This window comes from Palaemon carinicauda, chromosome 23, assembly GCF_036898095.1.
Source record: "Palaemon carinicauda isolate YSFRI2023 chromosome 23, ASM3689809v2, whole genome shotgun sequence".
NCBI classification, from domain to species: domain Eukaryota; kingdom Metazoa; phylum Arthropoda; class Malacostraca; order Decapoda; family Palaemonidae; genus Palaemon; species Palaemon carinicauda.
The window spans coordinates 112,112,049-112,177,048 of NC_090747.1; the positions used below are offsets into that span (position 1 = coordinate 112,112,049).

Consider the following 65,000-nt stretch of genomic DNA (forward strand, 5'->3'; position numbering starts at 1 on the left):
GTGCAGAATATTGAGATTTCACGCTATAAAGGTGTCTGGTTTCAGTACCATCAGAATATATACTCACCAGAACGTCAGCCGGACAAGCCCAACCCGCTACTTTGGTGCTGAACCCCCCCCCCCCCCCCACTGTGGTACCCAAGCACAGCAATGGCCTCCCCAGTAAACAGCTTAAACTCAAGGCCCCGGGGAGGGGATCGATCTGTTGCCATGCGAATGCTTGGCGAACGCTTTACCACTGTACAAATATTGGCTGTAATGCAACAGTTATATTTGTTGCTTGACCAAGGCGTTTGTAATGAATTCTGTAGTATATTGTAAGTCCCATATTAATTTCAGCCTATGAATTGTAGATTCCCGAAAAGATATTTTTGAACTGCCATCTTGCATATTGTACCAACCGTGTGTCACACGATCGTACATATTTAATTTTGTATATATTATGCTTGTATCTTCGCTCTTCTCTCGCACTAAAAAGAACCAGAATAAACTTGTCTGCGTTTCTCCTATGTAACATTGTCTGTTTCTCGAACATGTAATTTCCTGTTGCCTTGAGGTTTTTATATAAAGGAGAGTGTTCTATGATAAATTAACTCAGTTGCTTTCACACTGCCTTTAAGTTCACAACCTTCTCTCGGTCCGTCACAATATCGACGCCCTAGGGACTGACTGTGGACTGACTGTGTGACCTCAGATAAGCCTGATTCCTGCAGGATTAAATACAAGAGGATTATGTAGATCCACATTGTTTATAAGAATGTACAGGAAGTGTAGTATAGCCAACAGACCGGAAATAATTGAGAATAAATGAGCTGTAGTTACGATGGAAGACTACAGAAGGAATTTAACGAAGTAGATCTTGCATTAAGAAAGTAATTAAATAGGATTGAAAACTGGGATTTTGGAAAGAAATTAATACAAACCATCATTTATGAAAAAAATATATAAAACCTACCTCTACCATCAAAACAATTAGCATTATTATAAATATGAAAGAAATATTAGAATGTAATTACAACATGTTTGATCTGTTCAGAACTGATGATTTTACTAATTATTTATTGATAAAGAATAAGATAAGTTAGGGACCGTGATATAACCCTAAATAGCTCTAAAGACACAAGTAGAAGGCTTAATATTACCCTTGCCTGGAAATTCAAGGTTGAAAGACAGTGTTATCTGTGAAGGCTTTTAGGCCTATTGTATCTTGATAGATAGTTTTTTTTTTTTTTATCAACGATACAATGGATAACGTCATAACGAGTGCATAAAGTCAATTTTATGCGCACGAGTGTTATATCTATAACCTTCAGGTGTTCTATACAGTAGTAACCTTAGTTTGTATATTCCCATTCTAGATATTAATCTCTGGCACTGTCGTTCATTTAGTTCTCTATGTATGTTACATTTTTTTTTTTTTATAATTCGGATCATCTATTTCTTTCAGATCTTCCAAGATTTTACTATAAAGTAAACAGTACTAAATATGCAGTTAATTCTTTACTTTACTTTATTTTATGGGGTGGTTTACTGGTCCTATACAGCAGGGGAACCCTACTCTCTACAGGACCTCCAGTCATTTTATCATGTTCGTTCGAAAGCATTCAACATTTCACATCGCGTATTGCTCGTTTATTGTCAAATTCACACTATCGAAGCACTTAGAGAACAAGAAAGTCTCCAGTTTCCTCTTGAAAGCCTTAATATCTTCAGTCTTTCGAATGTTTAGTTGGAGCTTATTGTATAGTCTCGGGGCCGCATATTTAAAGGCTCTAGACCAGTGGTTCTTAACCTTTTTCATCCCATGACCCCCCGGGACTAATCAGAGTATTATTATGACCCCCTATAATAGATTTGGAAATAATGAACCTTGTCAAAGGGTCAAGTAAAAAAAGATTACAGGAAGACCATGGTTTACTCCTCTACAATTTTATTGGAAACACCACAAAACAAAAACCTTGAAAAATTCCACTTTCCTAGCCTCTACAAATACCATAAAATTATCAATTCCAAAAAACTATTCAACATCATACAAAATGGTTTACTTCTATACAATTTTATTGGAAACACCACAGAACAAAAACCTTGAAAAATTCCACTTACATAGCCTCTACAAATGCCATAAAATTATCCATTCCAAAGAACTATTCAACACCATACAAAACCTAGCACCTACTTCTCATTCACTCAGTGTGATGGTTGAAATTGTTTTGCAGCCATAAATCTATCAAAGCGAGGACCAGTGTTCGATAGGCAACACCTCATGTCAGCATCGATGACAAGCCTATTGCGTGCCTTCGTTTTCAGTGCAACCATTGCTGAGAATCCAACCTCACACCGGTAGGTTGACGGGGACTGAATCAACATGGTTAATATACGCATCGAGAGAATAGGACAGTAGTTCTTCTCATTTGCCCAAAATGTTGGAAGCTCTTGTTCGGCAAAATCGATTTTAAGCTTAGAATCCTCGCGAATTTGATAAAATTCTACCTTAGCAGCAACATCAGTATCACTGATGGCACTATCCTTTACTGAAAAGGGTCTATAGATCCACGCATCAGTACAGCAGTCGTTTAGTCCTGGAAATTAACTTTCGATGGCGTCATTTACTGCCAAAAGATGAGTGGAGATCTCCTCACGGAAACTACATTCAGCATCTGGCAAGGTGAGGATCATGTAAATTTCGTTCACCTTGCAGCCCTCCCACCCATGGGCGCTGACCAATGGCAGGGCGTCAGAGATATCACGTTATTCACGTCACGTATCACGTGACTTTGAGGAGTATCCGATTGAGCTATAATGGGAATTTAACGTTATTTTGGTAACACTGGCTATGGTTAATGTGCAGCAGACCACCCAACTTGTGACTAGTGTTGTACTCATCAAACTGGTAAAAGCCATACTGGCTATTTCAAATACGTGTATAATGTATATGAAAAATAAATTATTCTCCAGAACCCTTTGTGACCCCTTAAGAAATCCCAAACGACCCCCCGGGGGTCACGACCCCCAGGTTAAGAACCACTGCTCTAGACTCTAGAGCCTACTGTAGACCTAGATCTAGGTTCTAACAGGCATTCGTTTTCCATCATAGAGTTCAACATTACACAGCATTCTAGTTTTCTCCTAGCTTTAACCAGATTGTGGAATGATCTTAATCATGTGGTTGAATCGGGGGAACTTTTTGTAAATTCTTTCCTTTTGAACATGTTAACATAGGTGTCTCATTCTATAATTCTTATATGACTGGTCAATATTAACGTTGTTACTGACCTTAGAATATTATATATTTTTACTCATTACTTATCCTGCAGTCTATATACAGTAGTTGCTTTGCTTTTCTCTAATTTCCCTTTTTCATAGGTCTACTTTCCTGTTGGAGTCCCTGGGTTGTTAGCATGTTGCTTTTCCAACCAGGGTTGTAGCTTACCTAGAAATAATAATAATAATAATAATAATAATAATAATAATAATAATAATAATAATAATAATAATAATAATTAATGAGAGTCGGCGTGACCAGCCCTAAATGTGTATTATCGGTGAGTGGCGAAAAACAAAATTACAAACTTTAGTTGCTTTTTAATGCTGCAAAATGATTGTTAAATTATTGTTATTAAGATATATTGTGTGAAAACATGAGAGAATTTCCAATGTGACGCCATTGACAGAAAGGGGAATCAACCGTGTCACAGCAAAGACGAAAAGTTGAAATAATGTAACATTTGGGAGAACAATCTAAAACGAACGAACGAACGAACAGCCGAAGTGAAAACGTAAACAAAGTGTCAGACTGTCAGTCATCACTCGTCAACTGATATTTGTCAACTAGTGAGTCTCGCGTAATATTTATCATCCCTTGTTTCTAAAATGTGCGTTGATTATATAGAATAATGATTAATTTCCATAATAAATTATAATTTTTGTTATTAGCCTAAATGTAGCCAGATCTTCAACGGGAAGGGGTTGAAACGTCAGGTGAGGTAAATACCGGCTAAGATTTGCCACCTGTCGTTCATTAAATGTGTTATATTTGGGTACTTTTATTTAGTTCGGTAAAAGGGAGAGAGAGAATAAAAAGCATTTATTCCCAATCATTTTGATAACTGCGTATGTTATCACATTCTAAGGTAGACCTAGGCTAAACCAAATTGGCCTAACCTAACATATCGACTATAGTACTGTATAGGCCAGTATGGACAGGACAACGTTTTGAAGAGAAAAAAATAGTTTTATTTCACTATTTTACATTTCCAGTGTAAATAGGTGTTATTTTAGAAGAAAACAGATGTTTTTCTTTAGGAAACACCTTTTTTTTAGTAAAAGATTTTGTCCCGTCCATATCTATAATAAAACCTTTTATCTGACATACGTCCTAACATAGGGTGTAATGCTTTGATCTGTCCTAGCCCTTGCTTTGTCATTTAGGATAGTAATTTCTCTTGTAAAACATGCGCAAAGATCAGTTAAATCGTCGGATGTAGGTTAGACTTAGCCTAACTCAGAAGACTTTGATCTTATGAGAAGAAAGGCCACCCCAAAAAAGTCTCTTGTAATTGATCCCTATTGAATTGTGCTTTTAATAGGCTACCATGATCTGACAAGTGGATTGTGACCCCAGGTTTTGCCATTGATGTCCCTAGTCATTCTTTGTTACCTTACCCATAGGATGAGCCGCTGAGCCACATAGCCCAAGTTTCATTTATTTATTCCTGTCCCTCCAACTGCATCTGTATTTTAAATATGAATTCTGGTTACATTTGATGTGTTATATAATGTTTATAATGATTTATTAACCTTTTTTTGAGAACAATTTAGATGCATTTCCTATGTAAGCATTTCTATATAAGCTGAACCTGATTAGTACAGTGTATACTATATTTTAGACTAGCAGGTTATGGCCCATTGACCTCCACTATCATTTAAATGAGTGGAATTTTTTAAGAACACAACTAAGTGATGAAACGACAGGAACCCAGGGTTTGATGGAGTATGATTTGAACAACCAAATGAATCAATTTTAATTTACAATTGTTTTTTTTTTTTTTTCAATATCTATAACATTATTTATCTTCAATTTAGTACATTTGAATGCCATCTATTTTCAATTTACCACACTTGAACGTCGTCCATTTTCAATTTACTAATATTGAACACTATTTTTAATCTACTACTCTTGAACGCCATTTATTTTCAATTTAGTACATTTAAACACCGTCTATTTTCAATTTACTACACTTGAACGCCATCTATTTTCAATTTACTACACTTGAACGCCATCTATTTTCAATTTACTACACTTGAACGCCATCTATTCTCAATTTACTACACTTGAACGACATCTATTCTCAATTTACTACACTTGAACGCCATCTATTCTCAATTTACTACACTTGAACGCCATCTATTCTCAATTTACTACACTTGAACGCCATCTGTTCTCAATTTACTACACTTGAACGCCATCTATTTTCAATTTATAACAGTTGAACGGTGTCTATTTTCAATTTATTACTCTTGAACGCCATCTATTTTCAATTTACAACACTTGAACGCTGTCTATTTTCAATTTACTATACTTGAACGGCATCTTTTTTCAATGTACTGTACTACACTTGAACGTCATGTCGTTGTTGCCCAAAAAAATTACAAGAAGCAAATGATGATATTTTTGTAGCCTATATAACCATCAGGGTCCTCAAGGCCTTGGTTCACCCATTTTGGAGTGAATAAAGTCAAAAGTATGATTTGCAAATCGCGATAGGTAGTGAAACTTTCTGTTTTATTTATATAGATGACAAGAACTCTTGTGTAACATTGTCAATATTTTTAAACTTTTCAGAATGTTATGTCTCAACAAACAAGTAGGGTGTTATTCCCTTGGGTAGGTTAGGATGATTTTTGGCAGTACACAGTACATAATTTTATTGGATATAGAAAATACAATACACGAGAATGATGTAAAGGCCCCCGATAACAAACAGGTGTAAAAAATAAAAGTACGGTAATAGTCACACCATCTTGATTTGCATAGAAATAGTTACTTCCTTATTGAAAGTTACCATTATACCCAGAGAAATATAAGTTGTTAATGTCTTGGTGCTTTGGTTGGAAAATATTACAAAGTTCGAAGCATACAGAAAAGGGTACGACTGCTCACAGTAGTGATAAGGACATGATAAATGTAATCAGCAGTTTTAAGATAAAAATTATTGCTAGAAGTTTGCTGGTGCAACTGAGCTACTGTGGAATTGTGTATGCCCTCACTAAAGTTCTTAAGCGATTATGTCTGCTGAGGACATGATCTGTTGCACATGTGCATAGTAGAGAAATTAAACTAACTAAAATTGATGCATCTTCTTGGCTTTTGAAATTCCTAAACGCATTAATTGGCTGGTGAGAATGGAGACGATACAATCCAATCTTATGTGGTCGGCCTCAGCCTGGGCTATATGGCTCAATTCCCCTAAATTAAATTAGCTGGATTTCAAATGTACTTTCATTTTTAATTTGTGATTAAGCTATGTTTGCAATTTTTGTGTATAGTAGTCTGAAATTTATTGGCAGTAAGTTTGCAAATAAGGCACTGGATCTTAAATTTTGGCTTACTACCAAGTTGCTTGCTCCATTTTTAGAGTAGCCTAGGGTCTGTTTACATTTCTGTTGCCTGATTAATTACTCATATTTTACTTTAATCTGTGACTAATCCCTTAACTGTAGGTGGTCTGGGGGTATCATTCCATTCATCAGTATTTTTCAATATTAAACTTACCCGATAATCATGTAGCTGTCAACTCCGTTGCCCGACAGAATTCTACGGGAGGGATACGCCAGCTATCACTATACTAGAAGGGGGTGTACTCACAAGCGCCACCTGTGGCCAGGTACTGCAGTACTTCTTGTTGACAACACCTCACTTTTTCCTCTGTCGTGCTTCCGGCAAGACGTTCTTGGATACGCATATGATTTTGGAGTATTGTTCACGGTTTGGTGAAGTATTTCTCTAAAATTTTGCAGCTATTCGCTATACTGGAAACTTCTTTTAGCTTAGATAGCTTTATTATTGATTAATGGTAACGATCTTTTGCTTGATTTGGAATTCCCTTTGACTAACTCTTGGATTCAAGATGTCTGACCCTTCACAAGCCCCACCCCATAGACGATGTAGGTCTTGTAATAGGCGTATTCCGAAGGCCTCGGTTGATCCTCACACCGCTTGTTCTGACTGTAGGGAAAGACCCTGTCAGTTGGAAGATCGATGTGAGGAATGCGCCGGTCTTTCGGAACTTGATTTTGTTCGTTTTCTCAAATATTCAACCAAGTTAGAGAGAGAGAGAGTTAGGAGGAGTTCTTCTCGCTCTTCACTTTTTTCCTCACCTCATGATCCTCAACCTTTTCCTCCCCCTGTAGTGGCTACCCCCGAACCTTCTATTTGTTCTCAGCCTGATATGTCTGTTGTTTTGCGTGCCATTCAGGCTTTAGGTGACAAAGTGGAAACGGTGGTTAGTGACCATAAGTCTCTCGTGGCCGATGTCAAAGAGCTTAAGGTCAAGAGTGCAGTGGGAGGGGATAGTGCCAGTGCTGTGCCAAGTGCTAGTGTCAGTGAAGTGCCAAGTGCTAGTGTCAGTGTCAGTATTGTGCGTGAGGGTACTTCTGTGCGTGCCAGTCGTCCTCCCAGTCCGGGACCTCTTGCAAGCTCCCAAGCCCAGGGGAGAAGCAATGTCGAAGGGCAAAAGGGTTCGGCAGGCCTTGATCGGCGCACAGAAGTATCCTCGGTGGTTGCGGGCGTGTCTAACAGAGACCGTCACTCCCACCTTCAGACGATTGAGCCCGTTTTTAGCTCGTCTGCAGAAGATATGTCGAGGAGAAAACGTTGGACTCAGGTCTCAAGACCGCTTAAACGTAGAGTCCAGACCTCAAGAGAGCTACAACCTAGTTGCAGTCATTGGATGAGCTCTGACTCTCCGCTGTCATCAGCTGACTGCACACCTCCTAAGAGAGGTAAGGCGATGCCTCAACAGGCCTCAGCCTCGGTTAAGGCTTTGCCTCAACAGGCCTTAACTCCTGCTGACCCCAAAATGACTTTACTGCAGTCCATGCAGTCTCAGCTTGCGGTCTTAATGCGAGAGTTTCAGGCTGAGAAGGTTACTCCTCCTCCTGCGAGCGCTCCGCCTCACCGCAGTCCACTCTGCCAGGCGTACGAAGTTGAGGTTCCTCAGGCTACCTTACCACGTTCTGTGTTTCCTGTTTGCAGCGGTGTGCAGCAACCTCAGCCTTCCTTAAGACAACCTCAGCAATGGGAGCAGGAGTCTTATGCCTTACTTCCTCCGCCTCCGCTTTCTGATAGACCATCGAGGCAACAACCTCTTGAGGTACGACAACCTCTTCCATCCATGAGGCAACCACCTCAACTCTCGCTGCAGCTACCTCAACTCTCCTCAAGGCGAGAGCCTCAGCTCTTGAGGCATGCACCTCAGGAACCTCAACTCGCGAGACAGGAACTGCGTTCTGCGCAGCCACTACCTCAACTCTCGCAGCTCACACCTCAGGAACCTCAACTCGCTCCTCAGGAACTTGCTACTGCGCATCCGCAACCCTTGCAGCTAGCGCAACGCTCGAGACAGGAAACTTATGATAGGAGTCAGCCACCTCAACCCATGCGCCCACCTTCCTCTACTCTTCTTGACCAGTCTTTGCAGCCTGAACCTCAGGTTTTAGCTCAACAGGCAGGAGGACTGCAGAGACTTGAGGATGAATCTACAAGCGTTTATGCACCCGCTTGTTTAGATTCTGCTGTTCAGCATACCGCTGTAACTTTACCTCACACTTCGCCACACTCTGGTGATGAGGTTTCTGATGAGGAAGCGGCACACCTTGATCCCTCTTCGGACGTGGAGGAACCCAAGTCTTCTCCTCTACCCATTGACTTTCGTAAGGTCCTGGCTCTTTTCAGAGAGGTATACCCGGACCATTTTATTACTGCAACCCCCCGCTCTCCTCCATCTGAGTTTTCGCTGGGCATGCAACCTGTTAAGTCAGCTTATACTAAGCTCGTCTTTGCGAGATCCTCTAAGAGAGCGTTAAGAATATTAGGGGATTGGTTGCAGTCCAAACAGCAACTAGGGAAGACTTCCTTTATGTTCCCACCTACTAAACTCACTTCTAAGGCGGGCGTATGGTATGCAACAGGAGAGGAACCAGGCTTGGGAGTCCCTGCCTCTGCCCAGGCTGACTTCTCAAGTTTGGTCGACTCTCCTCGTAGATCAGCGATGAGGCGCTCTAAGGTCTGCTGGACCTTTTCAGACTTAGACCACTTCCTTAAAGGTGTGTTTCGAGCTTTTGAGATATTCAATTTTCTTGACTGGTGCCTGGGAGCCTTGAGCAAGAAGACTTCCTCTGCGGACAAGGACTCAGCCATGCTTATAATGTCATGCATGGATAAAGCAATTCGGGATGGGTCCGGCGAGCTTGCTTCTATGTTTGTTTCAGGAGTTCTTAAGAAAAGGGAGCAACTTTGCACCTTTCTTTCTTCCAGCATCACACCTTGTCAAAGGTCCCAACTCCTTTTTGCTCCGCTTTCGAAATTCTTGTTCCCCGAAGAACTCATCAAGGATTTGTCTGCGGCCCTGATTCAAAAGGACACTCATGATCTTGTGGCCTCTTCAGCTCGTAAGTCTAAGGTTACTCCTTCAGCTCCCAGGACTTTCCGCACACCAGTGGCTGATACTCCTGCTACAAGGTTTATTCCGCCCTTTCGTGGCAGAGCCCCCAGCCGAGGAAGCACCCGTCCAGACTATTCCAGGAGCAGGTCTAGGAAAGGTCCCAAGACTTCAAAAGGCAAACACTGACTCTCCTCCTCTCCAGACAGCAGTAGGAGCCAGACTCAAGACCTTCTGGCAAGCTTGGGAAAGAAGAGGTGCAGACGCCCAATCTGTCAGGTGGCTAAGGGAGGGTTACAGGATACCATTCTGCCTCAAACCCCCTCTGACCACTTCTCCCATCAACCTCTCTCCCAACTACAAGGAAAAGGACAAGAGGCTAGCGTTACACCAGGAGGTGTCGCTCTTGTTACAGAAGAAGGCAGTGGTTATAGTCCGGGACCATCAATCCCCGGGCTTCTACAACCGTCTCTTTCTGGTGGCCAAGAAGACAGGAGGTTGGAGACCGGTGCTGGACGTCAGCGCGCTCAATGCTTATGTCACCAAGCAGACGTTCACAATGGAGACGACGAAGTCGGTCCTAGCAGCGGTCAGGCAGGAGGACTGGATGGTTTCGTTGGATCTGAAAGACGCATACTTTCACGTTCCTATTCATCCAGACTCCCAACCTTTCCTGAGATTCGTTTTTGGAAAGGTTGTGTACCAATTCCAAGCCCTGTGTTTTGGCCTAAGCACAGCTCCTATGGTGTTTACGCTTCTGATGAGGAATATTGCAAAATTCCTCCACTTATCGAACATCAGAGCCTCCCTTTATTTAGACGACTGGCTGTTGAGAGCCCCCACGAGTCGTCGCTGTCTGGAGAGTCTCAAATGGACTTTAGACTTGACCAAGGAACTGGGTCTATTAGTCAACTTGGAAAAGTCCCAGCTCATTCCCTCTCAATCCATTGTTTACCTGGGAATGGAGATTCGGAGTCGGGATTTTCGGGCTTTTCCATCGGCCCCAAGGATAAGCCAAGCCCTAGAATGCATCCTGAGCATGCTGAAGAGGAACAGTTGCTCGGTGAGACAGTGGATGAGCCTAACAGGGACCCTGTCATCGTTAGCCCTGTTCGTAGAGTTAGGGAGACTCCACCTCCGCCCTCTTCAATTCCATCTAGCAGCTCATTGGGACAAGGATTTGACACTCGAAACAGTCTCCATTCCTGTCACCAAAGAGATGAAGACCACTCTCTTGTGGTGGAAGACCAACCTCCTTCTCAAGGAGGGCCTATCGTTAGCGATTCAGACCCCCAATCTTCATCTTTTCTCGGATGCATCAGACTCGGGCTGGGGAGCGACCTTGAACGGACAGGAATGTTCGGGAACTTGGAACAGGGAACAGGAAACGCTCCACATCAACTGCAAGGAGCTGCTGGCAGTTCATTTGGCCCTAATGAACTTCAAGTCCCTCCTGCTAGGCAAGGTAGTGGAGGTGAACTCAGACAACACCACAGCCTTAGCTTACATCTCCAAGCAGGGAGGGACCCATTCGAGGAGCCTGTACGAGATAGCAAGGGACCTCCTCATTTGGTCAAGAAGTCTAAACCTCACTCTAGTCACGAGGTTCATTCAGGGCAGCATGAACGTCTCAGCAGATCTCCTAAGCAGAAAAGATCAAGTCATTCCCACGGAATGGATCCTTCACAAGAGCGTGTGCAACAAACTTTGGGCTCTGTGGGGTCAACCTACGATAGATCTGTTTGCCACCTCCATGACCAAAAGGCTTCCTTTGTACTGTTCCCCAGTTCCAGACCCAGCAGCAGTTCATGTGGATGCTTTTCTGCTGAATTGGTCCCATCTCGACCTTTACGCATTCCCACCATTCAAGATCATCAACAGAGTCATTCAGAAGTTCGTCTCGCACGAAGGGACACGGCTGACGCTGGTTGCTCCCCTTTGGCCTGCAAGAGAATGGTTCACAGAGGTACTACAATGGCTGGTCGACGTTCCCAGGACTCTCCCTCTAAGAGTGGACCTTCTACGTCAACCTCACGTAGACAAGGTACACCCAAACCTCCACGCTCTTCGTCTGACTGCCTTCAGACTGTCGAAAGATTCGCTAGAGCTAGAGGCTTTTCGAAGGAGGCAGCCAGAGCGATTGCCAGAGCAAGGAGGGTATCCACTCGTAGAGTCTACCAATCCAAGTGGGAAGTCTTCCGTAGCTGGTGTAGAGCCAATGCAGTTTCCTCCACCAATACCTCTGTAACCCAAATAGCTGACTTCCTATTACATCTTAGGAATGAGAGATCCCTTTCGGCTCCTACGATTAAAGGGTATAGAAGTATGTTGGCTTCAGTTCTCCGCCACAGAGGTTTGGACCTTTCTTCCAACAAAGACCTTCAAGACATTCTTAGGTCTTTTGAGACTTCTAAGGAACGTCGTTTATCCACTCCAGGCTGGAATCTAGACGTAGTCTTAAAATTCCTTATGTCTCCTAGGTTCGAACCTCTCCAGTCAGCTTCCTTCAAGGACCTTACCCTCAAGACTTTTCCTCGTCTGCCTTGCAACAGCTAAAAGAGTTAGTGAGGTTCACGCCTTCAGCAAGAACATTGGGTTCACATCCGAATCTGCAACATGTTCTTTACAGCTCGGATTTTTAGCTAAGAATGAACTCCCTTCACGTCCTTGGCCTAGATCTTTTGATATCCCTAGCCTTTCCAACTTGGTGGGTAACGAGCTAGAAAGAGTTCTTTGCCCTGTCAGAGCTCTGAAATATTATCTTAATAGGTCAAAACCTATACGAGGACAGTCAGAAGCCTTATGGTGTGCAATCAAGAAACCTTCGATGCCCATGTCCAAAAACGGGGTTTCATATTATTTAAGGCTTCTGATTAGAGAAGCCCATTCTCTCATGAAGGATGAAGACCTTGCTTTGCTGAAGGTAAGGACCCACGAAGTGAGAGCCATAGCCACTTCGATGGCCTTTAATAAGAACCGTTCTCTGCAGAGCATTATGGATGCAACTTATTGGAGGAGCAAGTCAGTGTTTGCATCATTTTATCTTAAAGATGTCCAGTCTCTTTACGAGAACTGCTACACCCTGGGACCATTCGTAGCAGCGAGTGCAGTAGTAGGTGAGGGCTCAGCCACTACATTCCCTTAATCCCATAACCTTTTTTAACCTTTCTCTTGAATACTTTTATTGTTGTTTTTGGGTTGTTACGGTAGGCTAAGAAGCCTTCCGCATCCTTTTGATTTGGCGGGTGGTCAATTCATTCTTGAGAAGCGCCTGGGTTAGAGGTTGTGTAGAGGTCCTTTAGTATGGGTTGCAGCCCTGTATACTTTAGCACCTTTGAGTTGATTCAGCCTTCCAAGAGGAACGCTGCGCTCAGTAAGGAAGACGAACTTATTAAAGGCAGAGTAACGGTTCAAGTCGACTTCCTTACCAGGTACTTATTATTTCATTGTTATTGTGAATAACTGATTATATGAAATACGGGATACTTAGCTATCCTTTAGCATGTACACTGGTTTTTCACCCACCCCCCTGGGTGTGAATCAGCTACATGATTATCGGGTAAGTTTAATATTGAAAAATGTTATTTTCATTAGTAAAATAAATTTTTGAATATACTTACCCGATAATCATGATTTAATTGACCCACCCTTCCTCCCCATAGAGAACCAGTGGACCGAGGAAAAAGTGAGGTGTTGTCAACAAGAAGTACTGCAGTACCTGGCCACAGGTGGCGCTTGTGAGTACACCCCCTTCTAGTATAGTGATAGCTGGCGTATCCCTCCCGTAGAATTCTGTCGGGCAACGGAGTTGACAGCTACATGATTATCGGGTAAGTATATTCAAAAATTTATTTTACTAATGAAAATAACATTTTTATTAATTCTTTAACATTACAGGTTTTTTATGCTTCCTAATTATTCATGATTTAGATTCATTTGTTTCAGTACATATTTCCTTTGTTTTTCAGGTACCTGTACAGGATTTTATGAAATAAACAAGTTGTTATCAAGATTACTAGCGTGTCCTAAGAGTACTTTATCTGCTGTGATAAGATGTTCATCATTTGAGGTCTGCTATCTAGCATTGTCTTCAGATTAGATTAAAGAAGCAACTTCCTTTGTGCAGATCATGGAGTTTCAGCCTACAGGTAAAAGCAAAGTTTATTATTCTTATAATAAGATAGTTTAAGAAGCTCATTGTTAAATTTTTTTTTGCTCTTATTATCTAAGTTATTAGTAGTCTCTTGGCTGTTTTTATTTCATGGTGTAGTACAGTAATTATATTCATGATACAGTAATTGAGCTGCTATTTTTGGCCCAGGGATTACAGTATTTATCTCTTTTTAAACTTTTAATTTGCTTTAAGTTTTGTATTGGCATTATTTATCCAGGATCATACCCATGTTTCTCCTGTAATAGTTGCATTAAATGCTAATCGATATTTTTGGTTATGTAGTTTTTGTTGTTCCATTTTACTTTGTGATTGTAGGTTTTAAAAAATGTACAGTATATGTTAGTGTTTTATTTTAGCGTTGCTGTTTTTTTACCTCAATTAGTATTTATTATACTGTATTGATAACATGATTTAGATACTTATTATCCAAACCCAACTTAAACCACTGTTATCTGGCTGTTAAACCATTTGAAGAACTGAAAATTGAAGCTTTAATTTTTTCATAAATACAGTACTGTTCCTATTTATTTTACAAAGAGGAATTTTTTTATTTTTTCATCCGTTGGGATCAGATTTTGACAAATGTTTGTGTCAGAGGGAATGACTTCTATTAGAAATAACATTATTTGTTCTAGTGATATTGATTATACTAATTTTTATAGTACAAGGTTTGTCTCTTACTTAAGTGATATCCAGAGGGATTGATGGCAGTATAATATTTATGAAAACCATTTTAGATATTTTAAATGTTTTGTTCGCAGAGCATCAACATGTGCGATTCAACCCTCTCAGAGGAGATTGGGTCTTGGTTTCTCCTCATCGTATGAAAAGACCATGGGCTGGTCAGGTTGAGAAGCCATCTGAGGAAGAGATCCCAATCCATGACCCAAAGAATCCTCTTTGTCCAAGAGTTACCCGTCCTAATGGTGAGGTGAGTCGGTTAGATGTTTCTGGATGAGCAGTTGTGTTAGGTTCTTTTTACAGTACAGTATTTGTTTTGAAAGTATGATGCATTATATAACACAGTGCAGTAAGGCCTTGGGTTACAATGATTTTGACTTAAAATGTTTCTGGAATACAATGCAGCCCCACATAAGAATTTTATCATTGTTTTATGTTATGGTTCCTTTTTACCATTCTATTATGTCCTCTATGTGTTTTTTTTTTTTTACTCATAGGTATTTTTATATGTATTAGTGTATCATTATGTTCTAAATTATGACTTACTACATTAGCACAGTTAAGTAACATTGGTGCTTACATTCAATACTGTATTTAAGTGTGTTAAAGCTTACATCCAAACTTGAACAGATCTCTGTGGTAACCCAAAGACCTACTGTATGTTTTGATGTGTTTATTGGGAGATTTGAGCTGTCTTGCCCACCCTTGGACCTCAGGCTCCCAGACTGTGATGTGTGTAACCTTTGTTTTCAATTCTCTTACATGTACCCTGTTTGGGCACTTGAGAAAGTCGGACAGAGATCTGACTCACAAGACATTTTGAAGGCCTTACCTTAGCATTGGCAAAGAGTGTAGGCTAATTGCACGCTCTCTCCTATGTGATAACCCATTCTAATGGTTGAAAGGAGGTCTCTTTATTTTTGTTCTCATGTTCATGGTCAAAACTCAGAACCCTATGAAATACAACCCCAGGTTTGAGACCTTCTTTATCCCCTTTCCACAAGAAGCATCAGATGACAATCAGAAGGAGATGCTTTTGTCTTCCATGAGGGCTCTACAGTGTTATCTATAGAAAAATCAACAATTTGGACCCAAATGGCAACCACTTTCTTATCACTGGCAAAACCAAGAAAGAAGTGTAAAGGAACACGTTCTCTTTATGAATTCAGGGATTAATTAAGACCATACGCATCAATCTTTGAAAGGATTGAGGTACCAACTCAAACTATGGCTCACAAAGTATTTATCCCACTTAAGCTCCAAAAAATCTGCGGCTGGACAGGTGATGCGGAAGTTTCGAAGGGCCAAACAACGTTCACAGCCTTTTTCAAGAAAGTATACCAATGAGTCCTCGACTCTATTGCTCGTAGCTCTGTGGTGGTAGCTTTAGCAGTTGTGTAGCCACCCTGCTCCCCTACTGGAGAGGAAGCATCATGTTTATTGTGACATGTTTGATATAAGTCTGGAAGAAGGGTAGAACTATTGGGTCCTCTGCTCCATCTTTAATTCTCTGTATCTTGGGATGAAGCTTTTGTATCGTTAGACACTGAATCTGACATTGATGTTGTTAAGCCACATTTCAGAGCACCATTCTTTTTAGAGTGGATTAGAATTAGTTCCCCCCCCCCTCTTCCCTTTACAAGGGGGAAGATAGTGGAATGAATACCTTTCCTTTTGCCATCTTGTATCAGATGTTTCATTCTAGATTGCATCTCCCCTTCGTGGGAAAAAGATCTCTTCATCCACCTAGTACCAAGTACTTTACTAAGCAAGTATTGGCTTGGCCCTATCGGCTTACTAATCCCTATGATGGGCTGATAAGAGGTTGGTAGAGTCCTCTCCTTCACTCCCTTATGGGACCAGGGAGACTGGCATGTTCCAGGAAAAAACTAACCAGTTCATTTCTAGAGGGACTAACTACCCACCAATAAATGTCTCATTATTTTAAAGAATGAAAGGTTTGCATATGCATAGGAACGAATAGTAAATTTTCAAATATTTAACTTAGCCGGTGAATATATAATAGCTGCAACTCTGCGGCTCGACAGACAACATACTTAAAAAAACTCGCGAGCGATCGCTATGCAGGTTGCGGGTGTGCCCACCAGCGCCAACTGTCGGCCAGATACCACTCTCGGATGTAAACAAAACCTTCAATTCTTCTCTGTCGACGTTGACGACAAGACGTACTTTTACTCGCTGTAGAACCTGGAGTTTTCCCATCATATTTGGTGAAGTACTTTAATTTGGTTTGAGCTTTCGCAGTACAGGTGTTTTTCTTCAACATAAACCCTTGAACTCTTTTTTGAATCGGATTATTTGTTGATGACTTAGATCGTTTTTGGAATTTTCTTTGACTAATTCAAAATGGCTGACCCTTCTCAAGTTCCTAAGTTTCGAAAGTGTAATGCTAGGGACTGTAATAGGCGTCTTCCAAAGGCTTCTCTCGACCCTCACACTGTTTGTTCCAATTGTCGGGGTAAAACCTGTCAATTGGGAGATCGGTGTGAGGAATGCGTGGGCCTTTCGGAATTCGATTGGATCGAATTTGATAAATATACACGCAGACTAGAGAGAGATAGGGTAAGGAGAAGTTCTTCTAGGTCCGTAGATATTTCCTCTCCACATGCCCCTGAACCTAATCCTTCCCCTGTAGTGGTTGTTCCTAACCCCCCTCCTAGCACTCAGGAACCGTCTATGCAAGACATGTTGCGTGCTATTCATGCCTTGGGGGAGAGAGTTGAGGCTTTAGCAAGTGACCGTAATCAACTCATGGCGGACGTGAAGGAACTCAAGTGCCAAAGTGCCACGGCGGAAAGTGGGAAAGTGCCTAGTGTTACGCAAAGTGTTGTGAACAGTGTTGCGACCGACGGTTCGTCTGTTCGTGCCTGTCGTTCACCTAGTCCGGGACCTCTTGCAAGCTCCCAAGCCCAGGGGAGAAGCAATGTCGTACGACTTATGGGTTCGAGAGGCCTTGATCAGCGAACAGACGTTCCCTCTTTGGTATCAGGCGTATCTCGTCAAGATCGCCCCTACCATAAGACGAGAGAGCCCATTTTTACCTCGTCGTCCGAAGGCGTTTCACGTAAGAAACCATGGAGCAAGGTCTCTAGACCTTTGAAACGCAAGTCGGTCCCTTCAGGACAAGTCCAACGTCCCGGATGTAGTCACTGGGACAGTTCGGACCCGTTGCCGTCATCTGATGACTGCTCGCCGCCTAAGAAAGGCAAAGTTGTGCCGTCTCAGTCGCTAACCCCGTCTGTTACCGCACCCGCTTCCATAGACCCTAAATGGGTGTTACTGCAAGACATGCAGTCTAAGCTTGCGTCCCTTATGGAAGACTACAACGCAGAGAAGGTTTCCGTTGAACCTAGCCGTTTTTCTCATGGAGATACTGGCCGTCAGCCATCCAAGCGTTCTGTTGTGCGTCCTGTTGACGTTGATGTAGCTTTCTCGCGTCAACCAGTTGGGGTTTTACCTCCCCCGATGCGATCCCGTGTGGATTTCCAGCCGCACGTTGACGTTAGGCAACTCACTGATGCGACTGGTGACGTTCAGGACGTTCACCAACCATCAAAGTTGACTTGTTTTGACGCGGTGTGTCAACCTCCGCAACCCAGTATGGTGTTGACTGCACAACCCAGACGGTCTAAACAGTCTTGGGTGGACGCTGTGCGTCCTCGCGCACCTGTTGTTGTTGACAGTTCCCAGACTGTTCAGCAGTTTCAGGACGCTGCGTCCTGCTCCGTCACGTATGCACCAGTGCGGCCGGACGCTGCGGGTCAAACGTTGCCTACCCCTTTGCCGTTTTCTCATCAGTTATCAGATGAGGACGTTGCTGAACCACAGCCTGAGGATCAGCCTTCAGATTTAGATGAGCCTAAAGCAGTTCCACCATCTATGGACTTTAAAAAAGTCATGCTTGTTTTTAAAGAGTTGTTCCCTGAACACTTTATCTCTGTGGCTCCTCGTTCGCCGCCGTCTGAGTTTGTTTTAGGCGTTCCTGCTGCCATGCCAGCCTTTACGAAACTCGTTCTCTCTCGCTCATCCAAGAGAGCTTTACGGCTGTTAGGCGATTGGTTGGAAACCAAGAGGAGTTTAGGGAAGACGGCCTTTGCCTTCCCCCCATCTAAACTCTCGTCTAGATCGAGCGTCTGGTATGCCACGGGAGAAGTTCTCGGCTTGGGAGTTCCTTGGTCATCCTCGGACCTGGACCACCTTCTTAAAGGCATCTTTAGGGCGTTTGAAGTTTTTAACTTCCTGGACTGGTGTTTGGGAGCCCTGAGTAGGAAAATCTCATCTGCCGATAGGGATGTTTCCTTACTCATTATGTCCTGCATGGACAAGGCCGTCCACGATGGATCCAACGAGCTTGCCGCTTCATTCACGTCAGGGGTCCTAAAGAAACGAGAGTCTCTGTGCTCTTTTCTATCAGCAGGAGTGACGCCATGTCAAAGATCTGAGCTACTCTTTGCGCCCTTGTCTAAGTGCTTGTTTCCTGAAGTCTTAGTTAAGGAAATTGCCTTGTCTTTAGTGCAGAAGGACACCCACGATTTAGTTGCGTCCTCGGCTCGCAAAGTTCCCCCTTTGCCTGCCTTGTCTGCTAGACCTAGGATAGACACTCCAGCGTCCAGGTTTATTCCGCCCTTTCGTGGCAGAGCCCCCAGCAGGGGAGGTGCTCGTGCCGAAGGGAAGAGAGGAAAGAGGAAAGGATCCAAGTCCTCGCGGGGCAGAGTCTGACTGCCCGCAACTTCAGACAGCAGTAGGTGCCAGACTCAAGAACTTCTGGCAAGCCTGGGAGAAGAGAGGCGTAGATCAACAATCTGTGAGGTTGCTCATAGAGGGGTACAAAATCCCTTTTGTACGCAGACCTCCTCTAGCGACGTCCCCCATCGATCTCTCTCCCAGGTACCGAGAGGAAGCAAAGAGACAAGCCCTGAAACTGGAAGTGTCTCTTTTACTAGAGAAGGGAGCGGTGGTCAAAGTCTCGGACCTTCAATCACCGGGGTTTTACAACCGTCTCTTCCTAGTATCAAAGAAGACAGGAGGTTGGAGACCGGTGCTAGACGTCAGTGCTCTGAATGTCTTTGTCACAAAGACGAAGTTCACCATGGAGACCACAAAGTCAGTCTTAGCAGCGGTCAGAAAGGGAGACTGGATGGTCTCTCGACCTAAGGGACGCTTACTTCCACATCCCCATTCACTCAGATTCCCAACCTTTTCTGAGATTCGTCTTCGACGATGTGGTGTACCAGTTTCGGGCCCTGTGCTTTGGCCTAAGCACAGCTCCTCTCGTGTTTACGAGGCTTATGAGGAATGTGGCAAAATTCCTCGATTTATCGGACATCCGAGCCTCCCTTTATTTGGACGACTGGCTTCTCAGAGCCTCTTCCAGTCATCGCTGTCTGAAGGATCTCAATTGGACTCTAGATCTGACCAAGGAATTGGGACTCCTAGTCAACTTGGAAAAGTCCCAACTGATCCCATCCCAAACTATTCTGTATTTAGGGATGGAGATTCACAGTCCAGTTTTTCGGGCTTTTCCGTCGGCCCCCAGAATAGATCAAGCCCTGCTCGTCATCCAGAAGATGTTGAAGAAAGAACGTTGCTCAGTCAGGAATTGGATGAGTCTGGTAGGAACGCTATCATCCCTGGAGCAATTTGTCTCGCTAGGAAGGCTACACCTCCGACCTCTACAATTCCATCTAGCTTTTCACTGGAAAAAGGACAAGACGCTAGAGGCGGTCTCGATCCCGATTTCCGAAAAGATAAAGACTTGTCTGACTTGGTGGAAAGACAATATCAGTCTACGAGAGGGTCTTCCCCTAGCAGTTCAGAAACCCAACCACGTTCTCTTCTCAGACGCATCGGACTTGGGCTGGGGCGCGACGCTGGACGGTCGGGAATGCTCAGGTCTGTGGAACTCGAGTCACAGGAGCATGCATATCAACAGCAAGGAGCTTTTGGCGGTTCACCTGGCCTTGATAAGCTTCGAGAATCTCCTTCGAGGCAAGGTGGTGGAGGTCAACTCGGACAACACCACGGCCTTGGCGTACATTTCCAAACAGGGAGGTACCCACTCACTGACTCTGTACGAGATCGCAAGGGACCTGCTCATCTGGTCAAAAGATCGAGGCATCTCCCTAGTAACGAGGTTCATCCAGGGCGACTTGAACGTTCTAGCAGATTGTCTCAGTCGGAAAGGTCAAGTAATTCCAACCGAATGGACCCTCCACAAGGATGTGTGCAAGAGACTTTGGGCGACTTGGGGTCAACCCACCATAGATCTCTTTGCAACCTCGTTGACCAAGAGGCTTCCAATCTATTGCTCTCCAGTCCCAGACCCAGCAGCAATACATATAGATGCCTTTCTCCTAGATTGGTCACACCTAGATCTTCACGCATTCCCACCATTCAAGATTGTCAACAAGGTACTGCAGAAATTCGCCTCTCACGAAGGGACAAGGTTGACGTTAGTTGCTCCCCTCTGGCCCGCGAGAGAATGGTTCACCGAGGTACTTTGATGGCTGGTAGACTTTCCCAGAAGTCTTCCTCTAAGAGTACAGTAGACCTTTTACGTCAGCCGCACGTAAAGAAGGTACACCAAAGCCTCCACGCTCTTCGTCTGACTGCCTTCAGACTATCGAAAGACTCTCGAGAGCTAGAGGCTTTTCGAAGGAGGCAGCCAGTGCGATTGCTAGAGCGAGGAGAGCTTCTACCATTAGAGTTTACCAATCGAAGTGGGAAGTCTTCCGAGACTGGTGCAAGTCAGTTTCCGTATCCTCGTCCAGTACCTCTGTAGCCCAAATCGCTGATTTTCTCTTATACCTGAGAAAAGTTCGCTCCCTTTCAGCTCCTACGATCAAGGGCTACAGAAGCATGTTGGCCTCGGTCTTCCGGCATAGAGGCTTAGATCTTTCCAACAATAAAGATCTGCAAGACCTCCTTAAGTCTTTTGAGACCTCTAAGGAACGTCGTTTGGCTACACCTGGGTGGAATTTAGACGTGGTCCTAAGATTCCTCATGTCAGACAGGTTTGACCCTTTACATTCAGCCTCCCTGAAAGATCTCACTCTTAAGACTCTTTTCCTGGTATGCTTGGCCTCGGCTAAAAGAGTCAGTGAGCTTCATGCCTTCAGCAAGAACATCAGGTTTTCGTCAGAAAAAGCCACTTGTTCTCTGCAGCTATGTTTCCTAGCCAAGAATGAGCTGCCTTCTCGTCCTTGGCCTAAATCTTTCGATATTCCTAGCTTATCGGAGATCGTAGGCAATGAACTAGAAAGAGTATTATGCCCTGTTAGAGCTCTTAAGTTCTACTTAGCTCGTACTAAACCTTTACGAGGCAAATCTGAAGCGTTATGGTGTTCGGTTAAGAAACCATCCTTACCTATGTCAAAGAATGCTTTGTCATATTTTATCAGATTGTTAATACGAGAAGCTCATTCACACTTGAGTGAGGAAGACCGATCTTTGCTTAAGGTTAAGACGCACGAGGTTAGAGCTGTAGCAACTTCCGTGGCCTTTAAGCAAAATAGATCTCTGCAAAGTATCATGGACGCGACCTATTGGAGAAGCAAGTCAGTGTTCGCGTCATTTTACTTGAAAGATGTCCAGACTCTTTACGAGAACTGCTACACACTGGGACCATTCGTAGCAGCGAGTGCAGTAGTGGGTGAGGGCTCAACCACTACAATTCCCTAATTCCATATCCTTTTAATCTGTCTCTTGAAATGTTTTTAATGTTGTTTTTATGGGTTGTTCGGAAGGCTAAGAAGCCTTTCGCATCCTGGTTGATTTGGCGGGTGGTCAAAGTCATTTCTTGAGAGCGCCCAGATTAGGGGTTTGATGAGGTCCTGTTGTATGGGTTGCAGCCCTTGATACTTCAGCTCCTGGGAGTCTGTCAGCATCCTAAGAGGATCGCTGGGCTCCGTGAGGAAGACAGACTTACAAGGCAGAGTAATCGTCTAAGTCGACTTCCTTACCAGGTACCTATTTATTTTGGTTTTGTTATATTGATAACTGTCAAAATGAAAAAACTCTTAGCTTATACGATGTAAACATATTTAACTCTGGTCTCTACCCACCTCCTTGGGTGTGAATCAGCTATTATATATTCACCGGCTAAGTTAAATATTTAAAAATGATATTTTAATTGTAAAATAAATTTTTGAATATACTTACCCGGTGAATATATAAATTAAACGACCCTCCCTTCCTCCCCAATAGAGACGCAGTGGGACGAGAAGAATTGAAGGTTTTGTTTACATCCGAGAGTGGTATCTGGCCGACAGTTGGCGCTGGTGGGCACACCCGCAACCTGCATAGCGATCGCTCGCGAGTTTTTTTAAGTATGTTGTCTGTCGAGCCGCAGAGTTGCAGCTATTATATATTCACCGGGTAAGTATATTCAAAAATTTATTTTATAATTAAAATATCATTTTAAAAGTAATCTGTATTTTTCCTAGTTATGTAAACCTGAATCCTTTTAAATTAATCTTCCCACTTCAGCCACCCCTCTTAGTCTTGAGCTAAAGGTTAAAAGTGAAAAGTCTTTGACAGGAGGAGGGTGGGCAAGCCTAATTGGTGTGCGCTCGCCACTTGTCATTAACTGCCTCGTTAACGGTTTTATTGGCTGTTCCAGCTCTGCTAGATATATATCCTATTTTAAAGAACTGAGGTTTGTATAGCTAGAAAAAATTTGTACTTTTAAGATATTTTATTTCTGGTTTTGAGGCAGGCATATTTTTTTCATATATGATTCTATAAGTGTTTTATACATATTTTTTCTTATGTTACCATCAATATATTGATGATTTCTTTATTTTTGTTTGCAGGTCAATCCTGACTACACGGGAACCTTTGTTTTCACGAATGACTTCCCAGCTTTATTGGAAGATGTACCATCACCACCAGAGAGTGAAGATCCGTTGTTTTGCTCAGCTCCTGCTAAGGGAACGTGTAGAGTCATGTGTTTTCATCCACACACTAATTTGACCATACCCTTAATGTCAATCCCAGAAATAAGGGCTGTTATAGACAGGTTAGTTTCCTTGTTAACTGTGACCTTTTAGATGTCATAATATTAAGAATATATATAGCATTAGAAAATTTATGTCTCGTGTTAGCATGGGGGAATTATTTACCACTGTTCTATTTCCTTCTTGGAATATCTGTAGAGAGTTTCAAGATACTGCATAAACATGTTGAATCTCCAGCTTATTTTTTTTTTTTTTAAGTGATGTTTGGTGAAATGTCTGGTAGAGTGTCTGGGATTGAAAGGGGAAAAGCGAGAGAGGGTGTGGCTTTATTGCTGAGTGAATGGATGACAGGTAAAGTAGTGGAATGGAAGGAGATATCATCTAGGTTAATGTGGGTAAGGGTTAGGTTGGGTAGGGAATGTTGGGCGTTTGTCAGTGCGTATGGGCCAGGTAGTGAGAAAGGTGAAGAAGAGCAGAATGAGTTCTGGAATGAATTAACTAGGTGTGTAGAAGGACTGGGTAGAAGGAATTATGTAGTTGTCATGGGTGACTTAAATGCTAGAGTGGGCGCTGGAGAGGTAGAAGGTGTCATTGGGAAGTATGGCGTACCAGGTGAAAATGAGAGTGGTGAGAGACTGGTAGATATGTGTGTTGAGCAAGAGATGGTGATAAGTAATAGCTTTTTCAAAAAGAAAGATGAAAATAAGTATACATGGGTAAGAGTGGCAAATGGAAGAGCAGTAGAAAGGGCATTAATGGATTATGTGTTGATAACTAAAAGAATGTTTGGAAGATTGAAAGACGTGCACGTGTTTAGGGGTATGGCTAACGGTATGTCTGATCATTTTTTGGTGGAAGGAAAATTAGTTGTAGCAAAAGAATGGGGGAATAGAGTAGGTGGATGTAAAAGGGAGGTAGTGAGGGTTGAAGAGCTAATAAAACCGGGGGTAAAAAGTAAATATCAGGAAAGGTTGAAAATGATATATGACGAAGTGAAAGTAAGAGAAACTGGCAATTTAGAGGAGGAGTGGAAGTTAGTAAAAGAAAATTTTGTTGGGATTGCAAGTGATGTGTGTGGAAAGAAGGTTGTTGGAGGCAGCATGAGGAAGGGCAGTGAATGGTGGAATGAAGGAGTGAAGGTAAAAGTGGAAGAGAAAAAGAGGGCTTTTGAAGAATGGCTGCAGAGTAATAGTATAGAGAAGTATGAAAAATATAAAGAGAAAAATGTGGAAGTAAAGCGCAAGGTACGTGAGGCAAAGAGGGCAGCTGACCTGAGGTGGGGTCAGGGATTGGGTCATTCATATGAAGAGAACAAGAAGAAGTTTTGGAAAGAAGTGAAGAGAGTAAGGAAGCTGGCTCAAGAATTGAAGAGACAGTGAAAGATGGAAATGGAAGGTTGTTAAAAGGAGAGGAGGCAAGGAAAAGGTGGGCAGAATATTTTGAAAGTTTACTGAATGTTGAGGATAATAGGGAGGCAGATATAATTGCTGTTGCAGGTGTTGAGGTGCCAGTGATGGGAGATGAGAATGACAGAGAGATTACAATAGATGAAGTGAGGAGAGCACTAGATGAAACGAGAGTAGGAAAAGCATCTGGTATGGATGGTGTGAGAGCTGAGATGTTGAAGGAAGGGGGTGGGACTGTACTTGAATGGTTGGTGAGATTGTTTAATATGTGTTTTGTGTTGTCAATGGTACCAGTAGATTGGGTTTGTGCATGTATTGTACCACTATATAAGGGTAAGGGAGATGTGCATGAGTGTTGTAATTCAAGAGGTATTAGTTTGTTGAGTGTAGTTGGAAAAGTGTATGGTAGAGTAATGATTAATAGGATCAAGGATAAAACAGAGAATTCAATCCTAGAAATACAGGGTGGTTTTAGAAGAGGTAGGGGTTGTATGAATCAGATTTTTACAGTTAGGCAGATATCCATCCATCCATATACCAAGGCACTTCCCCCAATTTTGGGGGGTAGCCGACACCAACAATGAAACAAAACAAAAAGGGGACCTCTACTCTCTATGTTCCTTCAGCCTAAACATAGAGAGTAGAGGTCCCCTTTTTGTTTCGTTTCATTGTTGGTGTCGGCTACCCCCCAAAATTGGGGGAAGTGCCTTGGTATATGGATGGATGGATATCTGCCTAACTGTAAAAATCTGATTCATACAACCCCTACCTCTTCTAAAACCACCCTGTATTTCTAGGATTGCATTCTCTGTTTTATCCTTGATCCTATTAATCATTACTCTACCATACACTTTTCCAACTACACTCAACAAACTAATACCTCTTGAATTACAACACCCATGCACTTTAGCAAAAGGTAAGGAGGTGTATGTTGCGTTTATGGATCTGGAGAAAGCGTATGATAGAGTTGATAGGGAAGCAATGTGGAATGTGATAAGGTTATATGGAGTTGGTGGAGTTGTTGCAAGCGGTGAAAAGTTTCTACAAAGGTTGTAAAGCATGTGTAAGGATAGGAAATGAAGTGAGTGATTGGTTTCCGGTGAGAGTGGGGCTGAGACAGGGATGTGTGATGTCGCCGTGGTTGTTTAACTTGTATGTTGATGGAGTGGTGAGAGAGGTGAATGCTCGAGTGCTTGGACGAGGATTAAAACTGGTAGACGAGAATGACCATGAATGGGAGGTAAATCAGTTTTTGTTTGCGGATGATACTGTACTGGTTGCAGACACAGAAGAGAAGCTTGGACGATTAGTGACAGAATTTGGAAGAGTGTGTGAGAGAAGGAAGTTGAGAGGTAATGTGGGTAAGAGTAAGGTTATGAGATGTACGAGAAGGGAAGGTGGTGCAAGGTTGAATGTCATGTTGAATGGAGAGTTGCTTGAGGAGGTGGATCAGTTTAAGTACTTGGGGTCTGTTGTTGCGGCAAATGGTGGAGTGGAAGCAGATGTACGTCAGAGAGTGAATGAAGGTTGCAAAGTGTTGGGGATAGTTAAGGGAGTAGTAAAAAATAGAGGGTTGGGCATGAATGTAAAGAGAGTTCTATATGAGAAAGTGATTGTACCAACTGTGATGTATGGATCGGAGTTGTGGGGAATGAAAGTGATGGAGAGACAGAAATTGAATGTGTTTGAGATGAAGTGTCTAAGGAGTATGGCTGGTGTATCTCGAGTAGATAGGGTTAAGAACGAAGTGGTGAGGGTGAGAATGGGTGTAAGAAATGAGTTAGCAGCTAGAGTGGATATGAATGTGTTGAGGTGGTTTGGCCATGTTGAGAGAATGGAAAATGGCTGTCTGCTAAAGAAGGTGATGAATGCAAGAGTTGATGGGAGAAGTACGAGAGGAAGGCCAAGGTTTGGGTGGATGGATGGAGTAAAGGAAGCTCTGGGTGATAGGAGGATAGATGTGAGCGAGGCAAGAGAGCGTGCTAGAAATAGGAATGAATGGCGAGCGATTGTGACGCAGTTCCGGTAGGCCCTGCTGCTGCCTCCGATGCCTTAAATGACCGCGGAGGTAGCAGCAGTAGGGGATTCAGCATTATGAAGCTTCATCTGTGGTGGATAATGTGGGAGGGTGGGCTGTGACACCCTAGCAGTACCAGCTGAACTCGGTTGAGTCCCTTGTTAGGCTGGGAGGAACGTAGAGAGTAGAGGTCCCCTTTTTGTTTTTGTTTCTTTGTTGATGTCGGCTACCCCCCAAAATTGGGGGAAGTGCCTTGGTATATGTTTGTATGTACAGTATATATCCGTTTTATACCTTGATTACCTTCTTAGCCATGTATTCTTTACTAAAGTACAGCTGTTTCTTGGGAAAGTCACTGGTACTTATACATCTCTTTGAATCAGTTGAATTTAGAACAGGGATTTTGTATAGGAAAGTATGATAATTGACCTTCTTCAGCATTATATTCTATGCCACCTGAGCTTTGATTCAGTAAAGGTGACTTCTTCCCAGAACTATGAGCTAGATTTCTTCCCATCCATCTTATCTGGCAATAAGATGTAATAAAATAGTATTGTGAATCCAGTATTCGTGCTGTAGATTATCATTAGCGAGGTACAGTTAGACACAGGAATTCATGGCGCACCTCGCTCTTAGAAAGTGTACTCTGTCACACCCTCACTGAGCTGAGAGTTTCTGTGTAACCCCACTGACCACTAATGCCATCTCTCCCTACACTATCTTTGGTTAATCAGCATCCAGTAAGGGTGTTTGGTAGAGTACGCTTCCTCGGAGCATGTTGTGCCAAGAATTCATGTGTCCAGCTGTACATATGGTTACAAAGCCAATCTTTGAGGAAGGACTATATCTATTCTCTTTAGATGCTTCCTAGAAATATGGATACTTAATAGTATAATGACGATAATTCTGGTAATAATTGTACAAATTGAAGAGTGGAAGTTATTAAAAAAACTTCACTTCAATTTCAGGTGGCTGTCTGAGTTGATCGATCTTGGCAAAAAGTATTTATGGGTCCAAATTTTTGAAAACAAAGGAGCCATCATGGGATGCTCCAATCCACATCCCCATTGTCAGGTCAGGATTTATTTACATATATTTACCTATGAGAATGAATATACTGTAGAAGAATTCTATGTATGTTTCTGTAGATGATGGGGAATTTGCTAAATAATCAATATTCAAAGAGGATTTTGAGAAATACAGTATGTCACTAAAAGCGTTTAAGTTATTACAAGTTTCAAGAATATATCTCATGTAGCTGAAATGTGATTAGAATATTAATGGGTATTCTTTTAGGAAAAGAACAGAATACTGTGTATAGTAATAGATTAGGTAATTTTAATATAAATAGAGTGTTTATTTTCAGGAAAAATGCTGTTAAACGTCATTGTCGTGATATTTTTCAGATTTGGGCTTCATCTTTCATGCCTAATGAGCCTCAGCTGAAGGAAATGAACCAGCTGAAATATTTTAAAGAACATGGTCGGCCAATGTTGATGGATTACGTCAAAAGGGAACTGGAGAAAAAGGTAATTCTCAAGAATGTTCTATTGGAGTTGGCTTTGTTTTATAGTCTAAAGTTTTAGGGAAAATTAATGTTTTGAGTTACTTTATTTCAATATCATCATTATCATATCTACTTTTGTCTTGTTCATCCCTTTTCATGACTAAATCATGTTAGTCTTTTATTCAGTCTTTAGAGGAAATATTTATTGATGGGTTGAATAGATGTCTAATCTTAATCTTTTTTAGTATATTTTACAGGAAAAGTGAAATATAATTTGCATTTAATTTTTTTTATTAACCAGTATGAGCTCATGGAGCTTCATTAGCAAGCTTAACTGCTGACTGCTTAATATTAAAAAAAAAACTGATTTTTATTCATATTTGTATACCGTATGATCATTCTAGAAATTGGAGGTTTTGAGTAGCTTTTACTTTTCAGGTGAGGACCAATTTAATATTGATCAATTATTTAGAGTCTGAAAATAATGAATTAGCGTGCATTAATTAGTCTCATATTAAACTATATAATACTGTCTGGATTCTGATTGCTAATAGGATTTTAGTGAATGATTTTAAATGTAACATCTAGAATTTTAGAAGGCACTAATGTGGTTAATAAAGCCAGTAGCTTCAGGACAAAACTCTACAGCTTATATTATTTAAGCTGTACTAAAAACTTGCATGCTCGTTTTAGGAACGCCTTGTTGTAACAAATGATTACTGGGTAGCTCTCGTCCCGTATTGGGCTGTTTGGCCGTATGAAACCATGGTTTTGCCTCGTCGCCACGTCACACGCATGACACAGATCACAGATGAAGAAAAGGATGCTTTGGCAGACATAATGAAGAGACTGACAACAAAATATGATAATCTCTTCAGTTGTTCCTTTCCTTATTCAATGGGTTGGCATGGTGAGTATGAGTTTCTTTTAATGAATCAAATTAGAAAGGAGTTCTTGGAAGGTTTTCTAGCTCTGATGGTCATTAGTATACTTGTTTATTAATAAAAATGCTGATAGTGGCCATTTTGAATACTTGCTTTAGGTTGTCTTGTTGAATATTTAAAATTGCATTCAATTTTTTATTGGCATTGTTTGGTAATCATAACTTGGTCTGTATAGTCAACTTCATTAGAGTATTGTTAGCCATCCACTTTAATTTATCTATACTCTACTGTATTGTAGTTTTATTCTAGCATATTTATCTGCAGGAGCTCCTACTGGACCACAGATGGAAAGTGAAGCAAGTCATTGGGTATTTCACGGCTGTTATTATCCTCCTTTGCTACGCTCTGCAACCATTAAGAAATTTATGGTTGGATATGAGATGCTGGCTCAAGCACAGCGTGATCTGACTTCAGAGCAGGCTGCTCAGAAATTACGGGAAATGTCAGAAGTACATTATAAAGAGAGGAAGTGAACCTATTTTCTTTGCTTAGATCGCCTTTTCATTGTTTAAATTCTCAACCATTTTTGGAAATGCTCGTATAAATTAGTCACATTGACTTCAGATATGAAGCTATGAGTAACGGGTTATATTTTATTATCTTTCTTATAAGAATCTGTAAGTTAGATTTTGGTAAAAGACTCGTCCATTTGAATGATGACATATGTATCTTGAGCTTATTCCTATCTCAGGACTAAAGCAGCAAGGTCAGGAAGATTTTCACATTATTAGTAAAGAAGATTGAGTTGATAACAAGTTTGATAATTTAGATAAATACAGTATTGTTGTTATTAATATTCACAGAGAAATTTCTCTAGGAATAAAACTAAAAAGCCTTTAACTTGCAAAGTAAGCTTTATCAAAATTGAATGCCCATCTGTAAAGAAAGGAGAAAGGGAAAATAACAGAATGACAACTGGAATAAATAAACAAATAAAAATGTGTATATGGATGCATAAACAGCAATACCATTCACATAAAATAGCTGAAAGGAACACAGTATTTTTTAAGGAGAACAGTGTTATAGCCCCTTTTATATTCACTGAAATATTATTATCATTACTACCAGAAAGACCTAGGTACTAGGTTGTGTGGCAGTTTGTCACCCTCGATAATTGGGGACGATACTCTTCCAAGTGAGTAGCACATGCTACACACACTGATTGTTTAAGGACAAACATTTAAGGGGCTTATATAAGATGAAAAGAAACAAAAGTTTTTGAGCTATCACCAATGACAAGATTAACTGAAAGCCATAGAACTTTCCATTGATGAAGTTATCCAGATATTAGAAATCTTAATACAGTAGAGGAATCAGAAGAGTTGGAGGAGGATTACTGTATTTCACTATTAGTAAGAGGAAATGGAAAGGTGTACAGAGTTAAAAGCTTAGAAGGATGATTTTGAAGCATTTTATGAAAATATTGGGAAAAGTATGGAAAGAAGGGTTGAGAAAATTCTCAACAGTTGACAATTACCAATTTGGTTATATGAATGTGTACTGTATGAGAAAACAACCCTTGACGCTAGCATAAGGGAGCTGAGAATTTATGCGTGGTAAATTATTATTTACCAAGAAATTTAATCTTATTCTTGATTTTATAGTCTGCCCTCAATATTCGCGGATTTGGTCACTCGTGTTACAAAGAATGATATAACCTATTAAAATAGAATTCACCAGTTCGCAGTTTCGTAATAAGTACTCTCGCGGCCCGATAATTTGAAAGCGACTGCGCTCCTTTTGCTTCCGCTTTTTCCCTCTCTGCACAGCACAACACCCTACCTCTCGCTAACTCAGCCTCAGTCTCGCCTTGTCTCTCCACGTTTGCATAACCTGTTTAATTCCTCTTTGTGCAGAATCATATTATTGTTATTACTAGCCAAGCTACAACCCTAGTTGAAAAAGCAAGATGCTATAAGCCTAAGGGCTCCAACAGGGAAAAATAGCCCAGTGAGGAAAGGAAATAAGAAAACAAATAAATGATGAGAACAAATTAACAATGAATCATTCTAAAAACAGTAACAACATCAAAAGTAATATGTCATATATAAACTATAAAAAAACTTATGTCAGCCTGTTCAACATAAAAACATTTGCTGCAACTTTGAACTTTTGAAGTTCTACTGATTCAACTACCTGATTAGGAAGATCATTCCACAACTTGGTCACAGCTGGATTAAAACTTCTAGAATACTATGTAGTATTGAGCCTCATGATGAAAAAGGCCTGACTATTTGAATTAACTGCCTGTCTAGTATAACAAACAGGATGGAATTGTCCATGAAAATCTGAATGTAAAGGATGGTCAGAATTATGATGTAAAAAAACCTGTGTATATCCAGTGGTTTTATAGTGATTTTGATATAAAGTATGATAAGTACATTGCGCTACCCCATGCACCAAACATTTGATAGCTCAAGAGTTGTGTTATGCTTCAGACTTACTTTGTAGAACTTTATAAATAAACGGTTAGTGGTGTTGTACTGATACTTTTATCTTTTAATTTTTATTATGTTACTGTATTTATTATGTATTTAATGTTATTGTTATATTAATTACTTTACAGTACCTGTCTACAAAATACCGTGCTTTACAGTAGTGATGTAGATATAGACTACGTGAACATTGAATTGGAGTGATGTTGGTTGACCTGACGAAAACAGCGATCACTTATCAGATTACCTTAGCTAATTAAATTGTGCTGTAATGAATTACTGTACATATATTACAGTACAGTAATATACACTATAGTATCAGCAAATGTTGTTAAATAGGAACAATGGTATTTTGTTGTTTAAGTATTTACGTATAAGTGTGGTGATGCCTTGTGTTATGTGTAGTCTTACCGTGCAGTAGGCTACACTTGTTTACTGTTACTGAAGTGTGTTCATACAGTAATACAATATTTATACTGTGATAGAAACCACATAAAAACATGCGTAGATAAGATGAGTTGGTAGGTTATGAGTTGACCTACCCTAGGACACCAAGCATTCGCGGATTCTTGCCTATCTCTGGTACCTAACCCCAAAAAATAAGGAGGGCTAACTGCAGCCTCTTTTAGGATAGCCAGGGAGGTTTAAGCTTATCCTTGATTCAGGATGGCAGGGAAAGTTAATTATATCCCTATTTAACATTTTTTTGTCCAAGGCTGATAGAAAAGCTGGGTTTATCTTTAATACTCTTTTATACCCTTTCCTTGGGTTTTTTTTTTAAGGATGAATGGGAAAATTAAGCTTCCCTGGCACATACGTCATTGTTGGTAATGGAACTAAAGATGATGAATTAAAGTCAGAGTCTTCACATTGTACTCACTTATATAAAAGAGAGAGAGACACTAACGTGAAAGGGGAGGATGTTCCATGCTTGTCACGCTTCAGTGGCCACTTAACGACAACTAGCATATGCATTGCACATGGTAGGAAATAATATTGGTGTCGTCACGTATAATTACAATATTGCCACGGTGCATAATCAAGCTAGTGATCTCACAACAAGTTTAATGATTTAAGCATTGATGAAGGTAAGTGATAACAAATATACAGTAATTCTTATGTAAAACAATAATGAAAAAATGTACATGGATGGATGTAAGCTGGATCTTCAGGCTTTTGCTGTTAACTCTTCTTAGTTGAGAAGTCAACTTGGAGGCTGGAGACAAATCATTTACCTCTCTTCCCTGAACCAGTTCGTTCAGTAAAACAAGTTCAGGATGGAAATGGTAAAAAACTTTACTGACGAATCTCACACGTAAGTAGAGATCGATGTATCTGGACTTGCTTATAGACATGGGAGCAATGAGAATCTTTCCATCAGACGATCGCATCGACAAGGTCAAATAGGTAGTGAAGCTGTTTCTGTCGTAGAAGGATCTCTGGTTGGCCTCCTGAAATCATCCGATTCATCCTGTTTCAGTGGGACAGGAGGCACAAGATGATCTTATCTGGTGACTAGACAAATAAAACCTCACACGGGAGTCCCACTCAACTAGCCACCTCCAGACATACAACTGTTCTCAGGTTTGTTGAAGGAGAGGTAGGGTGCACACTTGGGCAACCTGGTTGAGTAAGGTGTGTGATCATTAAGAAAAGCACCTAGACATCAGGATGCAAATGGATTTTTTAGCACGGAAAGCATTCTAAGAAAGTTTGATGAAGACCTCGGTAGTGTTGATGACCGACGACACCACTATAGTAACTTTATGTTAACAAGTAGTGAGTTGATAAAGCAGATGTGCATCTAAGTGGAGAGCTACTCTGTGGTGCTGTCAGCCAGATACATTCTGAGTAAGAGGAATGTAATAGCTGACACATTCAGTCATCAGGAGAAAATTGTATGATGAGAGTGGTCCTACATTCTTGCGCCATGGAAAGGTTTCTTGTTTTGTGGGGCTCACCAGGAATTGACCTATTTTCCACATGGCTAATTAGGAAACTCCTGGTATTCTGTTCCTCTGTTATAGACTCACACTGGGACAGTATTCGAGATTGTTTACAAGCACCCTTGGGATCATCTGGATAGTTATGCCTGATTCACTGACTGATCAACTGAGTGTTTATCACACCGTGGCTCAGGATGACCCTGGTGACTCCCATAATATCATCCTGATTTGTTTGGATTTTTTTCATCAGTCTCGAGAAAGCAACCTCCCATGGAACACACTTCTGATATGTGCACCTTCAGAGGTACCACCAATCCATAAAATTGGGCTTGGAGATTATCCAGCAATTCATCTAAGCAAAATGGTTTTTGTGAAGGACTGTACAAGGGATGTCTAAATACTTGAAACTGTTCTCTAAAGCTGTCGACCAAAGAAAGTGGCCTATTTTCTGCCAACTGAAGTGCGTAGACCTTTCCTCCTTGTGGGAGTTGTCTATGCTCTTGAGGAACTTCAAGCAATCATGCCTACCTTGGGACCCCAGGCCCCAGGAGTGGCACGTGACCGGTGTTATCAAGTCTCTTACGCCTGGCGCATATGAACCTTTAAAGGAGGTTATCAGACAGAGATCAGAATCTCAAGACTTATTTTGCTAGCCTTATCATCAGCAAAGGGAGAACATGTTGCAAGGATTCTCGTGTGTAATAGCCCATACTGAGAGTTGGAAGGTCTCCTCTAGTCTTTTGCTTAAATTCATTGCCAAAACCCAGCACCTGTCAGCACACATCGCCAGGTTCAAGGTGCTAATTGAGAGGAGATACTTCTATATCCTTTGAGGGCTCAGCAGTGTTATCTGAAAAAGATTTAACCTCTTAAGCCTGAGTTTTGACGACTCTGCCTTAGCACTAGCAGAAATACAAAAGAAATGTCGAAGAACATGGTCTCTTCCTGGCTTCGTGAAATGATGATACATATGCCTTGACAGTTGAGAGGATTGAGGTACCAGCTCATACAAGAGCTCGCAAAGATGGGTATTGGTTCCACATTGGTCTTTCAAAAGAATCTTGTAGTTGTCCAGGTGATGAAGGCAGGATTTTGGAAGCGCCAAACAACCTTCACCGACTTACAGTATACCCACAAGTTCTTCATCATTTTTGTTCTTTGCCCTGTGGTTGCTGCTCAAATAGTTGTGTAGCCAGCTTAGCTCTCAGAGACCATCTTGTCTATGGTATTTTGCTCTAAGTCTGGGTGAAAGGTAGAATGTCTGGCTCTTCTACTTCTTCTTTCTTTCCCCTCACTTGGGAATGAAAGTCATTCTGTTACATGCTGGATCTGGCATTGATGTTGGTAAGATATATTTCTGACCACCATTCTTCTTAGACTAGATCTTTAGGAATTAGTTCTTTTCCCTCTTCACTTAACAAAGGAGTAGGATGTTGGAATGAATACCAAACTCATTGGTTATCATGCACCAAGTATTCAATTCCAGACTGCATCTCTTTGAAGAGAGATGCCTTAATTGATAATGTACCAAGTACTTGCCAGGCCCTATTAGCCTACTCGCCCTATGATGGGCCAATAGGAGGTTGCTGGAGTCATTTCCCCTTACTCACATAAATGACCAGGGATACCTGCATATTCCAGGAAAGAACCAACCAGTTTGGTTGTGGCCAGACATCCTCCCACCAATAAGTGTCTCTCCTTATTTTAAAGGACGAAAGGTTAGTATACGCATAGGAATAAATAAAGAATCTCAAGGGTAACTTGTATTTTTCTAGTTATACAAACCTGTGTCCTCTAAAGTTAAAGTTCCCACCTCAACCATCCCTCTCTGTCCTGAGCCAAAAGTTAAAAGGGCAGAGTCTTGACAAATAGGACTTGGTTACTCGCCTGTGCTCACCACCTGTCATTGACTACATTGTTAACAAATTCAACAACCATTCCAGCTCTGCTTAATACATTCCCTTATTTTAAAGAACTTGGGTTGTGTTTTATTTTTTTTATTTTTTTTTTTTTTTTTTTTTTTTTTTTTTTTTTTTTTTTTTTTTTTTTTTTTTTTTTTTTTTTTTTAGTAAAATTACAATTTTCGCCTCTAGATGGCGAGATAGTTTCATGTATGTCACACTTTACTGTAGGTTTGTTACAGTGCCCTTTTGGCCCTTCGTTGCACCCATTTTTTTTTAGCATATACAGTAGAGTAATTCCATTACCAGTTCCTTACTTCCATCTTCATGTCAGCCTTTTTATAACATTTACTTTACAGTATAGTGCAACTTTGTGAGTTTTCCTATATGTAGCTTTTATTATGAATGTCATCTCTGGCCCCTTAAATTCTTTAGCACCATTCTAGAATTGGAACAGCTACTCTGTACTTGAATTTTTCTTGTATTTGATTTATGAATTTGGGATATTAAGGCCCAGCACTGAAGCCTTGCAGGCTATTCAGCACCCATGTGCTACTTTGGAAAAGCCCTCTAAAGTAGTTGTATCATGAAATAAAAGTTAACAGGTTGGATAGCAAAATATAAGAAAGAAAGAAGGCAGGTTAAAGTGAGTGCAACCAGGGGCCAGAGGGACATATTTTTTTTTCAATTGTTGATTTGATCGGCTTTTCAGCCATCTGATCCATTACAAGACTGAGCCCTTTATCTTCTTACGAATAAATAGGATGTTTATACCGTAGTATTTTACAAATTTAGAGGTCTTCTTGCCTACTCTATTTACTGAACAAGGAGTTTGATTAGTCCCGTTCTTTTTTTAAAACTATTATTTCATATTCATTTCTGCAATTTAGTTATGTCCGCTATGCAGCGACAGAAAAATTAGTTTTTTTAAGATAACATATACTTTTATGCAAAGAAGTTGTATGTTGACTACCATTGATGCTGTAGTAGATATATACCCCCTGCCTCATGGTATTTTATTATTTTCCAGGATAGACCAGTCCTTATCTGGAGGCCTTATCAACAGAGAAACTCGTAGCAAACCTCATACTATGGCTTTTAATTTGCTGTAATTGATGCCATCTGTGACTTATCAAGGTGTTGTCATAACTCAGGGCACATTTCTTTGAGTTGCTATCAGTTATTCGCACTATCAACAAGGGGATTTAAGCGCTTAATCCTCAATTGACTTGTCAAGTATGTGCTCACATCCAGTTATTCGTCCAACCCCAATCGCCCTGAATTGATAGCCAACATCTTGTTTCCCACCAAAAACTCCTTGGTCTGGCTCTAGTTCGCTTTTATGAGATGCCTAGTGCCCCTAACACTTATTTCAAGAAAATAAGTTCAGTTCATCGAAAGATTATAGAATGCTGATGGAGAACGCTTGACTTTGACCCCTGTAGGATGATCCCAAACTTGAAGTGCTTGATTAGATGTATATTTCATATCAACCATTTATGCAGCACCTTAATGAAATCTCTATAGCTGACCAAAGACCAATAAGTGGAGTTATCCTCTAAGATTTAAAATTTTCTTATAGCTACAATGAGGGAAAATTCTTTTGGATATGATTTAGAAGATAAAAGTATGTGGTACCAGTTTTGGATATAATAACCTGTTTGGCTTTTTTGTATGTTGTTCTTACCTGATCCAATACTTGTAAAATTTTATACAAATATTGGGTGTTCTTCACAAGTATACACTAACTCTCCTTTAGACAGTGCTTGGACTTGTCCCTGAATTTCATACATTTTATGTTTGCCATGGAAGTTATCCCAAAGATTACGCCTTCCTCTTTCTAGGGCCCTTGGACCTTTTCTTCTGCTGACCTAAAGAATGCTCCTGCCTCTTTCTAGGGCCCTTTGACCTTTTCTTCTGCTGACGCAAAGAATGCTCCTGCCTCTTTCTAGTGCCCTTGGACCTTTTCTTCTGCTGACCCAAAGAATGCTCCTGCCTCTTTCTAGTGCCCTTTGACCTTTTCTTCTGCTGATTTTGTCATTTACAATAGATTTGGCAAGGAGAGATTGCCTTTTGATCTTGAAAGACTGGGATTTCAGTGCTAGGCTTTGTGTTGTGAACTTCGAGTGTCGTTCTATCCTTCATAATTTTTACAGTACCCCATCTGTCTCATGGCATTTTTAAGTATAGGGGTGCAGCCTTAAGTGATCTCTCCAACTTTCTCTTTCTACTGCAGAACTTTCAACCCTGTTTATGCTGCAGAACTTTGTGAACTGCCTATTGAACTATTTTGGGCCTTACCTCTTCATGAAAACCCAAATCTTAACTCTATGGTCAATGGGAAATAGGGGCAAAAATTTGAACATGGACAGCACATCTTTGACTTTAGCATTCTTAAGGAAACCCACACATCATCCAACAAGCATTGTTTTTTATTATCACTTGTGGAGACAGATCACCCTACTCCACTCAGCCAGTCCTTTTCTGGTTCTACTCCAATGACAGAATGTACAAGCCTTGAAGGAGGAGGTCTCGCTTTACTAGTGAAGGAGCATATTAAAGTATTATTTTCCCTCAAGTCTCCAGTATTGCATTTGTCTTTATATTGTCCTAAAGCATCCTTCTTAGGGCTTATTTCCTGGGGCGTCTCGCCACGTCATTTATTCCCTAGAGACGACAGGCGAAATCTAACCGAGGCCCTTTGCTTCAATAGGCGTAGGAGGAGATGATGATGATAATTATCCTTAATACTCCAGACGACTTATACTCTACCTAAGTTTATGCTTTTTCAATATTAAACTTACCCGATAATCATGTAGCTGTCAACTCCGTTGCCCGACAGAATTCTACGGGAGGGATACGCCAGCTATCACTATACTAGAAGGGGGTGTACTCACAAGCGCCACCTGTGGCCAGGTACTACAGTACTTGTTGTTGACGCCACCTCACTTTTTCCTCTGTCGTGCTTCCGGCAAGACGTTCTTGGATACGCTTATGATTTTGGAGTATTGTTCACGGTTTGGTGAAGTATTTCTCTAAAATTTGCAGCTATTCGCTATACTAGAAACTTCTATATTAGCTTAGTTAGCTTTTGGAATTAATTTAATTTTGGTGACGAAGAGAGTATGAACTCTCTTTCACCTTTAAATGGCCGACCCTTCCCTTAGACGGAAGTGTTGGTGTCTAAGAGAGTATAGACTCTCTTTCTTAATTTTGCTTAACAAAAGTTATAGATTTATTTTATATCTCTCCGCCTTTTATAGGCCTCTTCGATTAACTTCCTTTTATTATAAAATTATTAAAATTAATTTTTATATATTCGACCTTTCCTAATGGTAGGCGGTCTTTTCTTGTACCGAAGTTAATTAACATTGAGCCCGTCATTTCGGTTTTACCTGTTAACATATTATGCTATTTTAATGTTTTTGAAAGAATTTCTTTGATAGTCTCGTACTGTTTTCAAAGTTGAACTAACGTTTTGTTTTGTCTCTGCAGTTGTTGACGTTTCAGAACGTTCAACTTGCGCTCTATCGTTACGATAGAGAGAGAATTTTCACGGTGTCACGTTGCAGTAAGAGTAACCGTGTCTAGCGTTTTGTTCATTCTTTCTTAACTTAATGGTTTTAATTCTACAAAGGAACTTTTCATTTTGGGAAATATTTTCCTTTAACAATAATATGTTTTAACGATATATATGATTGGGCTCTTCTCTCAGGTTCTAAGTCAAGAGAGAGAGAGAGAGAGATAGAGACGGAGGGAGAAAGAGGAGGATAAACGTTTCGTTCAAGCGAGTAACGTTGTTATCGTTTTTGCTCTTCTCCCTAGTCTCTTTAGGGGAAGAAGGTAAACGTTTCTAGAGTTTTTCTTGTTCTCAAGCTTTATGCGGTGAGAGATTTTAAACGTAGTTTATTTGATCTAGTGTTTAGTCTCTTTCCAGCCACTGAATTATTTATCTTTCATTAGTTTTTTCTGTTACATTGTAATTCTGTTTTCGCAATTACTAACTTTTGAGAAAGGATAGAATTGCGTGTTTCAGGTACAAACCACTTAAAGTTTCGAGTTCAGTGAAATAAGTGCAAACAGAAAATCAAAGTGATAAGTGATTAGCGCAAAGTGTGTCAGTGTTGTGCGTGAGGGTACTTCTGTGCGTGCCAGTCGTCCTCCCAGTCCGGGACCTCTTGCAAGCTCCCAAGCCCAGGGGAGAAGCAATGTCGAAGGGCAAAAGGGTTCGGCAGGCCTTGATCGGCGCACAGAAGTATCCTCGGTGGTTGCGGGCGTGTCTTAAGAGACCGTCACTCCCACCCGCAGACGATTGAGCCCGTATTTTGCTCGTCTGCAGAAGAAATTTCGGGGAGAAAACGCTGGTCTCAGGTCTCAAGACCTCTTAAACGTAAAGTCCAGACCTATGCCAGACGTACGAAGTTAGAGTTCAACAACCCGGATGCAGTCATTGGGTTAGCTCTGACTCTCCTCAGTCTCAGGTGACTGCACACCTCCTAAGAGAGGTAAGGCGATGCCACAACAGACCTTATCGTCTGTTTATCCCAAGACGACTTTGCTGCAGTCCATGCAGTCGCAGCTTGGGGTCTTAATGCGTGAGTTTCAGGCTGAGAAGGTTACACCTCCTCCTGCGAACGCTCCGCCTCTCCGCAGTCCAGTCTGCCAGGCGTACGAAGTTGAGGTTCCTCAGGCTACCTTACCGCGTTCTGAGTTGCCAGTTACCAGCGGTGTGCAGCAACCTCCGCCTCCTCCTGCGAGAGCTCCGCCTCACCGCAGTCCAGTCTGCCAGGCGTACGAAGTTGAGGTTCCTCAGGCTACCTTACCGCGTTCTGAGTTGCCAGTTACCAGCGTTGTGCAGCAACCTTAACCTTCCTTAAGGCAACCTCAGCAATGGGAGCAGGAGTCTTATGCCTTACTTCCTCCGCTTCCGCTTGCGGTTCCACCAGCGAGGCAACAATCTCTTGAGGTACGACAACCTCTTCCATCAATGAGGCAGCCACCTCAGCACTCGCTGCAGCTTAGGCTAGCTCCTCAGGAACCTCAACTCGCGAGACAAGAACTGCGTTCTGCGCAGCCGCTATCTCAACTCTCGCAGCTCACACCTCAGGAACCTTAACTCGTTCCTCAGGAACCTGCTACTGCGCATCCGCAACCCTTACAGCAAGCGCAACTCTTGAGGCAGCAACCTCATGCTATGAGTCAGCCACCTCAACGCATGCATCTGCCACTTTCTCCTCAACTTGAGAAATAACAAATGACAATAATAACACCTCATTACTTTCATAACTTGCATTTGTAATCATATACATGTATGCCTACACAAACATTATGATAATGGAGGTTATTTGTCTTACTTATATAAAAATATATATGTATTCCTTGCAATATATTTTTAACAATATCGCAAAATATGGCAAAATATCTTCAAAACAAAAATGAATCATGAGTTATGAATGTAAGGTAAATATTATGTTGATATTAAAACCCCATGCAAGCATGCATGAAGCACTCTAGCACTGGTCATGGAATTTCTGAGAAATGTTAAACGCCATGCAACACGCTCTGCTTACCTTACAGCATGCTCTACATACAGCATGCTCTGCATACAGCATGCTCTGCATACAGCATGCTCTGCATACAACATGCTCTGCATACAGCATGCTCTGCATTCAGCATGCTCTGCATACAACATGCTCTACATACAGCATGCTCTGCATACAACATGCTCTGCATACAGCATGCTCTGCATTCAGCATGCTCTGCATACAACATGCTCTGCATACAGCATGCTCTGCATACAACATGCTCTACATACAGCATGCTCTGCATACAGCATGCTCTGCATACAACATGCTCTGCATACCTTACCGCATGCTTCTCAGTCATACATCTTTGGTTGTTGCCAACTCACTAGACTGTCAAGCAGTTTCATAATGTTGCCTTCTAGTCTGCTGCTTTTGCACCATTGAAACCCTCACTGAGAGAACTTAACTTTTCTCGGATATGGTCCCTGTAGATGAGAAAGTGCTTTTCTCCCTCCTTCTGATATTCCCTTGAGGACTCTGTCATTTGGAGAGGAGCCTTTAGCTGCGTAGCCTCCTATGGACTTTTATTTAAGCATAACATGCTTCCAGGGAAGGTAATGGTTCCACTTCAGTCACTAACCCTGTCTGTTACCACACCTGCTCCCATAGACCTTGAGCTGTGTTGCAAGACATACAGTCCAAGCTTAGTCCTTGTTAAAGGATTTTTTGTTTACGGAGTCAGTGTGTCACTGGGAAGACGTTCAACAACCAGCAGAAGTGACTTGTTGTGACGCAGTGCGGCAACCTCAGCAACCCGATAAGGAGTTGTCTGTACGACCCAGACAGTCTAGACAGCTTCGGGTTGTCACTGTACTTCCTCGCTTCCCCATGGTTGACAGTTCACAGACTGTGCAGCAGTACCATGATCTTGTGTCCGGCTCCGTCAGACGACTGGCTTTTAAGAGCTCCCACAAGTCGTCGCTGTCTGGAGATTCTCAGATGGACTATGGATCTGACCAAGGAACTGGGCCTCCTGGTCAATTTTGAGGAGTCTCAGCTCATCCCATCCCAGACCATTGTCTCCCTGGGTATGGATCTTCAGAGTCGAGCTTTTCGGGCTTTTCCGTCGGCCCCAAGGATCTTCCAAGCCCTAGAATGCATCCAGAGCATGCTGAGAAGGAACCGATGCTCAGTCAGGTAGTGGATGAGTCTAACAGGGACACTTTCATCGCTGGCCCTGTTCATCGTGTTAGGGAGAATCCACCTCCCCCCCTTCAGTATCATCTAGCTGCTCACTGGATAAAGGACATGACGCTAGAGACGGTCTCAGTTCCTGTTTCCGAAGAGAGGAGGTCTTCTCTCGCGTGGTGTAAGAACAGCTTTCTTCTCAAGGAAGTCTACCTTTGGCTGTTCAGAAACCCGACCGCCGTCTCCTCTCGGACACATCAGACACGGGCTGGGGTGCGACTTTGGACGAACAGGAATGATCGAGAACATGGAATCAGGAGCAAAGGACACTTCACATCAATTGCAGGAGTTGTTGGCGGTTCTTCTGGCCTTGATAAACTTCAAGTCCCTCCAGCTTAACAAAGTGGTGGAGGTGGACTCTGACAACACCACAGCCCTGGCTTACACCTTCAAGCAGGGAGGGACTCTTTCGTGAAGTTGTTCTAGATCGCAAGGGACCTCCTCATCTGGTCTAAAGATCGAAAGCTCACGCTGGTAACGAGGTTCATTCAGGGCGGTATGAATGTCATGGCAGATCATCTCAGCCGGAAGGGTCAGGTCATCCCCACAGAGTGGACCCTTCACAAGAATGTTTGCAGCAGACTTTGGGCCCTGTGGGGTCAGCCAACCATAGATCTGTTCGCTACCTCGATAACCTAGAGACTCCTATTGTATTGTTCTCCGATTCCAGACCCAGCAGCAGTTCACGTGGATGCTTTTCTGCTGGATTGGTTCCATCTCGACCTGTATGCATTCCCGCCGTTCAAGATTGTCAACAGGGTACTTCAGAAGTTCTCCTCTCGCAAAGGGACACGGCTGACGTTGGTTGGCTCCGCTCTGGCCCGCGAGAGAATGGTTCTTAGAGGTACTGCAATGGCTGGTCGACATTCCCAGGACTCTTCCTCTAGGAGTGAACCTTCTACGTCTACCTCACGTAAAGAAGGTACACCCGAACCTCCACGCTCTTCGTCTGACTGCCTTCAGACTTTCGAAAGACTCTCAAGAGCTAGGGGCTTTTCGAAGGAGGCAGCCAGAGCGATTGCCAAAGCAAGGAGAACATCCACTCTCAGAATCTATCAGTCTCAAGGGGAAGTCTTCCGTAGCTGGTACAAGACCAATGCAGTTTCCTCAACCAGTACCACTGTAACCCAGATTGCTGACTTCCTGTTATATCTAAGGAAAGTAAGATCCCTTTCAGCTCCTACGATCAAGGGTTACAGAAGTATGTTGGCAGCGGTTTTCCGCCACAGAGGCTTGGATCTTTCCACCAACAAAGATCTACAGGACCTCCCTAGGTCTTTTGAGACCTCAAAGGAACGTCGGTTGTCCACTCCAGGCTGGAATCTAGACGTGGTCCTAAGGTTCCTTATGTCATCAAGATTTGAACCTCTCCAATCAGCCTCTTTTTAGGACCTCACATTAAAAACTCTTTTCCTCGTGTGCTTGACAACAGCTAAAAGAGTAAGTGAGATCCACGCCTTCAGCAGGATCATTGTTTTCACATCTGAAACGGCTACATGTTCCTTGCAGCTCGGTTTTTGCTAAACGAGCTTCCTTCACGTCCTTGGCCTAAGTCGTTCGAGATCCCAAGCCTGTCCAACTTGGTGGGGAATGAACTGGAGAGAGTACTTTGCCCAGTTAGAGCTCTTAGGTACTATCTAAAAAGGTCTTAACCTTTACAAGGACAATCAGAAGCCTTATAGTGTGCTATCAAGAAACCTTCTTTTCCAAGTTCTAAGAACTCAGTTTCTTACTATTCAGGCTTCTGATTAGAGAAACACATTCTCATCTGAAGGAAGAAGACCTTGCTTTGCTGAAGGTAAGGACACATGAAGTGGGAGCTGTGGCTACTTCAGTGGCCTTCAAACAGAGCCATTCTCTGCAGAGTGTTATGGATGCAACCTATTGGAGAAGCAAGTCAGTGTTCGCATCATTCTATCTCAAAGATGTCCAGTCTCTTTACGAGTACTGCTACACCCTGGGACCATTCGTAGCAACGAATGCAGTAGTAGGCGAGGGCTCAGCCACTACATTCCCATAATCCCATAACCTTTTAACCTTTCTCTTGAATACTTTTTATGGGTTGTACGGTCGGCTAAGAAGCCTTCCACATCCTTGTTGATTTGGCGGGTGGTCAATTCTTTCTTGAGAAGCGCCGAGGTTAAAGGTTGTGATGAGGTCCTTTAGTATGGGTTGCAGCCCTGTATACTTTAGCACCTTTGAGTTGATTCAGCCTTCCAAGAGGAACGCTGCGCTCAGTAAGGAAGACGATCTTATTAAAGGCAGAGTAACGGTTCAAGTCGACTTCCTTACCAGGTACTTATTATTTCATTGTTATTGTGGATAACTGATTATATGAAATACGGGATACTTAGCTATCCTTTAGTCTTGTACACTGGTTTTTCACCCACCCCCCTGGGTGTGAATCAGCTACATGATTATCGGGTAAGTTTAATATTGAAAAATGTTATTTTCATTAGTAAAATAAATTTTTGAATATACTTACCCGATAATCATGATTTAATTGACCCACCCTTCCTCCCCATAGAGAACCAGTGGACCGAGGAAAAAGTGAGGTGGCGTCAACAACAAGTACTGTAGTACCTGGTCACAGGTGGCGCTTGTGAGTACACCCCCTTCTAGTATAGTGATAGCTGGCGTATCCCTCCCGTAGAATTCTGTCGGGCAACGGAGTTGACAGCTACATGATTATCGGGTAAGTATATTCAAAAATTTATTTTACTAATGAAAATAACATTTTGTATGAAAAACTATCTATTTGTCCATTCATATCCATGCTTTTCCTAGTCATGTTTGACCAAGGTAAGAAAATGATATTTGTTCCTACACACAATACAAACCTTGAACCTTTAATAGGGAGTATGTTTTTCAGAAAAGCTGAAATGGCAGTTTAAACTTTTAATAAGTTGGTAGTTGGTAGTGGTAGTTGGTGGGTGGTGGGTAGGCCCCTTCCACTTGCCAGCTAGTGTTATCATCACTTTGACGTTGATTGTTTGAGAGTACAGACGTACATCTCGGTGTCCTCATCTGGAGCTTTTAATCTGTTGCTTTAATTTCAGATTGAATAAATGGCTTAGCAGATAATCGTGTTCGAGGGAGAAACCAAGGATATGCAGTGTTTCCTAATAACTATAATTGTGTTTAAGGTCTTCTGTGCTACCTCCTGCTATGTAACATACGTGTTCCTGCCAGACAGTATGTATTGCTGTTCTATCCCATGAGGCTGTATAACGACTACAATGTGAACCTAAGGAAGTTGGTTTTCCTAGGATATTGCTGGTGCTCTATTGGAAGAGGAGTTCCTCTGCTGGAGAGAGTAAAGGGGACGAGCACCGCCCTCCTTCTTTCTTTGTATCTGCCGATCCCAGAAGGTACTGTGGACATATTACTTGCTGTGCTGTTGGGGTCTCTTCCCCTAGAGCGCGTTGTCATCAGCTTGCATGACTTCGGAGAAGAACATAACTTTCTCCCTGCAACTTCTGAAGAATTAGTAGGAGACATCATCAAAGAAGTCAGATTGATAGAAATTACATATCCGTATCTCTTACCATGAGTGTGGGTATCAGGAACTTCCTTTCTTGAGTGATTGCAGAGTTGTCCCATAGCAGGGCACACAACCCTAAGGTGTATGGCAACTTGATAGGGGTGTTTTCACACCTTTTACATGTGCACAGTCCCATGCCGGGAGTAGTGAGGGGCGAGAGTTGTCCTATAGCACTGTTGGTTGGTATGAGAACTACTATTGCTTCTACCTTCCTAGATGATCTCTCTCTCTCATGCTCACGCACCCCTGTACGCATGAGAACTTCAAGAGGAGTCTCTAACTGCATGATCTTTAGATGATAACCCTACATCTACACTAGCACGTTCACCTCGTCAGGCTTTGCTGAAAGTCATCCTCCTTATTAAAGAGCTCAATGTTTGTATTGCTAAGAAAGATAAAGATTAGTTTTAAAATTTGATTTTTATGTCATTGTAGTCTAAACACCTACATGAATTATATTCAAACAATAACTGCATATACAGTAGTATAGTGATTTTAACAAGTATTGCAGATGTAAATGGCATTCCTTAAAAATGTTTATTTAAGTTTGTGTTCTGAACTTTTTGATTGACCCATTGTACCATTATATTTTACTGTGGGAAGCAAAAAATTTATTCATGATAAGGCCCTAATTTGTAGATTAAAATCATCATTTTGTCTATGAGTAGATTTTGTATTTTTCCATTAAAAATGTAATTTGATTTATAGTGTTATGTATTTCAGCATCAAGTAGATGATCACATGGCTTCACACACATTTTTCGCTTTACGCATATTCATCATCACCACCACTTTTAAACCTTTCCCATTAGATTTAACCTTCATAGATTTTTTTATTCATGTGAATTCTTTCATGTCTTAGCCATTCCAGTTTTAATTCCGATGTGTTTAATGATAGTGCACAAATTTAGTATATTGTTAAAGTCAGACATACATTGACCTTGATCCAAGGACCTTTGAACAGGTTCAGAGGAACACACACATATAGTAAGGATTTATTTCGTTAGGTATAGCTGTCAACTGTTTAACAAAGTAGTTTGCATTATCTTTAGGTAGCTTAACCAGACGACTTTGCTTAAATACAGGGCAATGCTGACTTGCTTTTTTAGTCTTCTAGTAAACCAACTGAAAATTGCAACTGATCTTTTGGGCCAAAATTAATTTAATGTTATAATTTATAGCTTAAAGTTAAATGCAGATAATTCCTGGGAAAATTGGGTGGTGAAATCGACACGCAACTCAAAAATTTACATTATCCTTTATTTGTGATATTACACAAAATGTGTAAGATCGGCTTTATTGGTAAGCAGTGAAAAAACTAAGAAATCACGTGAATAAATGTATATTTATAAAATAATATAATTTAATAAGAAGAAAAATTCCACGTGGTTCCTAGTTTCACACTGATTGTTGCCTGTAACAATAAATATTGCCCTAAGATAATTACAGATATAATCAAAACTTTGGAAACTACATATTTCAAGCTTTTTAAATAAACAAAGCACAATTTACCTCTCAGAACAGAGAATACATTGGTCTTTTAGTTCTGTACATAAAGAAACCGTATTCTATTAATGGCTATAAAATAATGTAGGTAATCACCTTCACCCACCTTCATAAAAACCTTTAGTACAATTTTTTGCATAATATAAAGTTTGTTCATTTACAGAGTCGAGTGTTGTGGCACACAGGAGGTAATATACACATCACAAACCATTGAGGGGAAGAGCAGTACACATTTTTACAATCATTAATTAGCAAGAATAGCAGGATTTTTGTGATAATCTGTTTTGTTTAGTAACTTATAACAAAAATTCTGCTTAAGCAGCAGCAGGCTTTTAGGCAATTAGGACTAGATTCCATGATTACAACTACAACAAAGGCATTAACCCAAATTTTCAAATCTCGTTCAGATCCGGCTTATTTTATCATAAATGTATTATTTGAAGCGGCCCAGATCTAGACGACATTCCAGAATATGGGCTGAAAGTCACGACAGTTCACTGGAAGAACAACACTGAAGAGGAGGCACTATTGGTGGCAGTGTTTGGGTGAAAATATATCAAAGGGGCTTGGATGATTTTACTCTCGAGTTACAGGCAAGTACCAGTTGTTAATGAAGAAATAGAAGGAAAAAAATATATAGCTTTTATTTTTAACTTCAAATTTCCGTTAAAATTTTGTTGGAAGTCAGCAACCTGGCACAAAGCCTTACCTTTGCTTCCCACTCCTCTTTTTAGCACCTGGTAGACCCAATGTCTTTCAGTCTACCATTCTTAACTGCTTTATCTGGTAAGAGTGATAGGCATTCATTGTACCAACAACACTTCCATGGGAAATGTTCTCAAGTCCTCTAAATGTCAATACCCACTCCCAGATATTTTGCTTTCCATTTCTTATTATTTGTGCAAAGCAATCCTTAATAGTATCAATACTGAAAGGACTTGGTACGAGATCCTGATCAGAGCCTAAACTTCGCTATTTTAGTTTAATGTATCACCAGGACACAATAACTTATGTTGTTAATATGAATTTTCCTTAGATCCACTTATAATAGTCACCTAAAACAGCAAATTAGATGGTCCACGATAATCTTCACTCCTTTATTGTGACTTCTCCCCTTTCACCACTGATTATCATCAAACTGAGGGTTATGGTGACATTTTCATCCCTCCAAAAGATTTAACAGTGAGGTTAAACCCCAATACTTTAGATTCTTCTTATATAATTTTACAGGTCAGATTCACCATACAGTGAAGTGGAGAATGACATGTAGTCAAGAGCCTCTGGAGGAGCACCATCGCCAGTGTAAGGCTGCATGCGCTGGATACAGTATTCGGCCTGATCAGGTGGCAACTCGCGCTGCAATTCCTCAGGAAGGATGTATGGCTGGGGAAAAGAAAAAAAATTAATGTGTAAATGGTATAGTCAGGAAAAAAATTACTATGACTGCCCTCAATTCAACACCTATGTGAAAGGTACGTTCTTTAGTTTTGAGAGAATAAAGAGAGTTCAAAAGCCTATTTATTTCTTATTTGCTTCAAGGCACATCCTTGAGAATTTCGCAAATATATGCAATAAGGATTTTAGTTACAGATGTATTACATACAGGATTAAAATCAATTGACTGAATAATGAACAAAAGAGAAAATTTAAATTACTTGGCAACTAAATACATTATCTACAATTTACTATGTACTGGTATTTGAAGCATTATGAAGGGGAAAAATTTATTTACTATTCTAGCTCTAGTGAAACTTGAAATCAACGCTTCTTTACAGGTACAAAAAGTTATAATTTACAGTATAACAATTGACTAGTTTTACTGCCCACTGCTTCTTGAAATTGGTGCTATTGCAAGCTATTCCTGCCAAAACAAGTCTATCTTCCTTCTTTTTTACTCGGAGTAACTTGAGCATGCAACACAGATGTCAGGATAGTAAGTGTTACCCATCAAAAAAAATACAGTACTATCATATTACAAGATAAATGAATCTAGAGTTTGTATTGATTTTTTTTTCTAAAGAGTTGTGAGTAATTGCAATGTCACCTAGATAATTGCAGTAAACAGTTCAAAATTCTAGTTTTGTATCTCTCAAATACTGTAGGTAAATATGAATGATGAAAAAGGCAAATTTCAATTTCTCTACCATGGATGTTGAGAACACCAGGTATATTCCCTACCTTGTCTCCAGCAAGGATCCTGAAGGAATCAATAACTTGTTCAGCAGTGTCAGAATCAACATTCTCGCGAGTCATGAAGTCCAAGAATGCATCAAACTGAGTGAATCCAGTGTTGTTAGGATCTACAATACTGAGAGTTCTCTGGAAATCAATGTCTCCCTGTTGGTCCTTGCTGAAGGAGTATCCCAAAGAGATCAAGCATGACTTGAATTCATCCGGTGCCAAACGTCCTGCCCTGGAAAGCAAAAAAAAAATAAGTTGCGAGATGACAATGGTATCGGTAACCATTGAATAAAATAACATTAACAATGCACTGTCTACATGAACACGGCAATTACTTTAAAAACACTTACCTGTTCTTGTCAAAGTGATTGAATGAGCCACGGAATTCTGTGAGCTGCTCTTGGCTAATACCCTTGGAGTCTCTGGTAAGAATCTGGTTCTCAACTTCATTGATAGTGCGGTTGATGGAGGTCAGCAACTGTTCCCATCCCACACGGAGGGTCTCCATAGTATATTGAGTGTACCTGTCCAAGTAAAGAGTCAGTTTGGGTAATGATTCAGTTTAAGTAATGACTGCAAAATATGCTAAAGAGAGAGCCTCACTTACTGTTAAATCATAACAAAAAAATTTTAAGTACAGTGTACTGTGAAAGTGATAAAAAAATGGCAAGTTTTTACCTTTGCAAATTTTAAAAGTAAATTTGTACAGTGATTGTGCAGCAGCTTTTGGGTACTTTCCACCTCAAAGAGCCAAATAGCACTGTAGAACTGCGTTTTACTCTAGTCTCTCAACCCCAGAAGTTATTTATAGAATGCATAAAAGTATCTTTAGCAGTGCAGGAGGTCTCAGCACTACTGTAATATTAACATGTTTTTAAGCCAACTGGAAATCTCTATATTAAATAGTACTTCCTTTCCCTCACTTGAATTTCTATATCTTTTTATGAAAATAACAAATTACAGTGAAACCTCATTCTTGTACAATAAGACATCATGTAAGCTTTATAAAACAACCAAATGGGGTAGTGAGATCTGCCAAATGTTCTACAAAGTTGTGTATATAATCAAAAGTGGGGTCATATGGTATAAAAAGTCAAATTTATAATTATTTCTATGAAAGTAAGAAAATTCAATATGGCCATGTAACATTAAAATAATATGCCACCGCAGTACTCTGAAGGAAGATGAAAAGCTTACATGGTTTTAGATTTGTGAAAAATAAACTTTAATTATCAGACTTTGCTTCTGTAACAGATTTTAATTATATTTTTTCATAAAAGGAGCACTGAGTACTTTAAGATTCTAAAAAAATGTTATGAATAATTAATAACAAAATTAATGCAGTCTTATGAAGATGTTTGGTATTTTAGGGTATATATACAGCCCAAAATGCAAGGATATTGCCATTACTGTATTGTACATACATTCCTTACTTGACTTTGATTTTATGCTTCAAGTTACGTACACATACCACTATCTCGTACATACTAATATAATCTATTTCCCCACATATGTAAGTTGAGTTACAAAAGGAGTACTATACCTGTTCTCAAAGATCATAGACTCCTGGACAGCTTGGTGAATCTTCTCCATCTCATCCATGATGGCTTTGTTGCTGATAACGGCGTTTTCATAATCCTTCAGACGGTTCAGCTGATCTTCAAGGACGGAACCCTGGAAAAGAATTTTATTTATTTCCTCTTCTGCAACAGTAATACAAGAATTATTTCCTCTTCTGCAACAGTAATACAAGAATTATTTCCTCTTCTGCAACAGTAATACAAGAATTATTTCCTCTTCTGCAACAGTAATACAAGAATGGTTTCAATTCTACTACTGACAAAGATTTTATTCATGATATTAAAAACAAAGAGCTATTACATTTTATAACTTACATGCATTCCCATGCCAATGGCAGCGACAGCATCCATCTGCTTCTCAATCCATGGACCAACACCATTAGCCTTTTCAGCAAACTGGCGACGGAGTGATTCATTGTCTATGAAAGTGTTAAGGAATTAAAGGCACAAAATGAAACTTGAAGAACAATTGACTATACATGCAGTACACAAATCAATTTAAAGAAACTATATTACACCAGTACCAGCTGAACTCGGTTGAGTCCCTTGTTAGGCTGGGAGGAACGTAGAGAGTAGAGGTCCCCTTTTTTGTTTTGTTTCATTTGTTGATGTCGGCTACCCCCCAAAATTGGGGGAAGTGCCTTGGTATATGTATGTATGTATATTACACCTAGCCGTAGACCTACTAAATAAAGTATGCGATTCATTCTACTATGCACAAGGTCACTGCACTTTCGCGACTTGATACGCAAGGAGAAAAAGCAGCAATATTTACAGTAAATACATGTTTGGGAATATCTAAAAAGCAATCTTAAAATAAAACTGTGATCCAATTATCTTATAAAACGTATCAATTCGACTTAGTCATGTTTTTTTAAGCAAATCCCAATGAATATTCCAACATACCAGGCCATATGAATGATATAATTGTTATAACTATAAAATAGATTAACTAGAATACAGTACTGCATTCTTTACTGTTACTGTACAGTATTAGGTAGTTTCTAACCAGAACAGTAAATTCTTGACTTGTGTTTGGCACAAAAAAATTGTTCTTCCAGGTCTGAAAACTGGATTAAGATACAATTAAGTCAGTTACTGTGCTAGTTATCAATTTGTTTAAAGAGACCACATTTATATTACTCTATATGCCCAAGAGATTTATTCTTAAATAAAAAGAAAAAATTTGACCACGGGCAAGTTAAAAGAAAGTGAACAGCTGGGTAACAGGAAAACAAATGAAATGTATTAGAAGTTGAAGGGATACTAATGCAGCCACTTAAAAGAAACCATAAGGAATCTTTAGTGTCTGCATAGCACTGAACAAAGAGACACTGTAGGTAAACACTACAGCAGGGTTAATATTTGATAATCAAACATTAAGTAAGATATAAAAGGAAACTGAAATGCATTAATTTATATAAAACTAGATAGAAAAAAAAAACTGCTGCAGCAGTAGTTATACTGGATAAACAAAATTTTATGGATCACTACATTGATAAAAACTATTATATAATAAATTCACCATTCATGTGAGCTACCTTTCTGCAATTAATAGTATAAATAGTTATGATTTTTCCTATTTTCAAAATATTTTTAATATCCCCAGGAAAAAAACTAATCCCCTTTACCACAGAATTCTTTATACCAATTTTAGAAAAAATAAATTATCCTTTCATTCTAGAGATCCTGCCAAAGATTTCAAGTGTCATACATACAGACAAACATTAAACACAATTTCATAAGAACCAAAATACTTTGAACTCTCCACAATAATGACCCAAAAAAGGGATTTTGACGAAGGAAAAATCTATTTCTGTGACGCCCAATGAAATGCTCCTTAAAGCACCATTTCAAAGGTATAAATACTGCTAAATATACCAGAGAAAAAAAGTTGCATGGAATTCCAGGAATATATCCAGCTCGCTCACCCCTAAAGGGTGTCGGTATTAAAACTGGGGCGAGTGATACCACTACCAGAGGTTCCTTTCCAATTAGACTTCTCCCTCCTCAATATCCCCCGTTACTACGAGGTGTCATTCACTAAAATGCTATGATTATATAACTAAAACTAGTGTTTTTGACACTGCCAAAAGGATACTCTGCTGTTTGCCAAGTTCATTCTGTAGAGTTCCATCACGCTGGGGTACAAGCTTCTTGACTTCGCCCCACTTTCCAGAGATAACCTGTAATTCAAATGAGAAAATGCATATTTTTTCCTTGAAATAATGTAATGCAGTAATTGTTTACTGGCGATAATCTATAGGAAAATATCTAAATATCACTCAAAGGTATACCTTTGATTAATTTTACAGAAAGAAAATATAAATTCATTACAATTACTATTCTAAATTAAATAATACTGTACAATGTAATTTAAAACTAGTCTATACTTTCATATAAAAAGCACTTCCATATTTTAACTATGTTGGGTAAATTACACAGGACTCAAGTACTATGCTATACTACGTGCAACAAGAGGTGTACTTTATCTACATGGTTGCAATGCATTAACAGTTGTGCCTCTGTAAAAGGCTCAAATTATTGTTCAAAAATAATTGACTAAAGTAGTCTATCACTGTACAACAGACGGATTGCATTAAGTTATGTGATTTAAACTGGCAATTGTGAATTATGATAGTCTATCACTGTACATAAAGACTGTTTATGGTAAGTTATGCGAATGCCATTGGTAACAGTGACGTATGATATGCATTCATGCACGTATTCTTACAAATCTTACCTCAACCGCACTTAATATGCTTTCACTATCCTAAGGAAGTACATGAAAAACAAGGCAAAATCCTATTAAATAAAAATTATTCTTAATAACGGTTTTCCAATTATAGGATTTACTTCTACAAAAAAAAATGGACAACTTTTTAAAGAAAAATTTTTCATGGACTGTTGATTGGAATAGCAAATAGTTTAATTATAATCATCCATCCTGAAGGGCCATGTATGTATACTTTGTAAAATATTTAAATAATGTAATACTATTAGTAAGTGTATTGTTTACACTACTGAGTATAACTGCAATTTGGCATGCTTAACTAGACACCTGCTTTGAAATGTAAAATGAAAATATGGCAAATAACTAAAATTCAGAGCAAAAGAATGTCCTTGCTTCAAACTTTTAAATAAACTAAGACCTATATAAAAACATTTAAACTAAAGAAGTCCCCTGGCTTCAAATTTACAGGCATAAGAAATACATTGTCTTAAAATTCAAACACGAACTCCTTACATTTAAATTTACAGGCAAACTGCCCTTACTGTAAAATATATAGAGAACCTTCCTTTGAAATTTGAACAAAGAGTCCTTTTCTCCCATTTGAACTGAAACCAATTAGATGACATTGCTTTCCAGATTTTGGAGACTTGCCAATATTCTGAGCTGCCTGCACCCAGCATTTAAAATAACGTACCCTTGGTCACTACTGTATTGTGATTATTATAGATATTCCTTATAATAAATTTTTTTATTTGATTATGCCTTCAAAAGAAAAGCTGTGTATGTTGCACACATAAAGCAGTCCACAAAATAATTTTATTTGATTCTGTCATCAGAATCTTAATAATTTAAAATTTTATATCTTGATTTTATAGGATAAGAATCTGAAAGGGTTAATATGAAACAAAATCCTCAACACATAACAATAAACCATCAAATATTCTAGATCTATGGGACTATTTCTAGATGTGTGAATTAATACAAATTTTGTATGAAAACTAATAACTTGTGAGTTGGAAAAAAAATTCTAAAAATTGTCTGCATCATCAATATTGTAATAAAACAGACAATTTGCAACATATTAAATTTTACCATATTCAGCTGTAAATAAACAATAATCAAAGGAATCATATAAAGTAAACCGTGATCACTTTTACACGAGGAAAGCTTCAACAAATAAATTTTCAAATGATGAACTTGTATATGAAACAATCAATATAAAAATTAAAGGTAAAAACAACTCAATACGCAATAACGTTCATAAGCTGGGCATAACAAAAAGTTATCAAAATGAAAATTAGTGTATCAAATATATAATGAACATTCTACTACTAAATATTGTAATGAGAAATAACCCAAATAAGTTAATAAATGAATTCAAATATATTCTATTATCAGGACCTCACCTGAGCAGTCAGAGTAGTGTATGGGTTGTCAAGACCACCAGGGATCTTGTACTGCTGAGCAATGTGCTGTACTTCATTAACAAGGGTCATGATGGCCTGGTATTCCTTGTCGGCCTCACCAAGGGTTGCCTTGAACTGGTTGTGTGCATCAATCAAGCCCTGAATCTCTTCAATGGTGTGCACAATGAACATATCAACGAGATCTTCACAAGCTCCATCAAGCCAGTTGTTGAAGGGCTGAAATAAGAATTCATTTGTGACATGAAGATGAAAACTTATACTATCAATAATCACTGTTCTATTCACAGTTATTCTATTCAGTGATACCTAAAAATATATTGAAATCTAATACCAGTCTTTAGAAATAATGCATTGTGATACTCACTGCTGCCCTCTTGGCAAATTCAAGATGGAGTTGATCAATCTTTTCAAGAAGCTTCTCGGTTTCTTCCAAGTTGTTCCTGCGAGTTGTAGTGAGGGTGCCAAGTCTGTCCCACTGGTCGCAAATGGCTTGGCAACGAGAGTTGATGGTAGCAGAATCATAGTAGTCAAGAGCATTGAGCTCCTGAGCAATAGCTGCAATTTGTTCCACACGATCCTTGGAAAGGCAAAATTAGGAACATTTACAAGATGTTAACAATTGTTAATATTACAGCATCAAATAAAAAAATAAACAAATCTGATGCAGCAATTTTTGTTTTAATATTTTCTCTATATGAATCATTATATAATATATATATATCTACACTAATCTATAATTTGCAGTGTTTGTACAACAGATAAAAAGGCCAACCTGGTGTGCAGCAAGATCGGATTCAAAGGCTTCGTGCTTCTTCTTTAAAGCCTTGAGCTCATTAAGCTTGCAATTCCTGAAGTCCTGGCTCTGCAACATTTCCTCCTTACCAGAAGTCCAGCCCTCATGGATTTCGGCCTTATGCTTGAATTTCTTAGCCAAATGTTCAAGACGCTCTAACCTGGAATATCAATTTTTTTCATATGAGTTTTTTAGCTATTTGATTCCTTAAACAGTGCAATAAGCAAAACTTTTCTAATGCCTATAACTGTAATGGTAAAATTATTCTTTGATAATCATTATAAAGAACAATTGAATAGCAAAATGTTTTATCAATGTAATTTTAAAAATACTGGATAAAGCCAATGAAAGCAACTTTCTTCCATATCAAAATTACCTCATCATCTCGGAAAGCAGCCAATCTTCGAAAGATTTTTCACATCCTTCAAGATTCTTCCAGGCATTGGCAATGTCAGTGACACTCTTGCCCTCGGAGGGAAGGTATGCTGGGCGGTTTGAGAGGCGGAGTTTGGTCTGTGGAGGGAACGAAAACATTAATAAATTTCGGTTGTAACAAAATCATATTAAAAAATAATTTCAATCATATTACTTGCTGAATCTGAGACCTGCAAGAACCAATAAAAACTCAAGTGTACTATACTGCACCTGAAGTGTGTTGAAGTTAGTCTCTAATCTGGCCTTCTGTTCCACACGAGGGGGCTTGTGGTTGCGTCTGTAGAGTCTGTATTCTTCTAATTTCTTTTGCAAATCAGCCAATGTGTTATCCTGCTGGCGGGCCTGAAGCCAAGGAATGGTGCGACGAATCCATTCCAGCAGGTCGGAGGTAAGGCGTTCGTATTCCTCCATGAGGCGCTCGTTCTCCTGGTTAACCTTCAGCACCTTGCAGATGCGGTTGGCAGCCATCTCAGCCTATTCAAATTAAATTCTGTTACAATTCTGCAGAATGAGTAATAGTCTTTAAAATACTTTTGTCCAACTTTGAAAATGTTGCCCTTTTCGTAAGTATCTCTTACGACTACTGTATATTTTTTCATCATAGTTTTTAAACAGAATGAAATTTTTAAGCAGTGAGTTTGGAAGAAATACTTAAACTTCATTAATGCACTGATATCATCGAACATTCTCAAATTCATAAACAGACCTTGCACAAAACTAGCAATGTCATAAAACAAAACAATAAGTCATCAATGATTGTAGTCATGCCTTTCATACACTTTAAAATGCATTATGGAGTATGCAAAGCAAGGCATTGAAATTTACTTTACCTCAATACTGTATCACAAACTACCTCCATTTGCATATAATACTTTTTACATTCCCAAACTTTAGAAAAAGTTACTCATGATATACCAAGCGGCCTAAGAAAAAATGTTCAAAAGAGAAGTAAATTCTGAACCCACCAATCTTGCAGCTCATCTCACTAACCTTTTGCACACCAGTAAATGTGTGGTAATACGAGGAAACATATGTCATGACGGCCCTTTCGTCTGGTACACCTTCTGATATGTCTGTAATGTACATAGTTAGTAAGTCACACTTCTACACTAAGGGCTAATTTAATACTCATCAATTAGTTGCACGAAAAAAGCACACGATATTGACAACTGGTTATGGGACGAAACTGAAATTTCAAAATGCTATGCTACAGTAGATCTCAAAAATCTGCTTCCAGTAGACAATTAAGCGGCTCTGTTGGGCAGACTAAGTAATAAATGAAAGTTAAAGAGGTACTAATCACTATGCAAGAGGGAAAAAAAATTAAAAATACATGCACAGGCATAAACGTACAATGATAGTAGAAATACAAAAGCTTTATTAAATTATTATCCAATACAAGACTATTCAAGCTTTGTACTATCATTGCTTTAATGAACACATACATTAACTAATCCATGCATGTTATCATATTTGTGAATAATAACTTGGAGAAAAATAATAATGTTATCGTAATAAAGTTTCATGAGATACGTGGTGTTAAAACTTAAATATAAAAAGTGAGACAAACACAAGCTAGAGGCAATGCAGTCACTGAGCATGTCTCTAGCAGAACAATAGTCAGAACATTCTAGTCAGCCAGTCAGCCAATCAGTCAGTCAGCAATCTTGCTCCAGCTTTACTCGAATTGCTGCTGCAGTTTCTGCACTTGGGTGCTCGGAATTGCTGTAACTACCACAAAGGTTAGTTGGAACAAATTTAACATTCTAAGAAATTTGCCTTGAAGCAGTTAAAAATTTATTTTTTTTTTTTAATAATGCTGGATTAATTTATGTATAGTAGAAAAAAAACCTATGTATCTCCTCCAAGGCAATGTTATAATAAAAGATCTAGCATAGTCAAAAGGTGAAATTTACTTCTTGAAAAACTTTAATAATAGTTTTGAAATTAAGGAAAAAAAAAATTGGGACTATTGCTAGAGCCTTTATGATAAGGCAGGGGTCTAGTATCCTGTGTGAGAAAATGTTGCGCCAGTGGTGGATCCATGCTGATGTGGGGCCGAATGATTACCTGCTGGGCCCCCTGGAAGGCATGGTAGTAGCAAGACACGTAGGTCATGATGGCGCGTTCATCGGCCTTAGGTGTGTTCACCAAATCTGAAAACACAGCCAAACATTTCAGTCTTCCTATTCTACAATTCCATGCATAGTCAACTTGCAGGAAAAACCTCCGACTCCAACGACATGGCTAGCTCCGCACTCTAAAGAGGAATGACAATGATAAGAGTTATCACGATTCTGGACTTGCTTAGAGCAAGAATTCAGACAGTCTGCAATCCTGGAAATTAAGAAAAAAAAAATGTAGGGTATAATAAGTCCCCTATATAAGAACAAGTTGCATTCCAAGAGTGGGTTCTCAATTTAGAAGCTCAATACGATTACCCTGAGTCTCTAGTTCATAACCCCCAATCCCCGAATCTTAATTTTTTTCAATCAGCTGATCTTGTTAACACTAATGAGTTAGCCTTCATGTGTATCAAGCATTCTTACGTATTCTGTTTAGCACTTATTCAAAAGACAGGTATTTCGAAAGATTTTAAATAAAAGTTCTGATCTAGGGGACTTAATGCATTAATACGAGGATTTTTTTTTAGCATTTTACCAATTATAATTTCTGCTACACATCTAAAAAATAGTTTCATATATGAAACTCTGGTGAATTTCTACTAAGTGATCTTACCATCGGGGTCCAACATCCTGGGGATGTCAAGGTGCTTCTCAGCAATATCGAAGGCAAGGTTAAGGTTGTGAAGGGGATCATCCTTGGATAGCTGAGAGTAGTCGAGAAGATCTGGCCTGTGACGGTGGATGAGGGCACAGAATGCGAGACCATCCTGAAAGGTACAACAATACATAATCATATTAACATGTAACCCATAATGGCATACCATTTGTCACCTGAACCACTGGCTTGTAAAAATCAAAATGCATGAAAGATTAACTTATTTACTTTATTTATCTAGTACAATGCAAGAGTTTCTACTTTGTTAAAACTGACATACACTGTATATATTTCCAGCCTTGACTTGAAGGGTCTGCTCTAAATTCTGTGATTGATATCATTATAGATAATAAAAACATATAATAACCTTGAATGAAGTGTGGAAGTTCTGCACGTTGACATTTTTGTAAGGTGCAGTCTTTCTCTGGCACCAGAGAAGGAGACCCTCCTTGGCAGTCATCTCCTCTACACTGATGTCCTGGATGGCGAATCGCAGGATGATGGTCCAGATCATACCCAAAGTCATCTTCAGGTTGCCATCAACAATTTCTGTTGAAATTAAAATTCTGTTAAGCATTTCTAGTTTTGAAGTAATTGTTGAAATAAAATATAAGTAATACCCCACTCTAAGTCTTAATTGGTTAAAACACACGTGACTTATATGACTTTTAAGTTCTCAATAAATGTACTGAACACTAAAAAGTACTTACAACCTGATATCATGTAATGTACAGCACTTCATCGACATATAAGCCAACGTAAGGTCAGGTAAAACAGTCTAACATGAATTTTGATTTTGCATTTTGGATGAGCGATATAAAGTCGGAACTGACGTATTGTATGTTGAACTAACGTAAAGAGAAGTATCACGGTTATACAATATATACAGTATAAAAGTGATTAGCCTTGCTCCTTGGGATAGACACCAAATTTTGTACTTATTCTAACTTTGAAATTCAGTTGACTAAAAATATATACTGTAAAACTTCATGAGTACAGGTTTTATTGTCAAAAATAGACAACAAAATATTAATAAAAAAGCTGCCCCTTCCTTTGTGTTATAACTAACTATCCAGATACTAAATCAGTTTTTCCTAAAAATTACTCCACAAAATTGACACAAGCTGGTATTCATATAAGAAAAAATTATAGTCGATTATATTTTTCAAGAGAAAGCATGATGCATGGTATATGAAAAGACAAAGAACAGCCCAACAATTAATTTCAATGAAGCATTCAACTTGTACATTCATAATTACTTTCACATATAATTTCTACCTATTATGTGGCTAGCCTTAAAGGATTTGCTTAAGAAGTAGAATAAAAAATTTAAATCAATTGATTTTTTCTCAGAAAGTTCATAAGTATATTGAAGAAGTTTACAATACTGACAAAGTTCATTTTATTAATTTTTGAACCTTAACATTTGTTGTTGGTTAAAGTGTAAATATTCATACATCAAAAGTTTTTGAACGCCTGTTGGCACAGTCTCTGAACTAACATGCTGTATGTAATTATCTATTCCTAAGTCTGCAGTTTGGATTTAGTGAGAGCCTTGGACCCTGTCACGCTCTTCTTGCAATCTCCAGTTATATTCTCAAATTTCTTCATTGTGGTCATAAAGTCATAAGACTGGTCTTGACTTCAGTGCTGTTTTTGACTTTGATAATCATATGGCCCTTATTTTTAAGCTTAAACATATGGGAATTGGCGAGTCACTACTAAGTACTGTATTGTCATTGGGTTTTGAACAATAGATTGGAAATAATAGTTGTTGATGGACAATACAGTAACTATAGGAATGTAATATCTGGTGTTCCTTTGTTCTTTTCTTTTCTTATCATATACCTATGATATGTGGCTAGCCTTGAAAACAAGCCTGTTGAATAAACAGATGCTACTACTCTTCTTTATATTGATCCCATCTACTATATGTAAACCTGTGGTTGTTGAGCCTTTAAACAAGGATTTAGCTAAAATTAGTGCAAGGTGAAAATTACTGGGGAGGAAGTTAAAATCTAACATAAATCAAAGTATGATTATACCGTAAGTACGCAAGGACATTGGATCCTCCCAACATTGATTTTTACATTGACAAAGTTTCTTTTACGAAATACAGTTCAAAATTCTAGGCACAATTCTTGATTGGGAAACGTATTTTCGATAAACATATCCAGTCTGTCTCTTCTTCATTTGCCCTAAAAATTGGTATATACAGTATGACTTTCAAGAATTTGGGAAACTTGTCTATCCAGAAGAAATGTTTTAATTTGTTTATTGTGTTATATTTTGAATACTATTCTCCTATCTGGTTTTCAGCAGCCAACTCTCAAGTTGTTGGACAAAAATTTGCTCAATTAAATTCCTTATCTCTACTCTGTATATAGTACTGTAATAATCTCTGGCATCATCATTAGATTAGCTTTGTCCATGTTTGAGATTTTCCATATTTCTGACCATCCTTTTCATTCACATCTTCCCCTCCTGTACCATCCACTATGTTAAGTACAAGGAATGCAATTAATTTTAACAATTTTGCATTTTCTTTCATATGGCTCAGTGCTACACATTATTCTAGAAGTTTTATTCCAGCTGTGACAAAGAAATAGTTGAATCCATGGAACTTCCAGAGTTTAAGCTCAATGCTTACCTATTGAACAGGGCGACGCGAGTCGTTTCATAGTTTACACATTACTAATCTGTTCAACATTGTTATCAATATTAATATATTGTATTTTTTCATTCTTTAATACTGTAGTTTATGCTTTAATCATCTATTTCTCTTCTTCACTGGCTGCTTGCAATATGGGGTCCTTGGGGCTTGTAGCGTTTTATTTATGCAACTAGTGTTGCAACTTGGCAAGTAATAATAACACCACCAATCATAATATTGACCAATATTAACTGCATAATGCCTGTATCATATTTTTTATTTATAATAAATTCATCAGTCAAACCATAGAACAAAATTACAATATACTTCAATATGAAATTCCTAGTTTTCAAGAGTACCACTGCGCTATGATGGGTTTGATATGTTTTAAATTACTGATGTCAAATTACTTTGCCATATCTGCCATTTATTAAAGAAGATTTGAAAAGGTTCAGTAGTAAGTGATGAAAATGGTCATCTGTATTTGCCATTATGACTGCTTAATAGCTTAGCCTCCATTTTCATTTACGACCAAATGGAAAGTAATGCAAACCATTTCAACAAGTGCATCAGTACTATATCAATCATGTTGTGAAGACTTTATTTCATATGCTAGTGTCTTTTGGACAATGCTAATATAGAGGAACTTTTTTTTTCTAAATATTGTCTGTTGAATATCAGGACACGTTTTATGAAAACAGCTTTTTTTTTTGTAATGATAATTGTTTACATGTAGTTTTACTAGGTGGTAATGGAAGAAACACTTAAAAATTTCTAGTGGAATCGACTTTTGGGCCAAGTTGACCTAGTAAGTAATTTTTATAAAGGAAAATTATTTCCACTCACTATTGGACACTTGGATTTTTTTATTCCTTTATAACTGAGTATTCCTTTACAGCCAACCGAGTCAAAAAATTTTTTCAGGGTTTAGAGCCATTTTTCTTCTATGAAAGAGCATGAATTCATTTAAAAAGGGGGATACTTTATAGTTACCTGATTTAAGTATCTTTTATAGTAAAGTTAAATGGAGAACTATAATAACTTGAATAACAATTCTTCTATTAAAGCACTTTTTTCCCATTTTTTGTATGGGGTAAGCACAGTTGCCTTTTTTTGAAGGCCTTTGCTTTGGCTTAGGGGTAGACCGTAGTCCCGATCGGCTGCCCTGCCTGACATCGCTTTAGACTCTGGTAGCGCATGTTTATGTGTTGTACAGTTGTCTTCATTAATTCCGGTACACTGATGTCTTCTTAGCGTCCCATGAAGTGTACCGTAATTAATGAAGCCGACTGTACCAGTCGCCAGTGTCCTTCCCACAATTAAGTATGGGAATTATCATATTCCCTATTCAATCCCAAGGATCTATCTACTGTACTTCAAGCAAAACCACAAGTTCCATAAGCAGTAATAATCAAGAGATTATTAAATCCTTTACCAAAACCCACCTTCAGCACCAATGGATACCAATTTGACACCCTTGCTGGCGATGAAGTCAAGAGCTTTGTTGACATTGGCAATCTTGTGGAAACGCATCTTGCCCCTGTCGGGTCTGGGGAGGGTCTCGCCAGAGATAACCTGCGAAAAATAGAGTTATTTATTTGAATGATCCTGGAACAATATACAAAAAGCATAAAATATACATAAATATAAGCATATTTTCCACTGAAGCCTTCAAGGACATCCTGGTCTTTGGTAAGTCACAGACATGAAGTTACAATCACTCAACGAGAAATGGGACTTGAGGTCCTCCTTCACTCGAGAACTTACCTCGAGCAGCAACATAAGTTTGAGGCCATTGCGGAATTCTTCCTCTATGCTCTCGATGAGGGTGCCCGCCTTGCGGAGATGAGAGTTACACCAGGCGGTGAAGGTCTGCAAGAGGAGGAAGACGTTGTAATGCATATTCAATAGTCTCTCTTAATTACTTTAAAAACATATTTAACGATCTTTGATGAGGATTGTTAACTCCTCCGTTTGTGAGTGAACGGTGATGGTGATGTCAAGCTAACATTGTTCAGAAGTAGGTGATGTTAAGCTAACATATTGTTCATAAGTAAGCGATGTCAAGCTAGCTTATTGTTTATAAATGGTGATGTCAAGCTAACATGTTTATAAGTAAGTGGTAATGTTAGGCTAACATCTTGTTCATAAGAAAGTGGTGTCAAGCTAACATGTTTATAAGTGGTGATATCAAGCTAACATGTATATAAGTAAGTGGTGATGTCAGGCTAACATATTGTTCATAAGTAGGAGGTGATGTCAACAAAGTACGTAAGAGGAAAGTGATGCCAAAATAATATTTGTAGGAGGGTGATGCCAAAGATATCTTGACCAAATTAAAGGCTATTTCAAAACACTTACAATAAATATGAGGAAACATCCACTACTCAAAGGGGTGATAAAAAAAAATCACAATATTGCCACCCCTATGAGGAAAAAGCATCATGCTTTTCCAACTACTAGGGTTGTAGCTTAGCAAGTAATAATAATAAAATGTTCACATGATCTGCTTCAGAAAGCAAGACAAGGATGGTTGGAAGAATTTGGTGAAAGCCCTTCCTTTGTGTCACACGGTGTTGGCAGTGTTAGAAAAATGGAATAGATGCCACACGAGGTATAACTGTATATAGCTACACTAGACTCCTAGAGTAAAAGGCAGGTGAACTTTCCTCTTTAGTAGAGCAGTGAATACATTGCAATCTACAAAATTGAAAGACTACTTTAAGAAAGTTGTGACTGGGGGTAGCCCATAATCTTTTAACATGTTCTGCACACAAGCATCGTGATTGGCTGCCACTCAAATGGTCTTTGGTCTGCTGTGGCTCACATAGCTCTCAAACATTATCTCATTGCTCCTCTGTTCTGACAAGCAGTACATGGGTTGTAATGTGTACGCAAGCCGCATTTGTCACTATTTAAGTATCATAATTACCTATAATCTGTGTT

At 39.7% G+C, this 65,000-nt stretch overlaps 2 protein-coding genes across 3 annotated transcripts in view; one reads left to right on the forward strand and one right to left on the reverse strand.

Moving 5' to 3' along the window:
- Window positions 1–3,695: 3,695 nt before the first annotated feature.
- Window positions 3,696–29,842, forward strand: Galt (Galactose-1-phosphate uridylyltransferase). The gene is made up of 8 exons (XM_068347393.1): window positions 3,696–3,831; window positions 13,628–13,807; window positions 14,595–14,764; window positions 23,349–23,554; window positions 27,884–27,989; window positions 28,322–28,444; window positions 29,116–29,332; window positions 29,631–29,842. The coding sequence occupies exons 2-8, from the start codon at window positions 13,789–13,791 to the stop codon at window positions 29,837–29,839; spliced, it is 1,050 nt and encodes a 349-aa protein (XP_068203494.1). The 5' UTR covers window positions 3,696–3,831; window positions 13,628–13,788; the 3' UTR covers window positions 29,840–29,842.
- A 17,105-nt stretch (window positions 29,843–46,947) lies between these two features.
- The window catches only part of Actn (alpha actinin), a 58,396-nt gene continuing 40,343 nt past the window's right edge, over window positions 46,948–65,000 (reverse strand). The window contains exons 2-17 of one of the 2 annotated variants that reach the window (XM_068347395.1): window positions 63,822–63,926; window positions 63,500–63,629; window positions 59,769–59,950; window positions 59,360–59,513; window positions 57,611–57,693; window positions 56,831–57,094; window positions 56,562–56,698; window positions 56,165–56,345; window positions 55,757–55,969; window positions 55,372–55,608; window positions 53,333–53,417; window positions 51,547–51,650; window positions 51,195–51,325; window positions 50,002–50,175; window positions 49,649–49,883; window positions 46,948–48,853 (exon numbers count right to left, since the gene is read on the reverse strand). In XM_068347395.1, coding sequence (XP_068203496.1) covers window positions 48,695–48,853; window positions 49,649–49,883; window positions 50,002–50,175; window positions 51,195–51,325; window positions 51,547–51,650; window positions 53,333–53,417; window positions 55,372–55,608; window positions 55,757–55,969; window positions 56,165–56,345; window positions 56,562–56,698; window positions 56,831–57,094; window positions 57,611–57,693; window positions 59,360–59,513; window positions 59,769–59,950; window positions 63,500–63,629; window positions 63,822–63,926 — 2,574 coding nt within the window. In that variant the 3' untranslated portion in view covers window positions 46,948–48,694. Of the gene's footprint in view, window positions 48,854–49,648; window positions 49,884–50,001; window positions 50,176–51,194; window positions 51,326–51,546; window positions 51,651–53,332; window positions 53,418–55,371; window positions 55,609–55,756; window positions 55,970–56,164; window positions 56,346–56,561; window positions 56,699–56,830; window positions 57,095–57,610; window positions 57,694–58,690; window positions 58,777–59,359; window positions 59,514–59,768; window positions 59,951–63,499; window positions 63,630–63,821; window positions 63,927–65,000 lie in introns of both variants that reach the window. The other variant, XM_068347394.1, reaches the window with a different exon arrangement.

Bases quoted from the DNA above. Each gene is read 5' to 3' on its own strand.
- Galt (XM_068347393.1), top strand. The intron at 23,555-27,883 runs GTTAGTTTCCTT...CTTCAATTTCAG, and splicing joins ATAAGGGCTGTTATAGACAG to GTGGCTGTCTGAGTTGATCG. The intron at 29,333-29,630 runs GTGAGTATGAGT...ATTTATCTGCAG, and splicing joins TTATTCAATGGGTTGGCATG to GAGCTCCTACTGGACCACAG.